Below are 72089 nucleotides of genomic sequence, written 5' to 3' on the forward strand. Positions count from 1 at the left end.
TCCCCAATCAGACGAATCCCCAAAATGGTAGGCATATTGAATTGGCGATCTTGACCACTCTCACCCATACAAATCAAATGTTCGCATTTATAAGCAGAAGTTTACAACTCACTCAGGATTCAGATCATGTCATATGGTCATCTAGGTGAAATGTAAGTCTCTATTATTAATGGTGTTATATAATGAGACTAATCATTTCGTGGACCAGTCTTATACAAACTCTTTATATAGAATACCCCGCTCACATATCTCCACATGAATGATCAGGATCATATCATTTGTAGCACTTTACAACACTTGTAATATCTACAAAGCAGACTGTATCCGTAGTGTCAACCAAGATAAGGTACCCAACCTTATCTATCTACTACAAACTGTTTAGGTTATCATTTAAACATGATCCACCTATATGTCTCTACATACATGTTTAAATTACATAAAATAACCTAGGATCTTAGCTTATTGGATTGAGTGCATGCTCATAAAATAAAAATTATTGTATTAATAACAATTTATTTATACAAAGTTTATAAACCATAAGAATACAAGAGAGATTGAGGATACCAATCTAGAGTAGACCACTTGGAATGAACTCTGCTGAAATTTACGGTGCAACATCTACCTAGTTGCCTCACTCAGAAGGTTTTCAGCCATCAACATAAATTCTACCACACACTTTGCATAACTGCCAAGTCAATGCTCATGTGCAAACTTGTGGAACCGATAATAAAATTTTAAAGTGAATCTAACATGGAATATATAGACGTTAAGCCGAATGTCATATTTGTTGGGGTTGATGCCCTAAATCTGATGGGTCCTATAGTTTATAATTATAATGTACAAATAATTTATTTATCTAATAAAATAAGAGGTATTTTATTTGACATTTAGTAGCATTAACCCACAAAACCAATAAACTAAGATCTAAGGTTATCTTCTGTAACTTAAACATATATGTGAAGATATATAGATGAATTATGTTAACGAGATAACCTAAATGGTCTATAGTAGATGGATAAGGCTGGGTGATAACTGGCAGAAATGCACGTTATTATAGGCCTTTTATTTAGAATTATGAGGGCTAACAAGTAGAATATGTGGTGATTATACTAAAAATTCATGAGAAAAGTGGGCTTGCGTCGATCAGCAATGAAAATCTCGACTAACCCAATATTATGCGTTATTTTGCATCCAAATATCTATTTTTATAGCTATCCCAGGAATCGATTGCATGCGGTGAATCCCACCATCGCAAAGGTGATCGCATACGTTTATCGCATGGATATTGCGGCCATTAACCGCATGCGTCCATTGCATAGAGGTTACGGCTACAGAGTAATAAACATAATAGAGGGATGAACATAAGGGTGGTGGAATGTGATGGTACTTTGGAAACTAAGCATGAGCGCATATCTTGGGAGGATCAAAAGATGATGTTGACATTACACCTACCACGCCGTTAGTAGTAGAGATTCAGAGCAGGTCCATCACGCCGTTAGTAACAGAATTTTAGAGTAGGACCATTAATGTTGTTGACGATTGAGCTCTATAAATAGAAGCCTTACAGCCCAACTTCAATTCATCCGAGCTTCTACCGTAGGGCAGATCCTTGTGATCACAGACGAAAGTGTGAGAAGACATTCTCTGAGAGTTCTTCATTCCTCGAACCATTCTGAGTGATGACCGGAGCTTCTGGAGATAGATCTCGAGAGAGAACTACTCCACCGCCTATCCATGGCACCACCGGTAGCCTTGACACACATCTGATGGAAGCAAGACATTACCTACATTTAGCCCTTCATCTCTCTTCTATCTTTGTGTTGTATTACGTTTTGGCTTAAGACATTAATACATTCTGTGATCAATGCATTTCTCTATTTCCTTCGATTCCATCTTCATTTACCTCTTCTTTATCATCCTTTACTTTTATTGCAGTGATTAAGTAAGATTGCTAAAGTATCACATACTTAATCATGCGGCATAGACATATGAAACATGTAGCAAACCACCGAGAGGTGTGCGTTGCATGAGTATTGTGAGAAAATCCTCTTTACTTAGTGTGAGGCTATAGCAACGTTTGTCTATGAACGATCGCAATGCTTGTCTATAAGCTGATTAGCGGCGAATAACTACCTGAGAAGGTGAGTAGTGGAATTCACTAAGCAAAGTAAGTAATGTTCCTAGAGATAGGAATAATCTTATGTCAACCATATTTTATGTGATTACCTTGTCTTATGAATGCATCATTCATCATTTGGACATACTTGAGAGAGTAGTCTAAAGACCAAATCTAGGCTTAAGAGAGTTAGATTGGATCGCATAAGAAAGAATAGAAACTTAGACATAAGTTCTATTTGCTATTACACATCCCATGCACCCTATAGATAGGATATAATAGTATACGGTCACATCGCATGCATCCAGAAGTAGGATACGGTGGTATGCGGTTACTTTGTTTGTGTGTTAGATCGCATGAGTAAGAATAAAGACTTAGACATAAGTCCTATCGACACTATCGCATATGTATCGCATGCGTCTTAAACAATTGTGTACAGCATGATCACATAACTTGTGCTGGCTGGGGTTACCCTTGCGATCAAGCTTAATGTTGTGGTTGAGTTATCCTCTCCACCATTTTATCTATTGCTCCATACATCTTATTACGTGTTAACAGTCGCTGTGTCCCTATCAACTCTCATAGTCATACTTCCATTGCTTAATCTGTTTAGTTAGGAGTAGGAGTAGCGCATAACCCTTAAACTTTATTATTCTTTTATTCTTCGCCACAAACACATTACTTCATAACATTTAGCTACAAGTCCTTGAGTTCGACCTCGGATCACCCCGAGAAACTTGCAATCTCGTTATACTTGGCGAGAGAGCAAGAAAAGTTGTGGCAGGAACGCATGTCATCACATAGATTCTTGCATATCCCTTAGTCCAACGCATGACCAGCGACGCATGGAGAGCGAACGATGAACGCATATTTATTTACTCCATTTTTCACGATCAAGTTTTTGGCGCCGTTGCCGGGAACTTGGTAGCTAATAGTTTGTTGAATTTTGTGTTTTTGCAGGCACCCTTTTTACCTTGGGAGTATTGTAGCTTGTGCGACCAAGTTGTAAATAATATTTGAAGTGTAGGCGATCTGCCGAAAGCCAGTATTGACCCCAAGATAGAAAGGCTATCAGTCGCATGAGCTGAAAGTAGTTATAAGTGTGTAACGACCGACATGCGCCCAATAATTGCTGGAAGTTTCAATCGTCAGGGCGAGCCTCTTGACCTAAGTAGTTAAGATCAATATCCTGCATGGAAGACTCCTTGCGGTGGCTTCACTCCAATTTCTCCAGGGACGTCTTCTACTCTATCTTTACCCTGCTTTCCTAGTTTAGTTTATTTATTTAATTATTGTTGTTTTGGATATGCGGCTGCTTTCTTGGATGTGGTGTGCGTTTACCCCTTGTAGGTGTGACAATAATTCTCCTCAGTGTGAAGTTACAACGGAAGAATCCTCTCCATCATCCAACGCATGGCTTTGACCGCATGAATTCTAAAGCATGGTCGCAAGTGGTATTCTACTCGAAGGTTATTTTCTTGTTATCTTGTACGCATTATCCTTTTGAAATTCTCTTTTGACCGCTTGCCTACCTTTACGTTGATAATTTAGCATCCATAATGGTACTTATAATTCACTACATCGCAAGGCTTACCTCACTTCATAGCCCTTAAACTTCATTATTCTTTTATTCTTCACCGCTCCATAACATTTAGCTGCAAGTCTCTGAGTTTGACCTCGGATTACTCCGAGAAACTTGCGATCTCGTTATACTTGGCGAGAGAGCAAGAAAACTTGTGGTAGGGACGCATGGTCATCATATAGATTCTTAGACGCATATTGCATATCCCTTAGTCCAATGCATGACCAGCGATGCATGAAGAACGAATGATGAACGCATATTTATTTACTCCATTTTTCACACATCACTAGGTACCTTATCCTGGTGACACTACAAACATGGTCCACTTTGTAGATGTTATAATTGTTGTAAAGTGCTACAAATAATTTAATCTTGATTATTCACGTGGAGACATGTGAGCGGGGATGTTCTATACAAAACGTTTGTATAAAACGGGCCATGAAATGAATTGTCTCACTGTATAACATCGTTGATAGAAGAGACTTACATTTCACCAAGATGACCATAGCTGACTTGACCTGAATCTTGAGTGAGTTATGAACTTTTGCCTATGAAGACGATTCTTTGATTTTCATAGTTAAGAGTGGACTTTATCGTTGACTCAATATGCCTTCCATTTTGGAAATATGTCTAATTTAGGAGTTGAGAACGTAGCTTTATAAGAAGGAATCTACTCATTTTCTATAGTTAGAGTAAGTAGAGTAATTGCTCCTTTAAGGGTTGATTCGGGGGCTTGAACAATGTGGCACTACACCCTCTCCTGACCCAAGAGGGGTTTGGTCATAGTTAGACTGTAACTTACCATTACATCTAACTTCTTAAGTACCACTGATCCCTCTAAAATTATTCATTAGATGGATTAGTGGTACTTAAGGAGTTAGATGTAACGATAAGGGTAAAATGGTAATTTTAGTCCACTTGTCCTTACGAGCAATTTTAGAAGGGTTAACTCACTGTTGATTGGTTATATCCAATGAACACAAAAATATATCTGTAGTGCGAAGAGTGCAGTTGTCGGTCTTTAATTGAGTGATCTTACTTAATGGAAGTTGGGTAAATTAATTAAAGAGTTTAATTAATTAACCAAGTATCATTCGAGCTTCAATCTATAGGTCCATAAGGTACTCTCAATAGCTCAACTCGGATTAATGAGAATTGAAATAATTTTGGATTTATTTGAATTGTTCAAATTAATTTTGTTATTATATGTGACATAATTAATATCATGTATTTGATACATTATAACATAAAGTTTTATTTGAGAGAAAATAAATATTTGAATATGATTCAAATATTAATTATATGAATTTGATTCATATAAAAACTATATGTTAAATTTAATATGAATTTTATTTATATTAAATACTATAGATTAAATGAGAGAATATTAAATTATAGGTTATATTATATGTGATATAATATAAACTATAGGATATGTGTTATATTAGATATAACATATAGTTCAATATATGGTATATGTATATAATAAGGTAGTTAATACACACACACATGTTGATATATTAAATTAGTTTAAAAATTGGGAAATTATTTCAAATGATAAAACTGTTGAAAATATTTACAAGATATAGCAAAATTTTAGAACTATTAATGATAGACACTGATAGACTTTTATCAATGTTTATCAATATCTCTGATAGACACTGATAGAAGTCTTTCAGTGTTTATCAGCGTCTATCATTGATAGTTTTAAAATTTTTGCTATATTTTGTAAATATTTTGATTCATTTTTCTATATTTAAAAACAACCCTTAAAAAATTAAAAATTTGTTTTTTATTTTTAAATAATTTTTTGAAAATGAGGGAGTTAATTCCTTCCCCTTAATTCTCTCAAGCGTGTGAGTGGGTAGAGGAAGTTAGGGGATTGTGATTCTCTTCTTCCTTGAAGTCGTATGCAGAACAAAAGGGGGTCTCTAATTGAATCATTATGCGAAAAACAAATTCTCTCAGAAAAATCTTGTATTCCCTCTCTGCCAAAATTATACGAGAAGCCCACAAAACTCCTTCCTCATTTTCACCCTATAGAGTAGTGTTTTATTAGGATTGTTGTAATTTTTGGCCTACTCGAGATCCTGGGAGATCGTTGAGTTTGAGACCAAGAGAGGATTATGAAGAAACTTACCTTCAAGGGCATGTAATTCCAAACCCTAAATTCCTCTGATTTGTTCTTGTTAGCATGCTGTTTGAATGCATATTTCTTGTTTTTCGTTTTCTGAATTTTAAGTTTCTGTAATATAAAATAATTGGGATCCAATCTGCTTCCGCTGTGGATATTCGCACATCCTTCAGTAACAAGATTTCTGATAAACCAAGTAACTTAGAAACAAACAATAAGAACGGATCCCATTTACTCCCTAATTTTTTAAACTTACAACTAATATATATCAACTGTTGAATGAAATCCCCTCAATACAACATCAACTACTCATCTCGAATTTTCATTTACTCCCTAATTTTTTAAACTTACAACTAATCAGCCTTGCCTAGCCGACTACTATAACACACCCAACAATAATATATATCAAGTTCAAAGACAGTGGGTAAGAGTTTAGGCTTAAATCAACTCCAAACCTTTACTGCACACACTTTTCTATTTCAAAAAGGCTGATCCGAAATTGAAACAAAAATCACAATATATGATTCATTAGAACAATCATCTCAAAAAGACTTTCAAAGAAAGAAAATATTCTATGCAAGAATAAGAAAGCAAATCAAGAAATTCACGCTAACACTCTAACAGATAAGGAAAAGATCTCAAGACTAAATCCGCACAAGACAACAAACATTTTGCTTGTAACAAAATTAGCCAATCATACTGCATTAACAACTAACATCACAATCCCTATCATGATAAAACAAACATACTATGATGAAAAATTCTCTCTTTCTTTAGAGGAAGTCACCGTCTACTCTGATGAAAAAGACAATGTCAGTATCCAACCCAGAGCTTTTTGATGAACTTGCTTTATTTTTCATGTGCTCAGACTTGCACTTGCCATAAGTTGAAGTTGATCATTCCATAGAATTTCTCCACATCAAAGTTTACTAAACTTATAAAGCTTGATACACTTACTTAAAATAATCAAATAGTAAACAATCCATACTATTCACAATATAGTAATGCATTTCAAGAACTATTTAATGATGTAAAGTTTAGATAATGTTGCAACCATAGAACATGTTCAGAAATTCAAGAAATTGCGGACCTAAAGTTCTAATACTACTTGTTGGGAAAAACTTCAAACTATTACCACATGAATAAGTAAAAAAATAATTTAGAAATTAAAAGAAAATAATAAAACTAGGAAACACAAGAATTTACACGGAAAAAAATATGTCAAACATCTAGATCAATTTTGTGAAGGTTGTCCATATGGAAAGCAATCAACGAAGAGTTTTTCACAAGATTCTTCTTCAAGAGCAAGGAGTGATAGGAATCAACGAAGAGTTTTTCACAAGATTCTTCTTCAAGAGCAATCAACGAAGAGTTTTTCACAAGATTCTTCTTCAAGAACTATCAAGAGATCTTCTCTACTATTCTCAACCTTGAATTTGAGTGGCTGAACTCAAATTTGAGTGAATTTGTGTAGTTAGAAATGTAGGTTTTGTGAGGAAGAAGATGAAAACTTTAGAAAACCATTTTCTTCAGCTTCAGAACCTACTTATTCTTCACCATTCAAGAGTTTTTAATCGCCATAAGCATGCAAGCACTTATGGGCATCTGAATGCTAGCTTCAATTGTTGATTTAAGTGAGATCTATGTGAGCATATGGGAGGAACACCTCCTCCTTCTCAAGAAGTGGGAAATTCCCATTTTCATACCAATTTTCAATTTTTAAATTAATTCTAAAATTAATTAATACTTAATTTAATTAATTCACAATTAATTAAATCCAAATTTCAAAATCCAATTCCTTAAATTGAACTGAAATTGGAAATTAATTTGATTTTAATTATTTAAACATATTTAATTAATTAAATTATAATTTAATATCAAATATTAAATTAATTACACATATAATTTTAAACATGAATCCTATTCATGTAATTGATATTTAAGTCAATATTTAAATGTTATAAGCTCTCCAATTTTATTTAATTTCAACAAATTAAACCTTACTTAATTATATCAAATATAATTATACAAACCCTAATTTGAATTTGAACTTATTCAAATTCAAACCCTAATTTCAATTTAAACATTTTTAAATTGAAATTCAATTTGAACAATTCAAACTGATATTATTCTAAATTCACTCAATTTATTAATTCAAGGTATTCATGTTTTACGAGATAGTAGAGAGACCTTATGGACCAAAATATCATGAGCTCCAACGATTAAGATTAATTGGTTAAACTCTTTAGACCAAATTAATCAGTATTTATTAACTATCAAGTCACACCACTATAGCTCGATAGTTGCACTCTCCTCACTGTAAATATATTTGTGTTCACATGATTTAACCATAACCAGTAAGTTGACCCTTCACAGGTTGTTCGTAATAACGGCTGGGTCAATATGCTGTTTTACCCCCAATATTATGTCTTGTTTCTTAAGTTCTTACTATTTCTTTAATGAACAATTGGTTTTTGATCCAATCACTAAACCGGATCCCTCTCAGGCTAATGAGAGGATAGGGCCCCTTGTTCAAGACCTGGATTCAATACTTAAGAGAATAACCTTTCTCCTATCCCTAAATCGGGTAGGCATGAATTCCATCTTGCACTCTATGTCTCCAGCTATCTGCCCGATCTTACCCTTGAAATGGGAGGCTTATTGAGCCAGCGCTATTAGCCAACCCTCACCTATGCAAATTTAGGGATAATCCCGAATAAATAGGAGTTCATAGTTAGCTCAGGATTAAGATCGCGTTACCTAGGTCATCTAAGTGAAATAGTCAGTCTTAAATAGTAAACAACGTTATAAGGTAAGAATGACTTATTTCTTGGTCCGATCTTATGCAAACTCATTGCATAGGACGCCCCCACTCCTCATGTCAATACATGAACGAATCAGGAGCACTTTGTTTGTAGCACCTTTACAACAACTTGTAACAACTACAGAGTAGGTCGCTTCCAATAGTGTTACCAGAATAAGGCACCTAACCTTATTTGTATACTATAAACCATTTTGGTTATTTACTCGAACTTGATCCATCTTTATGTCTCTACATAAAGTTCAAGTATTCATATAATAGCCATGGATCTTAGTTTATTGGATTTAGACTTTACGAATGCAATTTAAAGATTCAATAACAACTTTAAGAAATGTTTAAATAACATCTTTATTGATAATAGAATGTGTTTAACTTTACAAACTTCGAGTTTTAGAACACACAACCCAACAAGGATACCACTAGAGTTAGTACACATTAATCTTTGTAGACTAATCAGACCAAGTTCTTTGGTAAGAATAATTATTTCTTATTATTTATTGATGATTTCAATCGAAAAACTTGGGTTTATTTTGTCAAGAAGAAATCAGAGGTATTTGGCATGTTCAAGAGATTTAAAGCTCTTGTTGAAAAGGAAAGCGGCTATTACATAAAAGCTTTGAGATCCGTGGGGTGGGGGGGAGGGGGAGGGGGAGGGGGGAGTATTCACTTCAAATGAATTCAAAGATTTTTACACAAAAAATGGAATTCATTGGCCAATGACAGTTCTATGGACTCTTAAACAAAATGGTGTTGTTGAGAGAAAGAATAGAACAATACTTAATATGGCTCGAAGCATGTTGATGAGAAAGAAGATGCCAAAAGAATTTTGGACACAAGCTGTTGAATGTGCCATATACTTGTCCAATCGTTCCCCTACTAGAAGTTTGTGGAACAAAATGCTCCATTGGCCAATGACAGTTCTATGGACTCTTAAATAAAATGGTGCTGTTGAGAGGAAGAATAGAACAATACTTAATATGGCTCGAAGCATGTTGAAGAGAAAGAAGATGCCAAAAGAATTTTGGACACAAGCTGTTGAATGTGCCATATACTTGTCCAATAGTTCCCCTACTAGAAGTTTGTGGAACAAAACGCCTCAACAAGCATGGACAGGAAGAATACCATCCATTGCTTATTTGAGAGTATTTGGAAGTATCACTTTGCGCATATACTTGATCAAAAGTATAGGAAGCTCGATGATAAAAATAAGAAACATATTTTTGTTGGCAATTATGCAAATTCAAAAGGCTACAAGCTGTATAGTCCTATTACAGAGAAGACGATGGTGAGCAGAGATGTTGTGTTTGTTGAAGAAGCAACATGAAATTGGAATGATGAACCAAAAGACTACAAGTTCTTACTTTTTCGTAATTACGATGATGGGTCTAATTGTAGGATCGGTATGACAATCCTAGAGGGTGGTGAATAGGGTTTAATAAAACTAATTAAAACTTTTTATCTAGTGGGCCCAATTAAGCAAATCAATATACTTTCGGCTATCAAATAATTTAAACAATAATTTCATGTAAAATAATATAATCCAAAGAAACTAAGAAATTAAAATTAACTTTAAGTACCATATTTAATTTTAATAATAATATTGGTAAAATAAATATGAAAAGATAATTCAATCAACCTAAATAGACAAATGTGAGCAATTAATTTCAAGGATAAATTATAACAATTAATTTCATGCAAATAAAAAATAATAATAAATTAATTACTAAATTAAATAGAAGAGGGATAGAGAAATTGACATCGTGATTTTATAGTGGTCTGGCATAACCGACCTACATCCACTTCCTAAGCTCCTCTTAGGTATGTCATTACGATTTGGACTCTTTCCACGACTTAGAATTGAACCGCTACAATATTCTATTTCCAGGAGCAAGAACAAACTTGATCCTTTTCAAGAATCAAACCGTTACAACGACTCTTTTTTTTTAATCAAGAGCAACTCTTGCAATAGTTTAGAAAAATAAATAGCACACTTGACAAACTCTTTAAAAGAGTAGATTTACAAATTTAGCACTCAGTGAATCAATCCTCACAACATAAAATGTCTTTCTTAAGAAGAAGATGAAAAGAAGAAAATTGAAGCTTGGAGAGAGAGTAACAATGGTGGCTTAATGAGTTATAGAGGATTGAAAATAATAAAAATTGATTGTTGGGATTTAGAGAAGAAGATGAATTTAAATAGAGGAAAAATGGTTGAAAGCTACATTTAATTTAGACAATTAGATCTTGGAAAAGAAAAATCAATAGTGAAGATTTTAAATTAAACTAGTTGTTAGACACAAATATATATATATATATATATTTTAAAAATCACTTCTTTCAAAATCAAACAAATAACAAATGCCTATCATGTGTCCAAAACTAGTTGTTAGACACAAATATAAAATAATATTAAATTCAGTTTCTTTTTAAATTCATTTTCTTTTTAAAATCAATCAAAAATCAAAAGCCGACTATATATCACTCCTCCATTGGTCCAAGTGGCACATTCCAATCAGTCCACTTTGATGAGAAAAATCCTGCCATGTTACCAGCTCAGGATTTTTCTATTAAACATGTTTAGGTCATATTTTCTTCGTTTAAACTCTAGACCTTACTAGATCCTTAGGTTTCGAGCATCTTTTCTATTTGGGCCATTTAAACACTTTTACCCTAATATTTCTTTTTATATTTATTTTAGAATAACAAAATATGGGGTATGAATATTTGAACCTCCAACCCTAATTAATGAAGTACATGCAAATTACAGCTAGGCTATGCTCATGTTAAAAGTCTATAATTAAAATGTATTTGTGATGACATGAGACAAATAATTTGTAATTATAATGTATTCTCCCTTCCTCTCTCTCATTTTTTCTCCCACTCGTTTGTGCTGCCTAACACCTCTTCTGCCAAGTTCAATAGTGTCCCACTTCACCCTAACGTCCCGATCCTGTAAACTTTTAAATCTAAGGAGAGTATCAAGAATGAGGAAATTGAAAGAGAAGGGAAAGGTGCATCAACGTGTAGTGTTGAAGTATTGATATAATTAACTTTACTGTAAGCTATTAAATTCAACGGTGATTTAATATGTGATGAAAAAAGGCGTCAATAGGATAGGAGAAAAATGTTAGCAACAAATACGCACAGGATAACATATACAAGCTACGTGCAACTCAATTTTTCTTTAAGAATGGTCTCGAGAAAAAGACTACTCTTTGGGGAGTAAAAAAAACAAAAAGAAAGACATAAGTTTTTACACTGAATTGAAAGTTATTTTGAAGTAGTACAACATTAATTTACAGGTAAAATATAACTTTCAAAATTAAGTCTAGCTATGGTAAAATGTAAAAATAATGAAGAGCAAAGAAGGGTCCAAATATTCGGACACCGGCCTCTAAAGTTTGGTAAAGATTAGGGTGGTTTCAATATTAATTATTGATGTGGATAAATCAATCTCCACGTACTTAAGATAAATAATAATAATAATAATTAACTTTGCAGCCTATAGCTTTCAATATTTGATGTGAAGTTTCCCCAATAATCTCTCCATTTGTGGGGCTCCCTTGCCTTGGCGGCGGATGTCACTCCTAAGCTTACCATTTCGCTTACCAATTATTTTCTCAATTTAATTTTTAAAAATTCTAATCCGCCTTTAAAATATCCCTCTCGATGAAAATATTAGATCTTAATTTTATGAAAATATCGATAATATGTCGATTTCGATGATACTTTTGTAAAAATTATAAAAAAAATTAAATTAGTAGATAAATATTTTATGATTTTAAATAAGTTAACATGTCTATTATTTATATTATATTTACGTTAGTGATATCTTTTTTTTTTTTTTTTAAATGTTTCATGGATTTTTCTAGATATAGTAGAAATATCTATTTTCTCCTCATGTCGATGTCGAATCCATAAAAATGTAAAAATATTTGTGAAAATATTGACATGTCGATGGAAATTTAATACTATGGTTCTAAGAGTGTAAAGCGAGCATAGCTCAACTGTCATATAGATGTGTTAACAATTAAAAAGCATGTAGTTCAGATCCTTTTACTTTTATTGTAAAAGAATAACAAGTTTTAAGGAGGTGTTATTTTTTTTAATCTCCATATATGAAAGGATAGATATGATTGATCCATAAATTTTAAAATGTCACTTTTTTGTCTCTGGATTATTAAAAAAATATACATTTGGTTTCTAAATTTTTAAGATAGAAATTGTGTCAAGCGAACTCAAATTTAGTGCTTTTTTTTTTTTTAAAAAAATGTCTCAAATAAGTTTCTTTTTTATTCATGTAATTTCATTAATTTGTGCTAACCAAATTACCCTTATCATAATTAGTATTTTTGTAAAGTTAAACTTGGAGGTTTCTAACTTTTGTTTTTACAGTACTGGATATTTTTCAGATATATTTTTGGTGGGAAATTTTAATATTGAATGATTTTTTCCGTAACCATTTTAAAAGAAATTTGTATGCAATTAAAGTTGCCAATTCATTCATTAATTTTTCATTACATAATAAAGTTGTCGGATTTTTTCTTTTTTCTTTTTTTTTTTAATTTTATATTTTAAATATTAAAGATGACAACATTGGGAAGTTAGTATAGCAATTCTCTTATATAAAAAATTATATATAATCCTGTATCACTGTTTGACCCACTGATATACCATATCTCATTTTCACTTTTTTCAACATGTGCACAGTAACTCTTATCTAATAACCCTCTCAGTTTCTCTGCCCCCGACTTCCTATGTCTCCTCCCTTCTCATATCCGATCGTCACTCTCTCTTCTCTTCCTATGGTCCACTCATGTTTTTATTTCTTTATTCTTTTCTTGAGTTTATTTCATTATATTCAAGTATAATTTTTTCCACTATATCTATTTTATTAAGACTAATTTTTTCCACTATATCTATTTTATTAAGACACTGTGGTATTTCAATCTAGTTCCATGCACCCATTTTTTACCTTCAATTTACATACACCGTTTTTTTCTCTAGTGTCCTGTGATAGAGTATATTAATAATTTATTATCTATAAATTATGTCATTCAAGTTTTCATTTTTATTTGTTTAGTATATCAATTATTTATCTGTATAATATCCATTAAAAAAATCACAATATTTTGGATTAAATCTTTGTACACAATTTCTCAAAAAATAAAAAAAAAAAATTGCTTCATATACAACATCAATATTCAAAATCTACCATTGAAAAGCCCATTATAAAACATCAATAGAAAACTCATCCGTGAATATATATAAGAAAAACTTCAATGAAATCCCTAAAATCAAACAGAAGCAAAACATTTTTTTAAAATGCTTCACTAAAATATTTAATTGACCATTCATAACCTTTTAGTTCTCGATAGTTTTTAAAAATTTAATTTATGAATACTACTTTCACTCGTTTATATTTTTTATTTGTCTTACTTTTGAAGATTCTTTTCAAAATGCAAGTCATGATTGAAAATTATATATATGTTAGTATTAAAAAGTGGAAAAGGGTTTTAGAAAAAAAGTTGGTACGTCCATCCCTAGCTTAGAATTAAATTTTGTATTTTTAAATGTTAGTATTTCGTTGACTATTTACGATTAATCTTAAATTTTGACCGAGTTTTTTTTAAACAACAATAATAAAGAATTATTTAAAAGACAATAATTGAATACAAAAAACTGAATTGATACAACAATTGAATTATAAATTTTTTTAAAAAATGGTGTTCATACAAGAAAAATATTTTAGAGTACAAAAAACTGAACCATCACTGACATATGAACTCTGCACACCCAAACACAAACATATGAACTCAGACATAACAACTCTGCACATCCAAATATAGATATATGAACGCAGACAATATAACTTTGCACCCCAAACACAAATATCATAACTCTCTATACATCGGAACTCCAAACATTCTATATCATTTCAGCGCCCCAAACAGTCCCTATATATTACTGCGTGTCAGACAGATTTGTAAATATTGAAACTTTTCAACATTTATGTAATATTGTGTCCATTTTTGATTATTTTCGTACAACCTCTCAATAATTATATGACATTTTATAATAGAAAAACAATTTAAGAGGGAAGAGATAATTTTGTAAAATTATTTTTTTAATTTACAACGTCATATGATTATTTAAAATAATAATAATAAAATGCTTTAAAGTCTTTTTAAACTTATTCTTGAAAACTCTCTTAACAAATCTAGTTAAGAATCAAATGCACTTATTTTTAAAACTTCGAAGATTAAGGCTATGTTTAGTAATTATTTTACTTTTAGTTTTTATTTTTGAAAATTAAGTTTATAGACACTACTTCTACCTCCATTTGTTATCTACTTTTCATCAATGATTTAAAAAACTAAGCCAAATTTTGAGTACTAAAAAAAAGTAGCTTTTAAAAAGTTGTTTTTATTTTTGGAATTTGACTAAGAATTCAATTATTGTACTTAAAAAAAAATGCAAATTTTTATAAGTAATGTGAAGAAAATAGATTTAATTTTAAAAAATAACAAATAAAAAACAAAATATTTACAAATGAAGCCTAAAAAACACATTTTAAAAATTGGTGACTATATTCACATATTCTTCGAAATTCATGAGTAAAAATGTATTCTACCGAAGTTCTAAAATTAGCCCTTTTGTGTTTTATCGTTGCACTTGGAATGAATCTAGAATTGTCTAGTATTGAATATATATATATATACACACACAAATAAGGGCTAAAATGTAAAATTGTATCATTCTCGATCAAAACTTTAGCTTGACCCATGACATAATACTCGATGAGTTTCTCAAAATTTAAAATAGGTAAATTAGAGACGAGAAAAAAGGTTTAATTATTCTTTCAAAATTCTATGAAATTGGCATATATTTTGACTTTTCTTCTCTTAAATCAAGATTTACCTTCTCATTTAAATTTATGAGTATAATTTACTTTCTAAGGCGGCCTTTATCCTATGTATAAGGTAATCTATTAATGGATATGTAAAATGTGGGTTTGCATTTTGTAATCGTAATGAGTTGTAGGGGCCCACCTCGAAATTTGTAATCAAATCTTGTAATCTAATTGAAGAATGGAGGGTGCTTAATCTAATTGTGATTGAAAATTACGTGAGATTCACTACTTTTACCGTTATTGTTATAGATATTGTTAATGAAATTTATGAATAAGCCACATTTATTGTTATTTTTACCTTTACCGTTAGAGTTAATCAGTAATGGTATCAGCATGCAGTAGAAGCAACAATGATCAATAAACATTCTAATTCATTAATTTTGGTTGTAACTAAAGCATGCTCATACAATAATAAGAGGATTTCAAGCAATACCTTTGTAGAACCTTTAGAATCTTGATTCTCAGCTGCAAAACTTCTCCAAGTCTCGTCATGAACCACCTCAAGATCTTCCCCACTATTCTCTTGGAGATTTAGATTGAGTTGTGGGACTCAAAATAAGCTTGAATGAACGGAACTTGGAGAAAGAACTCACTACAACAACCCACTTGAAGAATAGTTTCTTCAACTCGAATTTTTCAGCTGATGCATGCCTCAATTCCACTTTTATCTTCTCTATTTATTATTGCAGGACATTCATGCAAAGAAGATGGCTGCATGAGATGTAGCTCATGCTAGAAGCATTGAAGCTTGAGTCAAGTGGGTTTTGAGTGAGTTTCTTCATGATAGTGGAGAAATCCAACTTTCCAAAAAGTTTGTGTTTTTCAATTTTTTCCAATATCAAAATACTTTCAAAAATCAATTTGATTTCAAAATTGAAAATATTATTAATTTTATAAATTAATTTCACAAATTAATTTTCTAATGATTAATAATAATAATTAATTAAACAATTTAATTAATTCTAATTAATTTGATATCAAATATTAAATTAATTTTACAAAAATTCCACGTTCATGAATTTTATATTTAAATTATATTTAAATATTAATAGATTCTCCAATTCCGTTTAATTCTAAAATTAAACGCGTAATTATATCTTATAATTACTAATTCCCTTAATTCTAATTTGAACGTTTCAAATTAACTCATCACACTATTTTAAAGCTAATCCATATATGAGCTAGTAAGGGGACCTCGCGAACCTACAAATCATGGGCTTCAACGATCTGAGACTAATTGGCTAAACTCTTTACACTGAATTAACCTTCATTCGTTAACTAATGGTTCACTCCACTAAATCCCATAGTTGCATTCCCACTGTAGATATATTATGTCCACTCGATATAACCATGATTAGTAAGTTAACCCCTCACAGGTTGTTCGTACTAATGGCTAGGTCAAATGTCTGTTTTACCCCTGAGATTACCTCTTATTCCTTAAGTTCTATTGATCCTCTAATGAACAATTGATTTGTGATCCAATCAATAAACCAAGTTCCTCTCGGGCCAATGCAAGGGTGGGGCCCCTTGTTCAAGACCCAGAGTCAGCACTTAAGGGAACAACCTTTCTACTATCTCTGAAAGCGGGTAGAAATGAATTCCATCTTGTACCCTATGTCCCTAGCTATCTACCCGGTCTTACCCTTGAAATGGAGGTTTATTAAGTCGACGCTGTTGAGCCAACCCTCACCTATGTAAATCTAAGGATAATCCCAAATAAACAGGATTTCATAGTTAGCTCGGGATTAAGGTCAAGTTACCTAGGTTATCGCTTTGAAATAGTCAGTCTTAAACAGTAAATAGCGTTATAAAATAAGAATGACTAATTTCGTCGTCTGATCTTGTACAACCCATTGCACAGGATGCCCTCACTCTTCATGTCATAACATGTACGAATTAGGATCACATCGTTTGTAGTACTTTACAACTCTTTGTAACAACTGCAGAGTGGGCCGCATCCAATAATGTTACCAGAACAAGGCACCCAACCTCATTCATATACTATAGATCAATTTGACTATTTACTCGAACCTGATCCACTTTTATGTCTCCACATAAAGTTCAAGTACTCATGTAACAGTCATGGGACTTTTAGGTTATTGGATTTCTAAAACGAAATAAGCAATACATATATTCAATAACAACTTATTTGAATTTTCAGAATAAGTTTTATTGTTTACAAATCACGAGTTTTAGGACATAAAACCCAACAAGTAAAATATGAAAGATGCATAATTCTAGGTACATGTGATCAATCCGTTTATGTTTATAATTCAGACCTATTAAGATTCATTCATCAATGAAATTTCATTCTGATTACACTAGCTGCATTCCCGATACAGACGTTATATCCACTAAGGCTTCATCCCAGTTCATCCTATGAACTACACCTAATATAAAGGCATTCTATAACAATTCGACGACTTGAAGAAAGCAAGAAAATGATAGTAATTGGTTTGGGAGCGTCACGGGTGGAATGTTGAAAACAATCTTATTGGACGCGGCTTGAGAGTGAGGGCAATCGCCATGGGTCAACGAGTGAGCGGGAAGCAGCCAGGTATAGGAGAAGGTGCAAAGTAGCTCAACCGAGTTTACAAGGGAGAGGAGTGGGAGTAGTGGGGAAAAAGCACTCATAGAACGACTTTTTGAAGAGAAAATTTGTGCACCTGAAAGTTTGAGTTTCAGTATCCCAAACAAAACGTACTATATGATGTTAATGATCCCATATTGTTAATTCGTTTCCACTGCCATAGAAAATCTTACCCTCAAGCTATCTCGTATCTAGAACCCTCCCAGTGGCTTACTAGTCTTATGATACTAGGTCTTATTCAAACTCTCTCCCACCCGTAGCTATTGAGGAAATTTCAATTCTAGGTAAGTTGGGGACTGCCTATCTCGAAATAGAATAGAGGAGTCCCCGAGGAATACAAAATTTTGAAGTGGGATGTGGAATTTGATTGGTGATGGATGGTGGTTATAAAATCCGTTTTGCATCAGATGATGAGCCCATGCAAAAACTCTCTTTTATTGGCACCCGATAGGTTTATGAAAGCTCCCGCTGGAGGTCAACCTGCTGAAAATCTTGCTACGAGGATATTCTCATGGGCAACCTGTGAATTTTGTAATAAATTATATTTAAGAAAAGTATGTTTAGTAAGATCTTTCTTATTGTGGAAGAGATGAAGGCACTAAGACCCGCTAGAAAGGCTTTAAGGGAAGAAAGAAAGCAATTATTACGATTTGATAAATGTAGCTTAAATATCATGAAATTTAAGGCTCTATTTAAGATAATTTTTGTAGAAGTAAATGTTAACTATGAAAAATCTTACTGTTTATGTTGTTTGGTAAAAAAAATTATTATTATTTTTTTACTTAGGTATGAAAAAATCACTTCTCAATATATTAATACATGCATAATCATCCTAATACTAGTTTTTGTATTCCTTGAAAATATGTTGTCTTTTCTAACAAAATATAAAAAAATTCAAACTCTATCCTTCCACATCTTTTCACGTCTATTCTCCTATATCAACTAAATTTGTACTATCCTAAAAAAAAAGCTACTTGATTCAATTTTTTTTTCATAAACTTCTATCAAATAATTTACTTACCTGGGTTATCAGAGCTAAATCAAAACAATTTGGGATTAAATTGCTATATAAAATAATTTCTTTTTGTCAAGTTTAAAATTCATATTTAACAAACCCATTATTTTACACTCTGTCACTACTAATGTCTATGGATTGACATGGACATGAGAACAGATTGACGTTTCTATTATATTGTAATAAAATCTATAAAACATAAAAAAATAAACAACAAAAAATATATAATGTGAATATAATATAAACAATAACCAATTTAACTTATTCTAAAAGCATATAATGTTTATTTGTTAATTATTTTTTTCAAATTTTTTAATTTTAAGTTTTCAAGAAATATCCATCAACATCGAAATTTTATCTTTATATTTATCAATATTTTTATAAAATTGAGATCCCGATATTTTCGTCAACGTCAACATTTTAAACTTCGGTCACAACGAATTGTTTCTCAAGTATCTTTTATCAGTAATTATTGTAGGAGCTACAAAAATTCTAGACCAAGTGTAAGTTACCATTCACCCATTTTTAACATACACAAATGATAAATTTATATAATTGAAAAATATTAAAGCATAAAGGAACTGAATTGAAACTTATTAGTATAAGAATAAGGATTAAATTAGAAAAAGATTAGGAACTAAAAACATACCGAGACTTTCACATGATTATTAAAATTCCTCAACATAATTAACCAAGTAAAAAGAAAATTACATTATTACAAAATTTGAACACAAAATCTGATATTATTTGGAGTTGATTTTAAGAGGATTAAAAGTGATTATGAAAAAATCTTAATCGTTATTTTTTTTAATGTTTTGTAAAATAGATTGTGATAAAATCCATTAAAATCACTTTTATAATACACATTCATTTCATACTATCGGCTTCTAACTTTTAGATTTTCTTGAAACAAATGTCATTTTTTAATAAAATTTTCTATTTTCAATTTTACATCCTTCAAAATTAAGATTTATTTTATATATCTATATTTTCTCAAATAACCGAATCAATCTTCTAATTTTTCATAAGTTGATTGCATATATTTTTTTAAAAGTCATACCATATTAATTTTTTTTTTAAAAAAAATAAAACATTTTCTCTTAATACTTAACAATTAATCTAGAAAAAACAAAATATAACATTTCAAACAATTATTTAAAAAATATAAAATATAAATCTTTTTATAATAAATCTATTTTAATTATTAAATCTAAAACACATTAATTTAATATTTATATTTTAAACATGGTAACCAATGTGTTCAAGTCTAAATCTGAAACTTATCAAACACTTATATAGTTCATATTACACCTTTTTCTAATATTACAATTACCCACAATTATTTTAAAAGCCACAACACTCTCAAACTAAAACCTAAGTCACCGATAAATAATCCAAAAGCTTATATCAATAAATAATTATAAATTTAATCATTTATTCATATTCAACACTAAAAAGTTAAATTAAACTTATTTGAATAGTATTGACATGACCTTCGTCTTAAGAGGTCGGAGATTCAATTCTCCACGACATCGTTATACTAAAAAAAAACACTAAAAAGTCGTTAGAAGAATATTAATTAACCGATATAGAACCAACATAATCCCACATTTTGATCCATCTTATTCATGTCATGTTCACTCGACAGACATTGGAAGAAAATTTAAGAAAGATGATCTATGTTTTGTCTGTGTCTTTCCTCATAGTTTTTCTTGAGCTTTCTTGCTTTCCAAACAAGAGGGTTGAGAATAGAAGCCGTAAAATTAAACCCTAGCTAGATAAAAATAATAATTAAAATTAAAATTAAAATTAAAATTGATGAATATTCATATTCATATTCACATATATATATTTTTCTGATAGACTTTACTTGTAGAAAACAATTTCCCATGTTTGCAAGCTACCCACCGAATCTTTTGAAGTGGTATTATCTGAAGAGAGGAAAAAAGAAAAAAATGATTAAGTTTGAAAATGACACATGAATGATATATGTGAAAATGAGGGGCCAAGAGATATTCCAAATTGGTTTTAATTTTGGGTGAATTTTGTTCATATTTATTTTCCACCCTTAAACTTGTTAAGTTGTATATGTTTTAACTCAAATTTTTTCAATTTCATCAAATTTCATCTCAAACTTATCTTTTGTTTGGATTCAAGAAAGTTTAAGAAATGATTTTAATTCTTGTGATTTGGAATCCAAGAAATGATTTTAAATTAATTACTTTGTTTTGAACGAGAAAGATTTGAAATGTCTGTATTTGGATGACAACTGAAAAAAATGTTGAAAATTTATTAATATAGACTTTTAACTATAATGTGTTAATTGGAAATTAGAATTTGACAAGATTAATTAAGCCTCGTTTGATAACCATTTCGGTTTTAGTTTTTTGTTTTAAAAAATTAAGCCTATAGACATTAATTCCATCCCAAAATTTCTTCTTTGTTATCTACTTTTTTTACTAATGGTTTAAAAAACCAAGTCAATATTGAAAACTAAAAAGAATAACTTTTAAAAAATTGTTTTTGTTTTTGGAATTTAGCTAAGAATTCAACCATTGTACTTAATAAATATACAAATTATTGTAAAACCTAAAGAGGAAGTAGATTTAATTTTCAAATACCAAAAACAAAAAGTGGAATCATTACTAAACGGGGCCTAAGTAATTTACTTACAAATTCTATGAAATCTTGCCAAATCAGAGCATTCTAGACGGGAAAGTCTTTTTTTTTGTTAAAAAAAAAAAAAGTAAAACAAGATTTGTAATCACTTCGAATTTTAAAACCATTCTATTTTCTACATTACTAAACAATGCAATAAATTTTGAAATCCATTATGAGGTTCTAAACAAGCCATTAGTTACCAATGTTGTAGTCTTAACTTTAAACTTTGAAAAAAGTGTTGTAATTTTTAATATTTAATTACTTCTTACTCTAAATATCGTTAACAAAGTTTTCTCTTATGCGTAATTCATTGAATAATAAAACGTATTCCAATATGAAATTGATAAAATTTTAGACAAAAATGATATTATAGGTTTTCTTTTTGTTGTTGAACTTTATGAATTTTGACAAAATTATATTCAATGGTTAATTTGTGCATTAGACAATTATTTTTGTACAAAACTTTATTTTATTGAAACTTATGATTTTATAAGGATTCTTACATTTTTTAATTTAAACTAGTGGATGAATTAGCGAGAATTTAACTGAGGGTAAAATTGTAACACTCTTCGCCAAGTTTGGGGTTCAATAAAATTGTAAGTCTATGGTCTAAAATGATGCAACACTACAAATTTAGGATCTAAATTTTTCTTTATTTTATTATATAGTTGAATGACATACGTTAGCTTTTGTTTGAAAAGAATGTTATTCCAATATGATGAAATCTTGTAGTTGAAGCCAATTCTTAAAAAGAGTGAGTTGTTGAGATGAAAACAACATTAATTCTCATCATTAACCGTTAAATTACCGTTAATTAATGATGAAAAGGATTTAAACCTTTAGAGGGAAAATATATATGTTAATGATCATCATGAAACAAGATCGAACTCGAGGTCAAAGTAATCTCAACTCAATAGTAATTGACATGACATTCATTTCTAGAGATCGAAGGTTCAATCCTCTATCCCCCAATCATTGTAACTAAAAAAACAAAAATCAAACTCGAGTTTAGAACTTTGAAGTTGGAGTAAATTATATTAAGGTTAAGTGCCAATAAATAATATCTATAAATTAGTTTAAAAATAAAAACAACAAAATTATTAATTTAAATAATTTTTATAAATTTTTTTATTTATAGAAACATTCATCGATATATCTAAAATTAAAACCTTGAAATGAATATTGAGAAAAAAGAGAAGGGTGATATGCAAAATGAGATATGGAAAGCTTTTCAAAAGGGAAGAAAGTTAGCTTTTGGATAAAGTGTTGTTTTAAAATACACAAAAAGTTGCTAATTTCATGGCAAAGTTGTTGAAATTTTGTTTGCAAACATATGCTCTTTTTCTTTTTCTTTTTATTTATTTATTTTGTGATTTAGAATATGCACATGAATGGCAATTCCTCATGCTTCAACCATACAATTACAAAGTACTTTTAATCAATCCTTAGATATTGATTTATTATCATCATTCAACACATGTTCTCTCTCTCAAATATCTTTGAAAATTTTTAGCCATATATAATATAGGCTTTGTCACTCTCACTTAGGGTGCTTTGCACCAATCCTAATTCTAATTTTATTTTCCTATATAGTAGAGAATCTAAATTACTATGGCCCATTAGATTACGATTTTTCCTTTTTTTTCTTTTTTTGTAATTTTTTGTTTCTAAAAATTGTAGTTGTTCTCTCATCATTTCTTTATTTGGTGTACATCTTTTCAATTAATTCTTTAGCTAAATTATTCCACATAATTTATTTATTTTTAAGCCAAGTTTCTAAAATTTCCATGTTCAAGAAATTATCTTACAAATGTTTTTCCCTATGCTCATCAATTTTCTTTATTTCTCTATAAATTGTTCACCGTCATAGAAGTAGTAAACACCGAATATGTGATTTTCCATTGAGTCATAATAAAATATTTAAAAATATTTTTGGTTTTTGAACTTTTAGTTTTTAAAAAATATAATGCATATCTCACGGAGAATTAATAACATAACGTGGGGACATATATCTTTATAACTAGAGCAAGTGGCGTGCGTGTGCTGGTCATTAAACTTTAATGAAACTAACAATTTTGTTTATGGACTTTAGTTTATTGTTTAGTCCTTAAATTTTAGTATGTAACAATTACGTTTATGCGTTTTACAGTATATAATCGTTTAATGTCTATCATGAAAGTGAGGTTAAGCACTTAGTTTTTGTAGTTTGTAAACACATTTAATCTCTAATTAATTCATGGGTAAGGAATCTCATTATAATTAAGTATCTTAACGATAATTTTCATGATATAGAGTCAAAATTGTTATAAATTTTAAAGTTCTTAAACTAAATTATTATCTATTAAACTTTAAGAACTAAACTATAGCAAAACTAAAAGTATAATAACTAAATTGTTAAATATTAAGAAACAAAAAATTGCAAATGAAATGTGTTTCGTGCCCTAACGAGCCTAGGTTGTAAACCGGGTGCTCGAATAAAAAATTTTAGTGATATTTTTTTTATACTCGAAATGAACTCATATGAGTGGAAACATCATGTTCCCCAATCGAGAAGTGAAAAAATGCAAATGAAAACGTGTTTTGTGCCCTAACGAGCTCAAGTTGTAAAATGGGTGCTAGAAGCAAACATTATAGTAAACATTCTTTGTCGTCGAAATGGTCTCATATAAGTGAAAACCTCACGTTTCCTTTGAAAAAGGAAACAAATGCGAACAGAACGCGTTTTGCACCCTAATGAGCCTGGTTTGTAAATGAGTACTCATAACGAAGATTTTAGCATTTTTTTTAAAAAAAAAAACTAAATTGTTATTTTCAAGAAAGTTTAAAGATTTAAAAGGTTTTCTAATTCCTTGATCAATTTATGTTATAATAAATTTTAAAAGTATATTTAATAAAAAAAAAAAAAAAACATGATAGTACATTGAATTATAATTATATTCCATCCATACTATAAAGCTCACTCTTTGTCTTTGGCCTTTCTCGGATATTGAAGCTAATTTTTTTTTCCTCATTTAAGCAATTAATTAAGCCACAAAGCTAAGTTGAAATGGGACAACGTGAGTTAATATATTGTCGTTATTTTTACCAACTTAAATTTATATAGTTAGTCTAGATACTTGGATTGTATAATTTATACCTATAAATCAAGTGTCTCAAGAACTTTAACATAATTTAATACAAGAATTATATAATTAATCATATCAAATGGACCCAATACAAGGAATTATTTGAAATTCCAAAACTTCTATTTTAATCATTAAATTAAATGATTGAGTATTACTCTACCTAGCTAATTAAGAGTTTAATTTTTTTTTTTTTTTTTTAAAAAAAAAAAAAAAAAAAAAAAAACTTCTAAATATTGAATCAAGATTAATTGATTATGGTTCATTATGTTCTTTTTCAATGAAAAATTTTACTAGGTTATGGCAAAATATTAGAAGAGTAGTTGTACCATAACAGAAAAGTACAATGAAGTGACAAGCGCTCTAAGCATAATAAAAAGAGCTATGACTTTGGTTTCAAATTATCTCAATTAGAAATACATTAAGCTTAGGTGTGCTAAATATAGTTAAATTCCATTTAATGTATTCTCTAACTATTTTTAGTGGATCGAGGTTTTTCTCTGGTTTTAGAGTTTTCCACGTAAATTCTTTTGTCACCTATTTTTGTTATTTATTTTAGTTAATTAAATTTTGCTTATTCTTGTAGTCGTTGTCGGATGTGAGGTCTCTCCATCTTTCTAATATAGAATCTTTATGATGATGCTTATTTGAATTCATCATATTTTAATTGGGTTAGATCTCAAATCTTTTGGGATCAAATTTATGTTTGAGCTTCATGCACTCATATATCTTATTAGCTAAATATGGAGTTAATTTTGAGATAAAATCTCTTGTGTTTATCTTCGTTTTTTTTCTCGAATCATATACCTCTTAATCATTAACACATTTGTATGTTAGTTTAGTTATACTCGCTTTAACCTAACCTGATGTTTATATTTATAGTACATGAGACACATTATTAATTAACGAGGGAAAAAAGGAAGAAGTTTTCACTTAATTAAATGTATGAGCTTCCTTCTATCATGAAGGATACGTTTCTAACTAAAAAAAGTGATACGTTTGACATGTAGTACTATATATATGCTAAAAAATACTTGCTAAATGGAGTAACTTAAATGTGCAATTGATCTTAGGATAATCATCAATCGAAAAGATACTTTATGCAATAATCCCTTCTACCATAATAATAATTTGTGTTACGCTAGGTAGCCTCAATATTTATTTTTTAATAAAATTGGATTTTAAAAAGAAATTGTGAGTAAACAAGTATATTTTTCAAAAAGAAACTAATAAAAGAGTCCTTAGTATTAGAATACGAAAATTTGAACCTACCAACGCAAAGGAAAGTTGTCAATTTTTGTTTAAAAATAGAAGGGAGAATCAAAACAATTCACTAGATTTATACATTAACATTAATATTAGATTTAGTGTATTGTTTTAAATGTCGATAAAACAGTTGGAAATATTTTCAAATATAATAAAATGTCACTGTTCATCAATAATAACATCGATAGACATTGATAGATATTTATCAGTGATAGTGATAGACATTGATAGATGTCTATTAGTGTCTATCACTATCTACCGCTATATTTATACATAAGTTGACTTGTTTTTCTATATTAGAAAATAATGATATTTTGCTATATTTATAAATAAGTAGGCTAATTTTTCTATATTTGAAAACCATCCTATTTTTTTATTTACCAAATCTCACCATCACTATTCCAAGATCCAAATTCAAGAATTGGGCTTAGTAACATGAATCTAAATGATTAATTGTTTTGATTAATGAGATTAGTATAAGTTAAAACCCACAAAAATCCCTCAATTAATTAAGGTGATTTGGCATGCATGTATTAATCAATCAATTAAAAAAAAAAAAAAAAAAAAAAACCCATAGCTTGTGGAATAATAAAAAAGTTGATTATTTTTTTTTTAAAAAAAAAAACAGTAACTTTAGAAGTATTTTGGAGGAATTATTGGATGGAAATAAGGGAGAATATGAAGCCGTTACTCATTCTCCAACATATAATATAATTATATTTCATCATCCTTCATCTACATTACCTAACAAAATTCCCACTTTGGAAAAGAACCCTAACCCTACAATTCATTAAATCATTTGTATTTTTATTTTCTTTTAATTATTATTATTTTTTTAAAAAAAAATCGCACAAACTATTTACGGAAATAACAAAAAAAAAAAATGATAAACATTAATAGACTTCTATCAAGATCTATCATATAGTATCAGTGATAGACTTTTAATAATTTCTATCACTGATAGATATTGATAGACTTTTATTAACTTTATCAAAGAATATTAAATTTTACTATTTTGTGTAAATTTTTTTTCTTATTTTTCTATTTTTGAAATCCTTAATTATTTTTTGTGGTTTATAATTTTATAATAAACTTTGTCATACGTCATATTCTTTCCTTTTACTTGTTCCTTAGTGTACATTTTGCCATCTCACATGCATACCATATAATTCAACTTCTAGTGCTTTGCTGGATCATTCTCCTCAAATTAGGGATTTGTGTGAGTGTACGTACAATTATTAATTACATCATTTTCATAACTAATCCCCTCTTCCATGAAATCATATCCTAAAATTAATTATGTTGCCATCTCTTTTCCCTTTTTTATCTAATTTAATCTTAAATCAACCTTTCATATACATAGTAATTTAGATTATTTTTTGGCCAATCTGATTAAGACGTATGTGATTGGATTAATCTGAACATAACTCAATCTAATTAAACACGTATATCAATATATCCAAATATATATAGTTCAATGAACAAGAAGACACTAGTTACGTACTATTTCAAAGGTTGGCATTTTTATGATCTCCCCAACCTTGTAATTATTAAACAAGAAAAATGACAAATTGCAAAAACCACCATTAAAGTATAGTGGTAGTTGCAGTTACACCCTCAAACTTTTAACTGTAGTTCTCAAACTTATACCAGTGTTAAAATTGGACCATCATATTTAAAATAGTGGTAGAAATTGGACCCCCAAATGATAAAATCTGAACCATCAAACTTATATAATTGTTACAATTTTTACATTTATGTAAGTTTGAGGATTTAATTTTAATATTTGTATAAATTTGAGAGTTCAATTTTTTTCAAAGTTTAAGGGTATAATTGTAATTACAATAATATTTTAGGTGATTTTTGCAATTTTTCTAAAAAAAATAATAATTTAAATATATATCCCCAAAGGGTTAGAAGTTTGGATCTCCTTAGCTTGATCCAAAAATTCAAAAAATGTGTGAAGGTAACTTTAATTTTAAATCAAAAAAAAAAAAAAGGGAGAGATTAGGATTGTTATCATTTTCTACCCAAATAATGAATAAATTTACAAATGAGCTATATATATATGTATTTTGAATTATATACTATGGTTTTTTTTTTCTCTTGAGGAAATAATATGAATTTTTGTAAGGGTATGATTACAAAAATCATGATTTTTTTATTGACCCTTGTCCAATCATCATTATCTACCAATAATTATTATCCATTACATATTATTATTTTTTTAAAAAAATTGTACATTTTGTGATGTGCATAATTTTGTCCACATTTAAAAAATTATTGCCATTCCCTTATTGTGATGTGTTAAATTCTTGAAGGATGGAGTTCATCATATAAATATAATCCTCTTATATATGATCATTAGCATAGGCCCCATTTGTTTGTATATTTTGGATGGTCCACAATCTCACACATTTGTACAATGATATGTGTCTTGTGATTGATCAATAGAATTATGAATGGATGAGAGAGTATTTAATTGATTCATATACTTTTCCCATCTTAATAAAATAGTCTTGTCTAATTTTTTTTATTTTTTTTTTTGTAGTTTAAGACAAAATGGTTAAAATATATGCCTGTCAAGAGAATGAAATTTGTCTATTTGATTGGGCCAAAAAGTAACTATCCAAACCTTTAATTATTGAGTATCAATCATATTAGAATTCAATTTAGAGAAACATACAATTTTAGCCTTGTAGTTTTACACATAATTTTTTTAGATTATGTGTTTACAAAAGTGTAATGTTTCAAATGATAAGTTACAAGCAAATATGCATCAATTAACTCATACATGAGTTAATTTGATTACATATGTACGGTGGATTTGTTAATGATTTTAACTTCTGTATTTTATGTAGACCTTTTTTTAACTCTTTGTACGTTTGTTACGTGCTTTTCAATAAACATATCTTTCTTAATATATATGCACATAACATGCTTATTTCTCGAGGATTACAATATTTACATATATGCTAGTTTGATTTCCTATGTAGATAAATTAAAATAATCTCTATGTTTATTAAAACTATCACATCATCTCCTAACTTATGTTGAGGTATTTGTTTTTAGAGTGTTATACCAAAATTACTTTAAGGATCATATAATTAGTATACTATCGGTTCAATAGAATCTTCTACCAAACTACAAGACTAGAAATTCAAAATTGTTAATTCCATTTTTAATTTAAAAACCTGATACATATTAAAATATAGGACCCTTTTCTTTTCTTTTCTTTTCTTTTTTTGAAATGTTCAGTCAAACTACAAACATTCACACCAAAGAATTAATAATTCTTGAACACATTTATGAATATATATATATATTTTTTTTTTTCAACCATGTACGAAGAAAAAGAATTCATCGTCCTAATCTCTTGATCGTATCCCTGTTAATCAGTTGATCTAAGGTTCGACTGACGATATTGTTATAAGAAAATCATTATCAATGTGGTAGCTTCACTTTAATCGTTGAATCGGAGGTAAAATTTAAAGTACTATTCCTCTCTCATAGTTAAAAAGCTTATAGCAGTTTATACTTCGTTTACGTGATTAGCACTAATTAAAACTTAAAAACCCTTGCTTTTCTCTAGCTTCAATGCTTTTCATTTGACTAAACATCCTCCAAATCTTTTTGAACTTTATTAATACATTCTGGAGCACGATGAATGTGCTATGAATGTACTAATCTGTCTAATTGTGCTCTTATTCAAAAAAAAAAAAAAAAAAAAAAAACCTTGAAATTATTATTATGTTACGTGGTATTCAAGTAAACTAATATTAAATTAGGGTTTGTAATACAAAAATTAACTGCCTAACCCAAATTATAATAATTGTAATTGGAAAAGGGTTGTTTTGGATGGTTTCCTTAATAAAACTTTTTTGACCTTTTGTACATATTTTTGATATGTCAATTATTATTATTTTTTTTAATTATTATTATTAATTATAATAACTTTATACTCATCATCCCTTGTACAAGTTTTCTTGCAACTTGGGATTTTCCTTGAAAAACTTTACCATTTTAACTAACTCCCTATGCATATAAGCATGGCCTGCCAAAAGCTTCTAGCAACTTATAGGAAAAAAAAATAAATAAGGTTTTGTCATCCCTAGCCCAACTATATATATGAATACAACCAAATCCTTATTCCTTATTACACAACCATTTCTTTTCCCAATCTAAGAAAATTAGATCCCTTTTTCTCTTAAATTTCCCTCTTATTATTCTCTTTTGAATTCAATACCCAGAATTTAATTTGCATTATTATTATTATTATTGAAAAATAATAATAATAATGGGGCTTAAAGATATTGGAGCCTCACTTCCACCAGGGTTTAGATTTTATCCAAGTGATGAAGAATTGGTTTGTCATTATCTTTATAAAAAGATTATGAATGAGCAAGTTCTTAAGGGTACTCTTGTGGAGATTGATTTGCATACATGTGAGCCATGGCAGCTTCCTGGTAGGTTCTTTTCATCTTTGGTAATTTCTTTTAATATAATGTTCAAAAACTTTACCTTAAAAAACTTATTGGGTTCAAAATAATGAATATATTCTTGGGATCAGCTATTTTTCACACCCTTGAAAAGAAAGAGATGATTTTGGAGGTTTTTTTGTTGGGGGGGGGGGGGGGGGGGGGGGGGGGGGGGGGGGGTGTGGGTGTTTAATAATTACTTTTTTAATCAACTTTTGATTTTCATTAATATGGTATAATGAGATTCCTTAAGTTCATGCACATGTATGTACCTTAATTAATATATAATCTAGGTTTGATTCATATTTATAAAAAAAAGCTGAACTTTTTTGCATGGTTGGTGAGAACTTGTACTTATAAGAAGAAGAAGAAGAAAAAAAAGAAAAAAAAAAAAACTTTTTGCTTTTCTGTAAAAATTGGAAAACATAAGAGCCTTCTGTTATACAAAGTTGGTTTTTAATATATATAACAGAAATCTGTGTGTTTTTGGTTCTATGTTTTTCTCTTTGGTGTGTCTTGTTCTTCTGTTTTTTTTTTTTTAATCTACACATATTTCAAAGCAACAAACCCCAATCTTAACTTTTTTTTTTTGTCTTTTGGTTCCTTAAGGAGACTTACGAGGAGGATCGGGCTTGGTCTTGTCCTCTTATCTCTAATATAAGAATGATGTTTAATTTCTTTCGTCCTCTCTCTCGGTCACATACAAACACAGATAGATTTCTATGAAAATGTTGTCTTTTTTTTTTTTTAAAAAAAAAATACTACATTCGAATCCTTTAAAAGAAGTATAGATTCTTTAACCATTGAGATATTTTTTTTAATCTAATAGTTAGACACTAAAAAGAGAGGGAAAATAAGCGATAAAATTGAGATTTTTTTTTTCCAAAATTGAAGAAGTATAGATTCTTTAATATTTTTTGGTACGAGCTATCCTCTAACTTTTTTGTACAAAACTTTGATCTTTCTTTTGACGAATGCATCACTTTAGACTTCAGGATGAGATGAGGATGTTAAGAAGGTGTCAACCTAGTTGAAATATCCGGATATATCTACCGATCGCACACACCTTAAATATCTTGTTTTAAAAAATTCAAGCAATATAATATAAGATTGGTGTGAGTCACAATCCCTTTTTTTTCCCATAGATACTTGAGGTATCTTGAGCTTGTAGAAGAAGCCTCTCATTAATTATTGTTATTCTCCAAAATCCCAATCATTTCATCTTTTGCATATTTATCATTCTTATTTGACTCCATTTCTTTAATTAGTTTTCTTTCTTCTACTTCTCTACACCAATTATATATCAAATCTTTCTTTTATGCAAAATATCTATTTTTTTCTTTTTTTTTTCCCAATCATATCATTATATTTCCAGTTTTTGGAATCACACATTTCCCTCTTTCATCCAATCCAATCTTGTTTTTGTTGTTTATATGATCACCAACTAATATAAATTATTACATTGTTAATTAACAAAAATACCTCAAGCATTTCTTTGGAACACATGGTGATTATTGTAATTTAATATGAATAAAAAGACTTTTTTTTATTAATTAATTGTTTGATTTATTGAGCAGCCAAACATACTAACAATCAATAATGTCAAATCATAGGTGTCATTTTCCTATTCTCTTTTCCCTCCCCCTAGCCTTAATTTCCTTTCTCTTACTAAATTATTCCCCACTTAAATAGAATGAGTTCAATCATATATGGTTAATGAAAACGATCAATTTAACTAATTGATTTTTTTTTCTTATTTTTTGGAATCATAAAGAGGTGGCGAAGTTGAATAGCAACGAGTGGTATTTCTTCAGCTTTAGAGATCGAAAATATGCGACGGGATTTCGTACCAATCGTGCAACAACATGTGGATATTGGAAAGCTACTGGGAAAGATCGGACGGTGGTCGATCCATCAACCGGGGAGATTGTAGGGATGAGAAAAACTTTGGTGTTTTATAGAAATAGAGCTCCAAATGGAATCAAAACTGGATGGATTATGCATGAATTTAGGCTTGAGGCTCCTCATAGGCCCCCAAAGGTTGAATTTTTCATCTTTTTTTTTTTTAACAAAACTAAAATTTTTAACTTAATTATCTATTTCTTTAGGTCATTTAGACACAAATGCCATGGTGTGAGCACATACACAATAAAAAATGGGTTGCTTTTTTTTTAATTTATTTTTAAATCCTTTAATTTGGAAATATTTATATTCATGTATGTGCCCTTAAAGGATAACAACACAAAAGTTGGTGTCCTTTTCCACTTTGGTCATATTCACTTACATAGAGAAGGAGAGAGAGATCTGAATTTAATGAATCTTTCTTGGTTTAGAAATAGTTATATTAACAGATAATATATATTTTTTTAAAAAAAAAATGTTTTTATTTAAAATTAGAAGATACTATTATTATAATGTGCTTTGTTTTGTTTTTGTAAAAGAGAAATTGAGAATCAAAATAATTATGAATGTTATTTATTTAAAGTAATGATAAAAAGAAAAGTGAATACAATTTGGAATTATCTCTCTTTTTTCTTCTTCTTCTATTTCCCCCCGTTTTTTCTCAGTTATAATTGTTTTTTATGCAATACATTTGCTGTTTTTGTGTTACATCCATTGACAAACAAAAATTTCATTACTTAGTCTTTATTTCTTAATATTGTCATTTTCTCTTCCTTCCAAGTTTCAAACTTTTTCCTTTTCTTTTTAATGTCAGAATGTTCAATTGTGTATTTCATTATAATGTAGTTAAGACTCCAAATATATTTAGTAATTAAATCTTAAATTTTCTTTTTTTTATTAATTATCATTTCTCTCTTTAAGAATTCTATTCAATTAGGACTTCTTCAATATTGTACTTTTATTATGCATGATTTAACAAGAACATGAACCAAAAACTTTATGTGGGTACAGGAAGATTGGGTTTTGTGTAGAGTGTTTCAAAAGGGGAAACAAGAAGAGTACAACACCAAATTGATCGACCAACATTTTACATTTGGAAACTTCGAGCGCGTTCCTTCTGTCGTCATCCGAGCCCCATCTCCCCCTCCAACTGACCCGAGCCAGACCACCGTGATGCCTTGCGGCTACAATGTCGATATCGATATCGCGTCATTATCGTCCTCAATAGCTCCCCACCAGATCAGCCATAGCCACACAGGCAACTGTTCTTTTCTCCATCTCCTTCAACTTCCTCAAGAGAAAAATGACGATAATAATAATAATAATCTCAAAACTGATCAACTTTTCTGCCCCAAAAACAATGAATCTGATTATGGGGTTTTGTGGGATATGGATTTAGAAGAACATACCTTTCAAGATGGTGTCGGATCGAACTTGGATCAAATGGCATTCGACGACAATAGCAGCTTGGTTTTCCTCTGAAAGTTTGTCTGCAAAGCAGATCATCATATCTGCTACATTGCACATTTCAATATAGGTTGTTTGTTGATATATAGTTTGTATATATTGTATGGTGTATTTGCATTTAGGAGAGCATTGGGACATTTAGTTGTGTGCTTTCAACACACTTAGATTTCATTTTTTTTCCTTTTAAATCTTTGTTCTTGTATAGAAAAGTAGTTAAATCTGTACTAAAGATATTTAGTTTAGGTGCATTGTTTGTGGATGTAATAAAATTGTGATTTTTGATACCACAAATATAGAGTTGGAGCATTGTTGTACATGTGATTACAAAGAGGAACTGTGTGACCCACAACCACAAAGCTTAAGGAGAAGCATTTGAATCATAATAATTCAAGGGGAAAAGAAAGAAAGAAAGGAAAAATAATGTGAAAAATTCCTAAGATCACTTTGCTTCTAGAGTTAGAAAGAACTATTCCTTCCTTGAATCCCCAAAAAGTCACTTAGCCTGTGCCAAGAATTCTTGTTTGAGTATCCTTTCTTATTACTGATGTTGTCGGGATGAGACGATATGGCATGATACAGTCATGTATACGAGTTTTTTCTCTTCAATTTGAGAATGTGAAACCTCTCTCAATAGTTTCCATTCGTTTATGAAGACCAATCGAGATCGTAAACGTGCCTTTTTCCTTTCCCAGATCGACTGGGCTGTAAGTTTTTACAGTTGGCAAGCCTAGAGATTTAGTTAAAGTGAGTACATGTTTAAAGACCATCTTATCCGCCCCACGATTCATATAATTTTGCAGTGGCCATACAATTTCTTTATTCATTTTCACTTCCCCCTCTTCCTTCGATTAGGTAGAATCAAACCTATTTTTCATTTGAGTATGTGTGTAGTAGGGGACTTTACGGTTGAATATATATATTTTTTGAGTTCAACAAGATTTGAGATCGAAGAATTTGAACTTCAAACCTCTTTGTCGAGGGAATATGTTAAAACCTCATGAGCATAGCTCGAGATTGAATATCTCATATGGTTTTTGAGAGGGATAATTCTTAGATGCCCTATCAAGACAGATTTAAGAATATAAAATGATTTATCCTCTACATTTCAAGTCTTCTTACATTTGTGTAGTCACTACAAAAGTTCTACAGTAATACAAAGAATCGAACAATAATAGAAACCTCTAAAACAGACAAAGAAGTGTGCCATATGCCAATCAAAGTCCTGCAGAAACTAGGCCATGTAATGTGACAATGCCAATCAAGATATTTTCCTGATTAATAACAGGCAGAAATTGCACAGGAGATGGGGGTGCTTCCATCTTTTTCATCGCATCAACCGCCATTGCCTCGGGATCGATTGTTCTTGGTTTCCTGTCATATGGTTTACCATCACAATCAATCTCTCAAGTCTCAACTAGATCAGATTCTGATCACATTGGCATTTTCTAATTTCCTTCAAATATATAAAAGCAAAAAGAAATTGCATCCTCTGTACCAGTATATATGGTTTCTACCCAGATGGTATAAGTTCAACAAATAGCAAAATCTTCTATTAAGCAACTAAAATCAGTGGGAATTACAGATTCATACCTGTTACACATTTCCCCTACAGTGAGCTTGAAGATGGCTTCACCACTAGCTTTGAGAGTGCGCCTCAAATCACCGTCCGTAAATGTCCCAATCAGGTGATATTCGTCATCCATGACAAGTAGGCATCCACATCCTTTGCTCGTAAGCTCAACCAATTGATCCATTATTAGATCTCCTTCTTTGCAGACAGGAAGCTCATTCTGCTTCTTCATCACATCTTTTACCTACACCCAGTTAAAACCACATACCAACATTTGTCAAATTCTGTAGTGTTGACTATGACTCAAGAACATCTCTTTTTGGATCACTTTCTGTAATACGATATAGTTCCCAAATTATGGTGAAGCACAACAAATCGACTTAGTTCCACTAGATCTTCATAACCAAGAGCTTTTTTTTTTTAAAAAAAAAAAGAGAGCTACTTTCATAAAGAACAATAAAAAAACAAACACAGGTCAATGTATCCAACGGAGTCTCGAACAAATAGCAAAACCGACTGTTTTTGCTGTCTTCCCATTTCCCAACTTTGAGAAGAAAAACATCATGGCAGACAATGGAGTGATTTACACTATTTTCTTTCGACAATCAAGATTTCAATAAACAGAAGGAGGATTCAGCAGTATAAAAGGCATAAATTGGGCTATAAAAGAAGAAATCACGATAAACTAACAATCAAAACCCAAACATGTCCCTCAAAACCAAAAATTTGCTGCAAAATGTAGTGCGAACGGTCAAAGATCGAACAAGATCAAAGAAATACCCCTCAAATTCCACCCCCCAAGTAGGCTGGCAGAAACCGACGAGGTTAAAAGAATGACCAAATAATGAGGAAACTGGGTGAGAGGGGAAAAAAAGAGACAAAATAAGAGTTCGCTACTTATTTTAATCAATGATCTGCTCCTTGTTCTATCATTTGGCCTATAGAGAGTAAATGAGAAGACTAGAAAATTTATAGTTACAACGGAATGTTTACTAGTCGATCTGCCAAGAAACACCATTCTGTTTCTGACTTCCAGGTAGATGATTCTAGGTCACAGTTTTTGGTACAACCAAAGCTTATTCCTAGAACCTGAATGAAATATGGTTCAAATAGACATTACCAGCAACTTGAATAAAACGTCTGGTTATTCTACCAAATATGAGAAAGTTGAAGGAGAACTAACTTTTACCTCAGATAACAATGCAACCTACTGTTCAATTAAGATACTAAAAAAACCAGCCCAACAAAAAGAAAGCTCTCAAGAGCAAACAACAGAAAAGAGCTCCAATCAAGAAAAATCAAAGACAAACCAGATCATAATTATAAAAAGGGCCTAGTGACACTAAATCTAGCTAACTCCCAAACGGTGCCACACTACCTTTCAACCTATCTGAAGATCCTATTATTATGCCAAAATTTCCCTAAGAAAATCTCAATCGACATAAAGAAAAGCAGCTGAAAATGAAGTGAGTCAAGCAAAAGCAGAAGTAACCTTGAAAATGAGGCTCTTCCCAATCCTCCCAGCAGGATGATTGGTAGCATATTCCTCTTTGGTCAAATTCCGCGCACCCATAAGAGCAATAGCCACAGTATCACCAAAAACCATCTGAATCGCAGTGGAGGTAACTGGGGCCAAATCAAAAGGGCATAATTCACGTTCAAGAGGCAAATGCACATTCATATCACAAACCCCAGCAAGCACATTGCCTTCAACAGAGGTCACAGCGATGAGAAACGCACCCTTAGCCCTAGCACAAGGAACAAGACGAAGAAGCTCTTCCGTGTTACCAGATTTGCTAAACATCACAAGAACATCGCCGGAATTCAAAATGCCAATATCCCCATGAAGCGCATCGAGAGGGGAAAGAAAAGCGGAACGAATGCCAAGGGAAACTAGGGTTTGTGAGATCTTGCGGGCGACGAAACCGGATTTGCCGACGCCGGAGAAGAAGATGGTACCAGGGGAACTGAGAAGGGTAACGGTGAATTTGAGAGTCTGGGAGAGATCGAGATTGTGGAAGAAGAAATTGAGGTGATTTTGTTGGGATTTGAAGAGATTGAGGAGTGTAGATTCGTCGATAAGGGTTTGATTTGGATTTGGATTTGGATTTGTGGGTTTTTCTAGCAATGGTGAGAAGGAAACGGAAATGTCTGAAGATGGAGGGAGAGACCCCATTAGAGCAGTGGATTGAGAAATCAAATGGAAACAGAGAAGAAACAGAGAATGGGTTTTGGTTAGTTCATCATATTGAAGGAAAATGGAGGAGAGAAAGGCAGGTAATTTCGGTTGGTTTACGCGGTAAGAGGAAGAAACTCTGTCATCAACATGGGTTACAGCTGCCTTCTGTCGGTGGGTTATGCCCTCTTTCCAATGATATAAAAGAAATATTAAATTAATGTCAATATGAGTATAGCTCAATCGAATTTGATAGATTGATCAAAAATTGCAAAATTTGTTATTATCTCTATTGGTGAGATATGCAATTTCTTTATATTATTGGAAAGATGGTAAATCTCGTTCCGTTCTCTTTTTTTTTTTTTTTTTTTGCCTCTCTTGGCTTTTTCCTATAGCTCCCTCTCCTGTTCTTCTTCCTCGGAATGAAGAAAACAATAATTATGAGTAGAGTTATTTCTTCTTCCTTCAACAACATACAATGTGAGATATTTTTTCAACTATAGAATCAACCTAATGCAAAGGGACCGAGAGGGAAAATTCGTGAGAGTTATGTGCAAAAGAAGTGTGAAAATGAACAAGAACTAGAGCGAGTTAGAGGAAAAAATCCTTAACGAGAGAGAGCAAGAAAACATATTAGAAAAATGCTAAGTGAAGCTAACAAGAGGTTAGAAAACTTTAACCTTAAATTTTTAGTCATCAATACAAGAATTCTAAAAGTTGGTGGTTTGATTATCCAACCTCGTAATTATTGAACTAAAAAAAGGTTAACTTAGTTTATTGGACTATGTGTTTGATCCATATATGTTAGTAGATAACACATTATTTATGTTCATTCTAAAAGATGGTTTAGTTCTCCTTCTGTCGTTGAACTAAAAAAAGGTCATTTTGAATTTGATTTTTGTGGGTTTGATTTAGTTTTATGGTCGCTTTAAACTAGCATCCAAAGATGTTCTTGATATTAATATTAGATGCTTTACTATGTAGTTCATTACATTTCTTTGTGAAAAAATAAACTTATTACATGGTAGGAAATTGCCAATTTTGGGAGAAATTTAAGGAAATGGCCAATTTTAGGAGAAATTTAACTAAACTATTGAGATGAAATTGAAAATTTAAAAGACATTGAAATCAAATTGAAGTCAAAACACAAATCATAAAAAATAAAAGAAAAAAATTATCTTTTTGGTCCTTAGTCTGTCTAATTTCTATTTAGTCTTTAGGTTTCAAAATGTTACACATTTAATTCTTAAGTTTTGAGTTTGGTTTCAATTTAGTCCATAAGTTTCAAAATGTTACGATTTTATTTTTGAGATTTGAGTTTTGATTCAATTTGGTCCCTATATTTCAAGGTTTTACATTTCTAACCTTAGTTTTTCATTGAATTCTCATTTTCAATCATTGACGTCAATATATTTTAATTAATTTAAAATAATCATGAAGCGAAAGTTTGAATTCAATTTTAAAAGTGATGAAAAATAATGAAACTTGATTAATTATACTTCTTTTAAATTTATTGAGATACATTAACAATACAAACGAAAAATTAGTATTGAGTGAAAAATCGAGGTTAAACATGTAAATCTTGAAATTTAGAGACCAAATTGAAACAAAACTCAAATGCCTGGATAAAATTGTAACATTTTGAAATCTAAGGACTAGATTGAAACCAAATTTAAAATTTAATGACTAAATGTGCAATATTTTAAAACCTAAGGACCCAATAGAAACTAAACTCAAAACTTAAGGCATTTTTTTCAAAATAAAATGTTATCTTTTTAAGCTCGGTGAATGAGATCAAATACATTTTCGATCTAAGAATATCTTTATTTTATATACATATAAGTATACATATGTATATATATATATAACTCTATAAATAATGGAATAATATATAATAGACTATGATTATCATTTGTTATTATTATTTTTCACACAAATTTGGGATGACTAGATGCAATATTAATAGTCAATATAAACATAACTCACCTAATTTAAGTATGTGTTTTCAATAAAAAGAAAATCAAAAGTTGGAATGATTCACCTTCACTTATTAAAGGAAAAAAATGAAAATTATTTAGCATTTAGCAAATCTAATTAAATTTTCCTTTCAATTTTCCACATTGTTTGTTGGATTTTCAATGCTTTCACATGTAATATTCAAATAGTCACATCAATCCAAATACACAATAATTAAGAATTGCACGTGATATTGGTATTTTGCATTTCCATTTGTAGATTGAATTTATTGGTAACTAGTTTCAACTTTTCATTTTCTTTTTTAATTTTAAAAATTGATCGTTTCTAATAGAGAAATTTGAATTTGAACTTTAGTACTCAAACAAAAGAATATATAGAAATCTTAATAGTTGGACTAGTTTCAAATTACTTGTAATTAGACTCTTTTTAACTTCTTTAGATAAAATATTTTAGGCAAGTTACCATGAAAACATTCCCTATTTATGCATCCTCTACAACCTATATGCTATGTATATTTAAATCAAATCAATCTAGTCTAATTTAGTTTTGAGTACATTGTATTATTAGTTTTTTTTTCTTCTTTGAACTCAACAACATATGAAAGTATTTTACGTATTAATAAGTTGAGCTATATGTTTAGGCTATTATTCAATTACTAGTTTGAGTATAAAAGGAACAAAAAAATGATAAAAAATGATAAATATTAGTTCAAGATATTCGATTTTCAAGTTTGTATTTGAAAGACCAGTGAATCTTAAAAAATCTGTTTAATAAATTCCTGAACCTTCAATTTTGTATCTAATACGTCTCACATATTTCAAAATATTAAAATCAATTGATGTATTAAATAAAAAAAATTAAGGACTCTAAACTTTTCTTGTAATAGTTTGGTAAACTTAAAAAAATGGTTTTCTACACTAATACCCTAATTAAATATGTCAAATTACAAGAATGACTTTAAATCTACCATTTTTTTTTATAAATAGCCTAATATATAACAATGTTACATAAGAATCAAGTCTAGAAGCCCATAATATCCCCATTAATTTCTAACATTTCTATTAAAAAAATTCACAAATATGGAAATCATGAGCCTTAAATAGTTTTTCTAAAATTTTTAAAACCCATCACAAAAAGAAATTTCCATTTCCATTAAATTAAGAGATTTTATGTCATACCTTCTCCTAGATTACCTTCTTAGCCTAAAAGGACATGTGATGATAGCAGTTATCGACCATCTCGTTGGTATTTACTGCTAATTTACATTTAAACCCTTCTCTAGAACCCTGATATGCATTTATGACTTGATAACGACAATATTCACAACCTCAGAGCTTAACATACTAAACGTACTGAATAGATTAATCAAACATTTAAAAACAAGGTGAGTTACTAGCCCAGTGAGTGACTTAATAAAAACATAAATCTCATACTTAAACTGAAAGCTAGAAAACAAAATACTGGAACTAAAAACATGCCAAGCAAACGTGTACATAAAACTTTTAAAACTATTGTATCTGAAAACATAGCTGAACTGATTCCCGATTGAGAGAGAACCCTTTTGTTCAATCTCTCAACGTCAGATATCCTTGTTTAAGAGAGAACCCTTCTCAAACATAAGCCTAGATTAGGGTGAGAACCTTTTTGTTCAACACCTTTCAGCCAATGCTAGGAAAGAACCATCGTGGTTCAATCCTACTGAACTGACTAATTGTCATACGTGCACGTAGAGCAAACTGGATCTTGACGTTAAGGATCATAACTAAAGCAGGGTACCACTGCTTATTACTGAACTTGAATTATTCGGATATCTTCTCTAAGTACTTCAGTATCATAATCATAACATAACTGAAACCAGGTAATACAGCTCAGATACCCTCTCCTTGTACTTCAGTATTGAGCTGAAAATACCTTATAGGGAAACATTTTCATAAAATAAGTTTACTGAAAAATTGATCTCATAAAACATAGTTTTCATAAGAATATCATTTGTTAACGCATGCTCAATAATATTAAGAGCACATATGCTTTAAAACATAATACAAATACGTAACTTAAACATGTCATAGAATCTTCTTTTGAGAAATACCATGGTTCAACCATTGTACCAAAGCATATTTCATAAACTTTGTAACTAGCATGCATTTATAAACTTTAGGGAAATGCATTGCTTGGAACTTCTTGTAAAATAACAAGCATAAAAGTAACTGTTAATAAAGTATGGATTATTAAATATTTATAAACCATTTATAAATAATTTATAGTCACTCACAGGTCCTTCAAGTTTGCTTCTTTAAGGTTTGATAGGCTTCTCCAATGGGCGTTGAACCTACACGTATAAGCATACCACTCAGTGTTTACATTAGCCTTTCTTTTAGGCCTACTCAATAAATCAAGCTCACATGCCAAACCATCACATTGTGTCTCCTACCATTCACTTTGAGGGTCGGACACTTAGTCAATTTGGAGGGCTTGGGTACCAAAAGAATGCACCCTTTGATCGTCCACACTCCCCACACTTAAAAACATTTTGGAGCATCAAACTCCAGATTCAATTTCAACAATTCATAACTAAATTTCCAGAACTCATCTCAAGGAACTTCCTTCTACAAACTTGCTTAGAATCAAGTAGAAACATTACCTTAAAATTTCAGCTCAAAATTCCCCGTCGTTTTATCTGGAGATTTAAACTTTCATCATTGGCCCCAATTCAAGCAATTGTCTGCTTGTTCAACAATTTCCAATTCAAACTTCAAAAATATATAACTCGATTTCCAGGCCTCATCTTCAAAAGTTTCATTCTACAAAGTTGTTTATAATTGAGTTAAAAATATTGTGATTCATCTTGGTACTTTAATTCTTCAATGATGGACTAGATTCACCCGAGAAACAAATCCTTCGTCCTTATTTTTCTCCTCCGACCTTATTCCGGAGATTTTTCCCTCCAGCAACACAGCCACAGAAAGTAGACACACAGAACTTTCGAATGCCACTAGAATTACACAAATAGCCCGAGTAATCTGTCCAAACCGTTCAAATGAAGTTGGCCTTTCTTACTATGCTACCGCCAAACTACTTACATGAAATCTCCTTGGGCCACTTAGCCCACTAATGAAGATTAATGGCTGAGATTTGATTATGCCACTTTCTTCCCACTCCATTCACAGCACACTTCAATATTAAATCTCATAGGATATAAGCATGGCCTCCTCTTGGTTTCCCATACTTAGCCAAAATTTGACCATTTTTTCCTACATAGCCATCCGAGAGCTCTCTTGCTCTTTAGTTTGCTTTCTTCCTCCATCACTCCTAACCAAAACATAATCTCATTACAACTCGTTGGAAGACATCACATAACTTACACTTGCTTACTTAAGGTAATTTAGGGTTCGGGTTTTACATTTTATTTCTTCCCTAATTTGTCTTACCAATTTTTTTTCTTACAAATTTGGAATTTTGACTTAAAATTCAAAATCTCCAAATTCGGTAGATTGCATTTAATACATAGCTATAGTGCCAAATCTTTGTTTTCATCAACATTTCATTTTTTTTATATATACCAGGTTTATTTCAAATATATATGACGTTATTTCAAATATATACAATGTTTATTTCAAATATGTTTAATAATTATAGATTTAAGGTTGTTATATAATATATTAGACTATAATTTTAGTCACATTTCTATTAAGATATATATTCCACTTACTTTGTCACATCTATCCATGTATATTTAGTCATTTCTGCAAATATTGCCTCATATTAGATGATAATAATGATAGGACAAATTGCAAAATCCATCGTTAAAATATGGTCATTGTTGCAATTTTCATGTAAATTGAAGAAGTTCCATAGAAATTGAATAATTTTAGGAATATAACTACCGGAATATATTCCTAAGATTTAGGAATATATAACATATTCGCAAATGAATAAAATAAGAAACAATTAAATAAAAAATACACATTAATGATGATATATTTTGTAATTAATGATTAGTAAAAATAAAAAATTCTCTAAGTAATAAATATTTAATTAATTTTGATTTTCTTTAATACTTTAACTATAAAATAATACAAAAATTAAATAAGAGAGAGAATGTACTACAAGGTTAAATTAGAAATCTAGTTATGAAATATTGTTTAAGTTTAGGATATTTATAAAATATCATTACTGAAGTAGGTTGACTGTTTAAATCTTTCTATAAAAATATCGAATATGTCAAGGACTACTAGACACATGGTAGCAACTCGTCTTTTCAATATTTACTAACACGATGTTACCACTTGCTTGCTAACCTTAGGTAAACATTTTAACATTTTGCTCTAATAAAAATAAAATCATCTAATATGTCAAATAAACTTAATAAAATTCCACTAAGACAACTCAAAACAATTGTTTGGGCTCCTCAATTTATCCTCCATTGTTTAAAACCACGCAAAATTAATTTTCTCCTCAATTGTTTTAAGCTAAATCCAAAATCCAAAAACTAAAGGAAATTAAAGTCCAGCAATTTAAGATAATTAGGCCAATTTATCCGAAACTCTTGATATTACATTCTTTCCACCTTTAGAACTTTCATCCTCGAAATTTCAAATCTTGAAAAAGCTTTTGAAACTTAATTCTCACCTTATCCTTTTGTTTTGGGATTGTTTCATTAATTTGTGAATAAGTATTTCAAACTTTAGTTGCCCATAAAGATCTATACCTTCTCTCCACTTTAATAACATCTCCAAATTTCCAAAGCAAAGTTAGTTCAAGTCAAACCAAAATGTTCGTATACATCCAACTCTTAACTTAGAAAGTCAAACCAAATTTAGTCTTTCATCCCAAGATATGAATTTCCTTTATCTTCTCAATATAATAAAACCTTTCTTAAATACTATTAATTTCTTCACACTTATCTTTGTTGAGGCCAGTAAATTTTAAGGTGTGCTTTCCATTTCCCAAGTGAAATATAATCTCTATATCAAGCAAGTCATGCGATGCAGAGGACGAAGGTCATCTCCATACCGTCGTGACGCTAGGGCACAACATCACGACGCTCCGAGACGGAGATGACATGCAGTCCAGTTCCAATCCAATGCGGTTTGTGGTCTGTTAGTCCAGTTTGGTTTGCGGTCTCTCCAGTTCGAGTTGGTTGGGTTCTTCTAGATTGGTTTATGGCTGGTTTAAGCCATTTGCGATCTGGTTCGAGCAGTTCAAGGTCCGATTCACCTATTTTGAACCGGATGGATATTTATTTTTAATAATTAGATTTAAATTTCCTTTTAGGTGTCTAATCTTAGTCCGCTAATTATTATTTTTATTTTATACATGTGATGTATGAATATTATTTATATTTATATGTCATATAGTATAAAATCCCACCATAGCTAATGCATTTAATTTCATGTATCATTTATATTATAAGTGTTCTAATATATGTATATGCATGATTTAATTAATATAGCATGCTCTTGCATCATATAGTATAAACGTTATAATATATGCATGCATGTATTAATAGCATACTCATGCATTATTTATATTATAATTGTTATAATATATGGTTTGATGTATGTATATGTATGCTATTGTATGTTTCATTACTTTATTATATAAATGTTATATATATTAATAATGAAATTAAATTGCATGAAGCATGATACTACTTAAGGTTAATTTATAAATGTTTCTTACTAAAGTATGTCAATGCATGGAATGCATGGTTTTAATTATTTCATTTATTTATAATCATTATAACTAAATGATATTAAAATTAAAATCAATAATTTAATGCATGCAAACCTTACGTTTTATATTTTTTTAAATTGTGTTAAAATATGATTGAGATAAACCTAAGATCACGTTTCGAATGAGATTATAAATCTTACTTTAATATTTTAATAGGTTTAATAGGATTAAATTGATTCATAATAAAATATTAAAATGAATTTATAAGGTACCTTTTGTCTAAGGCGAGTTTTTTCTAGACTGAGGTATTTAAATTAACGGAAACGTAACACCCCTACTTAGGAACTTACCTGGAAAGGTGAACTAGATAGATTTGTTACACACATGCAAGTTTGATTAAATGTTATTAAAGATTTTAATAGATCTTGATCAAAATTGTTTAACTATCCAAAGACAAATGTTGTTTTTTGGGCAAATTAAACATTCACATAGTTGAAATGAGTAGCTGAATTTTCTGAAGTTAATTAACCCTAGGTAAAATGCTCAGTGGGAGGAAAATGGAGTATATGATACTTCATTTTATCCTCTTCATGTTTCTTCCTTAAAATTCACACTGTGAGGTCTATACTCGGCCTCGAGGCACCATGGGTGTCCCTCTATGGGTGGCATTTGTATAGATCAATATCAAGGTGAATAGAGAGAGTGTTTATAGTAAGTGGGAGCGGGACGTGTGACAACACATCCCTTGTTCTCTCTCATTAAGTTGAAGTAAAGTTTCGTGCATGGCCTCGTGGCACCGTGGGTGTCCTCATAAAAGATGAAATTGTTGCATGACGTTTTATTCGATTTTCAGAAATGGATACGGTTGCTTTAGTTTCATGTCCCAATCAGATTTTTCCTACCCTTGGCTTATTGAGACGGAACTCTAGCCCCTAAAATGAAGGGTTACACTTACAAGAATTGTTAAGTAAGTTACCAAATTATGGACCAACCAATGGTGAGTCTTAGTTACAGTGACAAGGTGTTGTTTTTGTCTAATGGTTGAGAATATCTCATTTCAGTGAAAGGGCACTTGATCACCCTATGATGATTTTTGTCCTACCTCACTGAAACATCGTTGCAAAATAGACGTGACTTAGAGTACATTAGATTTTTTTTTTTTTTTTTTGCTAACAAACTAATAATAAATAATTTGTATGGTTTCAACAAATATTTTTCACTATAACTTCTGCGACATTAAATCTACTTGCCGCTAAAAAGTTAACGGGTGAAAACTACATTTCATGGAAAAATATGATCAACACAATTTAATAATCGATGAACTTAATTTCGTCCTGGAGGACTGTCCTCCAATTCCAGCTCCAAATGCTACTAAAATTTTTTTAGAAGCATATAAGTGTTGGACACAGGCAAATGAAAAGGCCCGAGCGTATATCTTAGCTAGTCTTTTTGAAATCTTAGCCAAGAAGCATGAGCCCATGCTCACAGCCCGCGATAATGGAGTCCCTGAAGGGAATGTTCGAACAACCATCCACATAGCTCAGACATGACGCTCTCAAATACATCTTCAATGCTCGTATGCAAGAAGAATGGGCATCTGTTCGAGAACATGTTCTCAACATGATGGTTCACTTCTACATGGCAGAGATAAATGGGTCCGTCATCGATGAAGCTAGCTAGGTTAGCTTCATTTTGGAATCTTTACCTGAAAGTTTCCTACATTTCCGTAGCAATGCTATTTTGAACAGGATTGACTACAACCAAACTACCCTCCTCAATGAGCTATAGACCTTCCAATCCTTGATGAAAAGAAAGGGACAGAAAGGTGAAGCAAATGTTACTTCATCCTCTAAGAAGTTTCACAGAGGTTTGACTTCTAGGACAAAGTTTGTACCTTATCCTTCGACAATAAAAAGTGGAAGAAAAAGAAAGGTGGAAAGGGGACAGCTAACCCACCCAAGGCTACAAAGAGAACGTGTTTCCATTGTAATTAAGATGGGCATGGGAAGAGAAACTGCCCCAAGTACTTGACAGAAAAGAAGAAGGCCAAGCAAGGTAAATTTTATTTGCTTGTATTGGAAACATGTTTAGTGAAGAATGATGATTTAGCTTGGATTATAAATTTTGACGCCACTAACCACATTTGTTTTTCATTTAGAAAAAAAATAGTTCCTAGCGGCAACTTGATTCTGGTGAGATAACGGTGCGGATTGGAACTGGGCACGTCTTCTCAGCTGTGGCAGTGGGAGGTCTCCAGTTGACTTTACATAATAAATTTATTTTATTAGAAAATGTATATGTAGTTCCTGGTTTAAAAAGGAGCCTAATTTCTATAAAATGTCTATTTGAACAAAAATATTGTGTAAATTTCTCTGTAAATAAAGTGTTTATTTCAAAAAATGGTGTCAATGTTTGTTCAACTAACTGGAAAATAAATTATATGTGGTAAGGCCGTTAGCAACTAAATCCCTCCATAACACTGAAATGTTTAAAATTCTGGTAACTTAACATAAAAGGCTTAAAATTTCTCCTAAAGGAAATGCCCTATTTTGGCACCTGAGATTAGGACACATTAATCTCAACAGGATTGAGAGATTGGTGAAGAATGGACTTCTAAGTGAGTTAGAAAAAAAAATCTTTACCTGTGAGTCATGGCTTGAAGGCAAAATGACTAAAAGGCTCTTTACTGGAAAAGGTCACAAGGCCGAAGAACTTCTAGAGCTGATACATTCAGACTTTTGTGGTCCGATGAATGTAAAAGCTAGGGGAGGTTATGAATATTTCATCACTTTTACTAATGTTATTCAAGATATGGGTACATTTATTTAATGCAACATAAGTCTGAATCTTTTGAAAAATTCAAAGAATTCAAGGCTGAAGTTAAAAATGCATTAAATAAAACAATAAAAACATTTCGATCTTATTGAGGTGGAGAGTTTATGGATCTAACATTCCAAAACTATTTGATAAAACATGGAATTGTATGCCAACTCTCAGTACCTAGTACACCTCAACAGAATGGTGCATCAGAAAAGAGGAATCAGACTCTGTTGGACATGATTCGGTCTATGATGAGTTACGTTTCCTTACCTTACTCGTTTTGGGGTTATGCAGTGGAGACTGTAGCGTATATTTTGAACTTTTTTCCATCCAAGAGTGTTACCAGAACACCTTTGGAGTTATGGAATGGTTGTACAGCTAGTTTACATCATTTCAGAATCTGGGGTTGCCCATCACATGTGCTTGAAGCTAATCTTAAGAAATTAGAATCTTGTCTAAAATTGTGCCTATTTGTAGGCTACCCCAAAGGAACGAGGGTGGTTACTTCTTTGACCCAAAAGAAAATAAAGTATTTGTATCGACAACGCTACTTTTCTTGAAGAATACCACATAAGGGAGCACAAGCCCCGTAGTAAAATTGTGTAGAATGAACTTTCCAAAGAAACTACTGAACCTTCAACAAGAGTTGTTGAAGAACCCAACACTTCAACAAGAGTTGTTGAAATTGGATCATCTAGTAGACCAAATCCACCATAAGTCTTTAGTGACCCTCGACGCAGTAGGAGGGTTGCGAACCCATCTGTCTGTTACATGGGTTTAATTGAAATCCTTGCTATGGTAGCTGATGAAGATGCTGAGGATCCATTGTCTTACAAGAAAGCAATGAAAGATGTTGACAAAGATGAGTGGATCAAAGCTATGGATCTCGAAATGGAGTCAATGTACTTCAATTCAGTATGGGATCTTGTAGATCAACCTGATGGGGTAAAACTTATCGGTTGTAAATGGATCTACAAGAGAAAACATGGTTATAATGGGAAGGTGCAAACCTTCAAGGCTAGACTGGTCACAAAGGGTTATACCTGGATTGAGGGAATCGACTATGAGGATACTTTCTCGCCTGTTACCATGCTGAAGTCTATCAAAATCTTCTTGTTCATTGTTTCATATTATGACTATGAGATTTGGAAAATGGATGTCAAAACTGCCTTTCTAAATGGCAATCTTGAGGAGACCATTTATATGGAGTAACTCGAGGGATTCATAACCTAAGGTCAAGAGCAAAAGGTTTGCAGACTTAATTGATCCATTTATGGACTGAAACAAGCTTCTCGATCTTGGAACATAAGGTTTGATACTACGATCAAATCTTATGGCTTTGATCGAAAGGTTGACGAGCCTTGTATATATAAGAGGATCATTAACAGTTCAGTAGCTTTCTTAGTATTATATGTAGATGATATCTTATTCATTGTGAATGATGTAGGTCTACTGACTAAAGTTAAGAACTGACTAGCAACTCAATTCCAAATGAAAAATTTAGGACAGGCTCAGTTTGGTCAGGGAATTAAGATCTTTCGAGATCGAAAGAATAAAACACTAGTTCTATCTCAAGCATTGTATATTAACAAAATGCTTGTCAAGTATTCGATGCAGAACTCCAAGAGAGGCTTACTGCCTTTTAGACATTGAGTGATATTATCTAAGGAACAATGTCCTAAGACACCTCAAAAAGTTGAGGAAATGAGACGGATCCTCTATGCATCGGCTGTTGGCAGCCTTATGTATGCGATGTTATGTGTTAGACCTGACATCTGCTATGCAGTAAGACTAGTCAGTAGATATCAATCTAATCCAGGATTTGATCATTAGACCGTCGTTAAAAATATCCTCAAGTATCTACGGAGAACGAGGGACTACATGCTCGTGTATGGATCTAAGGATCTGATCCTTATTGGATACACAGACTCTGATTTTCAGACTGATAAGCATTCTAGAAAATCCATACCAGGATCAATGTTCACTCTTAACAAAGGGGCAGTAGTCTTAAGAAGCACCAATCAAGGGTGCATTGCTAACTCCACTATAAAGATCGAGTATGTGGCAACTTGTGAAGCTACTAAAGAAGCTGTTTGGCTCAGGAAATTCTTGATAAATCTGAAAGTTGTTTTGGACGTGTCAAAGCCCATCACACTTTATTGTGATAATAGTGGTGTTGTAGATAATTCTAGAGAGCCTAGAAATCACAAGCGCAGGAAACACATAGAGCGAAAGTATCATCTTATCCTAGAGATTGTGCATCAAAGTGACATGATCGTCAAGCATATAGCTTCAGAGCACAATATTGCTGATCTGTTTACCAAGGCCCTCACGGCTAAAGTGTTTGAGGGTCACTTGCAGAATATGGGTCTATAGGATAGGGCATGTTTAGACTAGGGAAAGTGGGAGATTTTGTACTGGGCGGTTTGTGCCCTAATTTATTGCATTGTGTACTTTGTTTTATTGTTTGACTTTTACAATGTACAATCCATTAGCTTTAGGTCAAGTGGGAGATTGTTGGGGTTGATGCCCTAAATCTCGTAGAGTCCTATGGTTTGTAATTGTAAGGTAGAAACATTTCATTTGTGTTAAAATATTTGATATTTTATTTCAAAATTAGTTGCATTAACCACAAACCAATAAACTAACATCTATGGTTATCTTTTAGCTTAAATATGTATGTAGAGACATACGGGTGGATCATGTTTAAGTGATAACCTAAATGGTCTATAGTAGATGAATAAGGTTAGATATCATATCCTGGTGATACTATGGGTATAACCCGCTTTGTAGGTGTTACAATTGTTGTAAAGTGCTACAAATGATCTGATCCTAGTCATTCATGTTGAGACATGTGAGCGGGGATATTCTATACAAAGAAGTTTGTATAAGACCAGACCACGAAATGTTTAGTCTCGTTATATAACGTCGTTCATAATAGAGACTTACATTTCACCAGGATGACTATAGGTAACAAGACCTGAATCCTGAGTGAGTTGTGAACTCCTGCCTATGAGGGTAGTCCTTTGATTTGTATGGGTGAGAGTGGCCAGATCATCGACTCAATAAACCTACCATTTTAGGGATTTATTTGATTGGGGAGTTGGGAAAAAAGTTACATAAGAAGGAATTCACCCTTCCCCATTGTCGGGAAAAATAGATAAAATTACTCCCTTAAAGGCTGATTTTAGGGCTTGAACAATGTGGCGTCACACCTTCTCCTGGCCCGAGAGAGGTCTGATCATCTCCTAGTGATAAAGTACTCTTAAAGGTGGCACCTATGAAGAGTGTTCTACAGTTTGGAAGGAAAGGGAAGCTAAGCCCGAGGTTCATTGTACCTTTCGAGGTCTTGGAGTGAATTGATCTTGTAGCTTACCGATTGGCATTGCCTCCATCACTTTCTTCAGTTCATAAGATCTTTCATGTTTCGATGCTGAAAAAGTATGTGACATATCCATCTATGTAGTTGACTTTGAGCCACTGTAGTTCAATGACAACTTAAGCTACAAGCAGAAGCCTGTAGAAATTCTCGCCATAAAGGTAAAGATATTGCACATAAGGAAGATAGCATTTGTGAAAGTCTTGTGGCAGAATCACCAGTTCAAGAAGGCTACCTGGGAGCGAGAGGATGAGATGAGGACCCAATACCCAGAGTTTTTCCAGGAATGCACTTTTAAGGACGAAAGTTCTTTAAAGAGGGAAAAATGTAATATCCCGAAATTTTGTTCGTAATGCAATTTCAGTATTTTATAATATTCGAGATCATTTTTGAATTTTGAAAATTTAATTGGATTACTGAGATTCAATTATTGAGAAAGGGATGTTTCAATTTAATTGTTTAATCAGAGAAAAATTGTGGAATTGGACTTTATGTCACACAAATTAATTTGAAATTAGTGTCAAGAATTAATTTCATTTTGGAAGGGGTTATGTCACACAAATTTAATTTGAAATTAATGTCAAGAATTAATTTCACTTTGAAAGGAGGTTATGTCATACAAATTTAGATTGAAATTAATGACAAGAATTAATTTCATTTTGGAAAGGGGTTATGTCACACAAATTTAATTTGAAATTAATGTCAAGAATTAAATTCATTTTAGAAGAGGGTTATGTCACACAAGTTTAATTTAAATTCATGTCAATAATTATTTTCATTGTGGAAGGGGGTTACTTAAATTCTTTGTGAATTGAAAATTTTAAGGGAGAAATGGATTAAAAGTTGGAAGTAGAGTCTGATTGAAGGAAGATTTTGGAGATTAGAATCTTGAGGGTGGTTCTTGCTCAGGCTTTGTTGGGGAATTGAATTCAAATATTGATTATTGAAGACCTGGTTGGATCGATATCTGAATATAGTATCGAGGTAAGTAATCTTACTACTGGAACTGCCCACGTATCAGGCAATGTAGTTATGATTTACTGGGGATTTGATGATGGTTTGATGTTTATATATGCCTTGCTAATATGAGGATTTAAAAGACTAGATGCGCATAGAGATATTCGAATGCTAGCATGATTTGAGTATATTATTATTTTATGAGTTTCTATTTGCTCTGAGGGTGATGAGGTATATATGTAGGTTATGGAGCTAGGATGACGAGATGTATATGTATGTTATAGAACCATGATGATGAGATGTATATGTATGTTATGGGACTAGGATGACGAGATGTATATATATGTTATAGAACCATGATGATGAGATGTATATGTATGTTATAGAACCATATTATGATACTTATGATGTTGAGATCATGATAGTGTCTTCACTGATTAGTTAGATGCCCACTAGAGGTTGTGTGTCATTCGGGATTCACTAGAGGTGGTGCTTTCCTTCGGAATTCACCAGAGGTTGTGTATCCTTCGGGATTCATTAGAGGTGGTGGTTTCCTTTAGGATCCACCAAAGATTGTGTTTCCTTCGGGATTCATCAGAGATTGTGTTTCCTTCGGGATTCACCAGAGGTTGTGTTTCCTTCAGGATTCACTAGAGGTGATGCTTTCGTTTGGGATTCACTAGAGGTTATGTTTCCTTCGGGACTCACTAGAGGTGGTGTCTCCTTCGGGGTTCACCAGAGGTTGTGGGTCCTTCGGACTTACTAAAGGTAGTGGGTATACTTAACTACAGTAGAATGAAATTCAGTTATTCATGTATGTATGTGTCCCATGAGAGTGCTTACATTCCACTAGAGATAGGCATCTAGAGGATATAAATGCCTAGTCTGACCCTATTAGTGGGGTTACTTACTGAGTATTTTATACTCACCATTTCTCATGTTTATGTTTCAGGTAAGGGTAGGAACACGCCGACAAATGACAAGAGGAATCCATGAACGAGCCACTAGGGACCAGTTTTAACACTTCCACTCATGTTTTAAGAGTTCTTTGATTTTTTTAACTTTCGATCTTGACATTTGAAACTTATCGTTCGTAATTTTTTTTTTTCAGACTTATTTATTTCCATTGATGACTTATGGGTACCTTATCATTTGATTTTTATATTTGAATTTAATGAATATCTTTTAAGTTACCTTATTTATTTAGCATTTATTTCACTATAAAAAAGATATCATTTTAACTTTCATGCATGCATGCGTTTAGTAACGATCTAGCTTGAGTCCTAGGAAGTCGGGTCGTTACAGTTGGTATCAGAGCCCAGGATTTGGGTTCTAAAGACTGACTTACTATGTAAGTCTAGATAGTCCTTGTGGCCTATGAACGGATTCCTCGTCATCGCCAGGTATGTCTTATCAATTATAAGTTTTATGATAATTGTGCATTAAAATATTTATTTAGCTTAAAGGCACCAGTTATGTCCTAATGCAAGGCCAGTGACTCGATAGAAGATATTATAAGTTGTTTATTCTGGTATGACGCTACAGAAGGAAAAAGGTAAATGAATAAATATATAAATAAAATTATGAGATTACTTAGCACTAGTTTATCTCATGAAAATTCTGTTAGAGACGAACAATTATATACCTCAGTTCAGAGATCTTAGAAGGTTGTTGAAACTATGTAAAGTTATGACAATTTAGGAATAAAGGTATTTAAATGTTTAAGCCAAGGAATAAAATTGTCTAGACAATAATTCATTAAGGACTAGTATTATGTTTTTTTGTTGAGTAGTGCAATTGATGTTAGTATAAATAAATTCTTTCACAGGCCACGTACTCAAGTATAAGGTTAAAAGTTGTTTTATGGATAAAAAGGTGAAAAAGAAGAGAATCTAGATTTATTAAACGTTCTGAGATATTAAAACCAAACATTTTGAGAGGAATTTTGGAAAGGATTAATAAGTCATAATCACTTTGGTAATACTATGACTTGATGGACTAGGTACATAAGTACATTATGTGTAGTGAAATGAAGGATTCTTTTGGATTATCTAGCTAAGTTGATGTCATAAGGAAGCCAAAATAGTTGGACATGAGTTTAGACTTAAAGGGATAAAACAAAGTGTTATTTGTTTGGGTTGAAGGATTATTTTAGAGTACCTAGATTAATTAATTCCATAGCCTTATTGTGGTGAGGAAATCAAAATTAGACAAATTTAAACAAACGAAAGTCTTTTGGAGTTTAAAAGCATGAAATTTGGTGAAGGAGAATTCTACAGGATGAACATTCTTAGTGAGAGAGATAAGACTTATGGAGGAGTTAAGTAAAATATACTTATTAGTAAATAAATTATATTCCACTTGGAAAATGAAAAAAAAAAAAGTATCCCAGAAAGTTTACTCTTTTGGAAAGAGAAATGAATTTAATGTGTTCAAAACTCCTAGTTAAGTATGGTTTGGAGGCATGATATGAGGGATTACAAGGAATTTTTTTGGTGTAAAAGAAAAATATCTCATTATCATGTGGAACTTTAGGAGAATATGAGTTGGTTGGAAAGATAGCTTACATAGGTGATCGATATGGAACTTTTTTTAACACAAGAATCTGTTACTGAAATAAAAGGTTGAGAAGGGATAAGCTAAATGGAGTTACTAGTAACAGTAGATGTTCAAGAACTATTGACATGGTATGTTGAGGCTTCATTAGTTAAAAGGTAGACCATTGAAGGCATTAGTAAGATTTAAGGGATTTTGACGTAGTGTGCAAGTTCGAATCATAGACTAGCATGACCATCAATTTAATTGAAAAAGGAAATTAATCTAGCTCAAGGTAGATAAAAGTGGTATATGCACAAAAGTAAGTAAGTTGGATCTTCCAATATCACCATTGGCATAAGGGATAGACTAGTCATAAAGTTGAGTTGATAACAAGAAGTTGCTATAAGTGGGTGTGGAGCAGTACAGGATAGTATGTTTTTCGTTGCATGGGCAATGAGTTAACTAGCTCTAGGGAGTACGAGTAATTCAAGCTATGACTTATTAATTAAGAAGGTTTTATCGTAAAAACTAACTTCGGGAATCAATTGCGATTATTAAGAGGTTATGAAAATGTGTTATCAATTGACTGATGCTTTAGCATCTAGGGACTTTAAAACCTCATTTTCAGAGGGAATTTTAGACTCATGCGCAGTAAGGTCTAAGTAATGATATGTGATTGTTTTAAGGCTAAAGAATAATATGATGTTGTGTTTTCTTCGAGATTCACTAGAGGTGGTGGTTTCCTTCGGGATACATTAGAGGTTGTGTTTCCTTCGGGATTCATTAGAGGTAGTGTTTTCGTTTGGGATTCACCAAAGATTGTGTTTTCTTCGCGATTCACTAGAGGTGGTGTCTCCTTCGGGGTTCACCAGAGGTTGTGGGTCCTACGGGATTTACTAGAGGTAGTGGGTATACTTAACTATAGTAGAATAAAATTCAGTTATTCATGTATGTATGTGTCCCATGAGGACTAGGAGAGTGCTTACGTTCCACCAGATATAGACATCTAGAGGAAATAAATGCCTAGCCTTACTGTAGTAGTGGGGTTACTTATTGAGTATTTTATACTCATCCTTTCTCATGTTATGTTTCAAGTAAGGGTAGGGATGCGCTGGCGAATGATAAGAGGAATTCATGAACGTGCCACTGGAAACCAATTTTAATGCTTCCGCTCATGGTTTAAGGGTTCTTTTATGTTTTTAACTTTTGGTCTTGACATTTGAAACTTATCGTTTGAGTTTTTTTTTTTTTTTTAGATTTATGGGTGCCCTATCATTTGATTTTAATATTTGAATTTAATGAAGATCTTTTAAATTATCTTAATTGTTTAGCATTTATTTCACTAAAAAAGGATGTCTTTTTAACTTCCATGCATGCATGCGTTTAGTAACAGTTTAGCTTGTGTCCTAGGAAGTTGGGTCGTTACAATTAAAGTGCCTGGTTTGAGGACGAACCAGTAGTAAATCACTTACCTTGGAATTAAGTCCGAATAACTAGCAATTTGACTTCAGAAAACCTTGAATCCTGAATAAATCCAAAAACATAAACCAAAATTAAATCTAACGTTTAGGGCACAATTCTAATAACAACTTAACCCGAACATGTCCAAACAATTTACCTAACTCTTGGTTTGATCTAAAACCACTTTTAAGCTTCAAAATCGGCACGATCCAACAACTATATCACCAAAATCAACCTTTAACTCTAATGGATAGCAACTTTACACCTTCTAATCCAACCTCAAAAAATCACAATTAAAACAAAAGCTAAGTTGACACTTAATGGGTATCCAACAATTCTCAACAACGACCCGAAACCTTACAAAAAAGGATGTCGGACAATTTTAATCTTGTCGGAAAGTACCTTGAGAGTCTGTAAAACCCAATTTTAACATCAAAACAATATAGGTAAGCCAAAACTTAAATCAAAATTTGATGGGTATTCAAGATCTTCCAAGAAAACTTATAAAATAACAAATAACTTACCCAAAATATGAATTTCGGCGACAATGGCACTAGCGGCAGTGGTGACAGTAGTAACCATAGACGGGCAGTGGGCGTTACTGTCAGACTGTGCAAATTGTTTAGGCTAGTGGGTGGTAGTGAAGGTCTTGCATGAGGAAGGTTTACGAGAGTGAGAGAGAATTGAGGGTTTTCATTTTTATAGATTTTATTCAATAGTGATTACGGACAAACCAGAGCTTCGAGAAACGATCCAACCGTTCTAAACAAGACTTTATACGTCTTCAATTTCAGCACGATCCAATGGTTCAAACTCTAGAAATAAATAATTTTGTAAAAATTGTCGCTGAAAAATCGAATTGTTACCTTTCTCTCCGATTTTCTACCTCTTTTCACTCTCCTTTAATTTCAAATATCTCAATTCTTTCATTTTTTAAAAAAGTTTTAAAAAGATAAATAAAATATTTTATCATAATATCTCCAAAATCTCCAAAGATTCTATCAAATTAACAAATCAATTAATTTCTAAAATTATCTTAATTTAGGCTCCAAAAACCAAAATTAAAGGATATACAATCCATCAATTTGGTACAAATCAAATCCTTCCAAATATTTAAATCAAATTTAAAACCACATGTAATTAATTGTCTTCTCAATTGTTTTAAGTTGGCTCCAAAATCTAAAAAGTAAAGGAAAGTAAAGCCCAACAATTTAAGATAATTAACTCTAATTTATCCGAAACTCGAGATGTTATACACATAATTGAAAATTAAACATTGAAAGTATTAAGGACAGTTAGAAGTTTTTTCAATGTTTTCTAAAGTTCGTAGATCAAATCGACATAAACTTGATAGTTAAGAGGCTATACTTATAATTTAATAATATTTCAAAATTTAGACAAATGTTGGGCATCATGATTTATGGTTAGGCCCATGAGAAAAATGAGATTGAGAAAGCTAGCCCATGACCAATAAATGTAGATTTGGGCCTAGTTGAAGGCCCAAAATTCAGTGTAGTATTGATATTACATGTGCAATTAAAAAGTTTTTTTTAAAATAAATAAATAAATAAATAAAATTAGATACCAAACCTAGTACCCTAAAAAACAACGTATGATGTATCCTAAGATGGATAGGGTTTAAAATAAAACTCGTAGTATTTTTTTTTTCTTTTTAGTAATTATATATTTAAAAAGAAAGAATAACTACATTTTCAGTAGTTAAAGATTTTAAAATAATACCCTTTCTAATCATTGATTTTTATTTTTTATGAACAAAGTTAAAATGATTAATTTATTATTATTATTTTAAATATTGACATGACATTTTAAATTATAATAATTTAAAATAATTATCTTTTTCTCTCACTCCTCACTCCACCCTCGTTTTTCACCTCTTTTATAATTATTATTTTCAATTAAAAATATCAAGTAAAGATTGAAGAAGCTCTTAAACATATTAATGACTAAAATGGTACATGTTGAAACAATAGTACCTAGAAAGACTAAAAATATAACTATTCTAGAAAAGAAAAAACAAAAGAGAAAAAAAAAATACTCTATTTTGATCTATTTAGTTTCCCTTGATCTATGGGTTTCAAATTGTTATACTTTTACTCTTGAATTTTAAGTTTAATTTCTGTTTGGTCTTTAAATTTCAAAATGTTACATTTTGACTTTCGAGTTTCCAGTTTAGTATTCATTTGGTTTTTAAATTTCAATAATCTACACTTTTATCCCAATTTTTCACTAATGTTCATATTGATCTTTTGTATTAACTTTCAATTAATTAATATAAATTAATTATGAAATGAAAATTTAAAATTAATTTTAACCATAATGAAAAATTAGTGAAAATTAGTGGAAGATTTTCAAAAATAGAAAAATAAAGAAAATTATCTACACAAAATAACAAATTTTAATTATTTTAGACTTTTATCAGTTTCTATCACTGATAGATATTAATAAACTTCTATTAGTCTTTATTAATGATAGATTTCTATCAGTTTTCCATAAATGCTGATATATGTTTATCAGTGTTTTTTTTTTCTATTTTGTAAATAGTTTAACATTTTTTTATATTTGTGAAAGTTTTCCAAAATTAATTAATAGGCATCAGTAGTGATTTAATTATTTCATAAAAGATCCAGATTAACCGTGTAGATCGTAAACAAACTAAAACCCAAGGATTAAGTATGTGCAAAATTAAGCCTAGTTCAACTGCAAATGGTAATTGTCTAAGAATGTAGCAAAGTGAATCTAACTCAATGATAAATAGTAATTATCTAATTGACATGATATTTCTTTTGATCCAATGTTTAATTGATGGTCATGTAATTATCGTGGATTTAAAAATAAAAAAAAATAATAATTGTATTTTTATTAAAAAAAAAAAAAAAAGATGGTGGAGCCGGGGGGGTGGACAGTGGAAACTGCAGGGCACGTGCGGAGGTGTGAGGAGTGTCGGCTACAGTGACAGTGCGGTCATAACCCGCGGACCGATGAGGTCTTGGGACCGCTCCGTACGAAACCGTTGTCATGTCAACGTCTTTAACGGGTCCCACTTTCTTTCCATTTTTTATTATCGATTTTTTCTTTTAAAATTTTTAATTTCTATAATCTTTTTTTTTTAAAGAAAATATTTTAAATTGTAACAATTTAATTTCTTTTCTTGGCCGACCTAAGTATATACCAACATGCAACCAACGTTTTGAGTCTCATGAAAATATCATAAATGTCGATGTGGATTGATACTTTAGTAAAAAAAATTTAATTATTAAATAAAAATCTTGCATTTATTAAAATGTTAAACATGTTTATCATTTATATTTATAATTAATAAATTTTCTTTCTTTCTTTGTTTTTCTAAAAGTTTTTCATAGATTTTTTTTTTAATTGAATAATAGAAATATCAATTTATCTCACATGTCTCGAATCTATTAAAATGTGAAAATTTCAATGAATATATGGATGAAAATTTAATATCATGCATGCATGTTTTTTTTTTTAAAAATGTTATACATAAATTTGTCGTGTTGATAAGTGAATCAATTTAGACATTTTATTAGAGTTTTTCATTTTAAAACCGTTAATGCATAACTTTCACAAGTATATAAGATTTCTTTAAATAAAAAGATTAATGTAAATTAGAAAAAAAAAAGGGGTAATCAAATAGATAGTTGCCAAAAGAGCTTACTAAGGATTAAGAGATGCATTGTTCAAATTCCCCACTCTCCTTGATATTAAAAAAAAAAAAAAAGATGAGCTAGTTTACATTAACTTATCTTCGACTATTTTATTTTGTAATCTAAAAAGAATTAATATTTGTTGTCAAAGTGAGTACAACTCTACTAAGGTCAAAAATTTAAATGTACTGTGATCTCATTATTGTAGTTAACCGAATTGATAATTAGCGTAGATCTTAAAAATCACAAATAATCCCATGATCATCGTTATGTTCACTAAAATAAGAAAATTGATAGATTTCTTTTGTACAAATTTTCTAAAATTATAAATCGTGATATTTATTTTTATCAGATGTGAAATTTGATTAGACTTTTCACAACATTTCCCTTAGGACAAAGAAATAGTAAGGAACCTTTTAGAATAAGCATCTATTGCTTTTTTTTTTTGTCATTTTTTTAATGAACAATATTGATAAAAACCCAAACCTTCATAATGGTATGATATTATCTATTTTGGACATAAATTCTAATAATTTTGTTTTTGGTTTTATCCTAAAAGACTTCATACCAATGAAGATAATTGTCCTTATACTTATATACCCATGATCATTATCTTCCCTAACCAATATGGGATTTTGTTCGCACTCCTAATATAGATACATGATTGAACCTCATGCTTCAAAGTTGATGATATACGTTTTGAAGGGATTGGATCTTTTGCGGAAGTGTATGAACGCTAGTGCCATTGAATTTAATTTAGGAAAGTAGAAAAACAGAGAAAACAATATACAGGTTAAATATTACTAGAAGTGAAACTTACCTTTGAAGACCGTCTTTAAAGAATTTTCCTCACAGTACGAACTTCTGTTGGTGAAAATTAAAGTTTTAAAAGAAAAGGAAAAAAACATTTGGTTGAAAATCCCACATTGCTTAATTTTGAAAGAAGAGTCTCCTTCGTATATTCCCATCTTGGATTATGGATTTGGGCCCCAAAGGGTATCCATATCTTAGAGGGAGTGAAGGGATAGATAAATGTGGGTATGGTGGACATCCAACACATGCGTGCCAGAGCGGAGCACATGTCTGTGATTATTTTTTTAAAAAATAAATATTATTATTATTATAGCTCCACATGTTGCAAGTAGAGAGTGTCGATTAAATCTTTCGGGTGTATTGCGATAAATATTATTATAGCTCCACATGTTGCAAGTAGAGAGTGTCGATTAAATCTTTCGGGTGTATTGCGCACCTGCACATTCATTGGTTGTGCATTCTTTGCATCGTCTTCTATTGGCCATTGAGGCTTATAAAAGGCGTAAGCCTTTTGGCATTTAGACATAACTTAATTCTCCATATTCTCTCTCGTCCCCTTTCTTTCTTCTGTTCTTGTTTTTCGAGCAAGTCAGTCTGAAGGGTGTGAGTTTTCAATCGGTCATGGTGCTACTCAGATCGAAACAATATTATTTATTTTGGAATATTTTATCCTGGGGACGATGTGGAAATTCCGTAGAACTGCTTGCACACTTTGGCATAGCCGCAATCTTAAAGAGAGTGAGATCTCTGACCCAGCATGTAACGAGTTTCTATCTTGCAAGTTACATTTACTTGACGACTGCCATTCGGGACTGTTCGCTACCATCAAATCCTGTCCGTCGAAGGGTAGTTAGTTCCAACAATTTTAAGACGATACATCTGTCGCTATTGTGATAGCCCTTTCAAATCAAAACGAAATTTTGACCTCCGACCTCAATCGTCCATTCTCATTCGAAGGAGCGAATTTCAAACAGTGGAAGTAGAAGATGCTGTTATTTCTCAAGTAAAAAAGGTTGCCTATGTTTGCACTATGGAGAAGCTAACTATTCCAATAGAAGATCCTACTGAACAACAAATCAAAGAAGCTGCTAATAGGAAAGAAAAAGATCTTCTATGTAAAAACTTCTTATTAAATGGTTTGACTGATGATTTTTATGATTACTACAACTCATTGAAGACGTCAAAGGAAGTTTGGGACACCTTGCAGAAGAAGTACAATATTGAGGAGATCGGGTTGAAAAAGTATGTTGTCAGCGGTTACCTTAAGTTTTAAATGACGGATGAAAAATCTATGGAGGATCAGTCCCAAAAACTGCAGAAGATAGCCCACGAAATAATAAGTGAAGGTATGCCCCTAAACGATCAATTCCAAATTACTGTTATTATTGAAAAACTATCTCCCTCGTGGAAGGATTTTAAGAAAACCTTGAGGCACAAGATGAAGGAGTTTTCCTTCGAGAGTCTAATCACCACTTGAGGATTGAGGAGGAAGCCCAAAAATAGGACCAAAGAGAGGAGGTGACCATCGTTCTTTGAAAATCCATCTCTATTGTGATAAAGCCTGACCAAAAGTTGAAGGTGAAAGAACCCTGTGAGAAGAGAATTTCGAGCGGAAGCGGATCGATCAAAAACTATTTTTCATTGAATATAAATTTTACAGTAAACAATAAACAAGATATGCATTTATTTATACATTACAGCATGCTAATGAAAAGGTTTTAGAAACCTCACCTTTGAAGACCTTTCTTCAATATTTCCCTCGAACAGTACAAGAATCACTTGAAGACTTTCTCCAAGAAAAAACTCGAACAAGTTCGAACACGACCACAAAGGTTTCCTTTGTATTCTTAGGGTGAGAATTCAGGAGTGTTAGACTCTAGCTATTTTGGATTTGAGGAAAAACTTAATGGTAAGGAGGAGGGAATGAGAATATTCTCAAAAACTCAAAAACACATAGAACTCTTCTGTTATTTTCTCATTGTCAAAATCGACAATCTCTTGCAAGAAAAAGAAACCTTTTCTTTTTCAACGTACCAAAATTAACCACTACCCACTTACGTGGGTGAAGAGAAAAGAAGAGGAAGGGAATGGTAACTCCATCCCTTATTATTAAAATAATAATTAATATAAATATAATAACTAACTTATCATATTATATATATATATATATAGATAGATAGATAGATATATTAAATTATATGTTATATCAAATATAACACATAACGTATAGTTTTAATATTGTATCACATACAATATAAGTTATAGTTTATTTTCTCTCTTATATGACATTTAATATAAATCATATTTATATTAAATTTAACAACTATGAATCCAATTCATAGAAACTATATTTGAATCTCATTCAAATATTTATTTCCTCTCATTAAGCTATAATGTATCAAATACATTATAACAATTATATCACATATAATTGAATCAACTTAATTATATCATATATAATTAAATCCCTCTATTAATTTGAACAATTCAAATTAATCCAAAAACCGATTCTCAAATAATCCTATTGAACTACCAAGGGGACCTTATGGACCTGTAGATTGAAGCTCCAACGATACATGAATAATTAATTAAACTTTTTAATTAAATTATTCACCACCCGTTAATTTTCAGGCACTCCACTAAAGACCGACAACTACATTCTTCGTACTACAAATATATTTCGTGTCCATTGGATATAACCAATCAACAGTACAATGACCCTTCACGAATTGCTCGTAATTACAACTAAATCAAATTACCGTTTTGCCCCTGTAGTTACATCTAACTCCTTAAGTACTACTGATTCCTCTAATGAACAATAGATCATAGTTCAACTATGACTAAATCCCTCTAGGGCCAGGAAAGGGTGTGATGTCACATTGTTTAAGACCCAAAATCAGCCCTTAAGGGAGCAATTTATCTACTTACCCCTGCCTCGGGGAAGGAGTGAATTCCATCTTGTATAGCTGTGTTCCCAACTCCCTAGTCAGACGAAAACCCAAAATGGTAGGCTTGTTGAGTTGGCGATTTGGCCATTCTCACCCATACAAATCAAAGGAACGTCCTCATAGGCAGGAGTTCACAACTCACTCAGGATTCAAGTTATGTTACCTATGGTCATGTTGGTGAAATGTAAGTCTCTATTATGAACGATGTTATATGATGAAACTAAAAAATTTGTGGTTCGGTCTTTTACAAACTCTTTTGTATAGAATATCTCCGCTCATATGTTTATACATGAAGGATCCGGATCAAATCATTTGTAGCACTTTACAACAATTGTAACACCTACAAAGTAGGCCATACTCGTAGTGTACCAGGATAAGGTACCCAGCTTTATCCATCTACTACAAACTATTTAGGTTATCACTTACACATGATCCACCCGTATATCTCTACATACATGTTTAAGTTACAAAGATAACCTTGAATGTTAGTTTATTGGTTTGTGGTTAATACAACTAAAATATCATATATTTTATAAACAATGAATAAAATATCATATATTTTATTAAATACACAATGAGTTTGTTCAATAATGTTTACAAACTATAGGACCCTACATGATTTAGGGCATCAACCCCAACACAAGGAAACCAAGAGGAAAGGTCAGAACCATGGTTCTAGCAACCAGAATAATTAGAAGAAGCATAAACCCCCCTGGGAGGAATGGTACAATTCCTTTGCTTTAACTGTAATAAACATGGACATATAGCTAGGAACTGTAGGAACATGCGTCATCCTGTTGGTCAGGTAAATCTGACAAAAGAACCATTAGTTTCCATGATCACAAAAGTAAATTTGATCGATGGTTCTGAGGGGATAGTGGATAGACACTGGCGTTACATGCCATGTCTATCATGACCTTAGTCTATTTAAAACTTATCTTGAAACTAAGGATAAGAACATCCTGTTGGGGGATCACCACTCAACGAAAGTTGCTGGAACTAGCAAGGTGGCATTGACGTTCACATCTGGGAAGACTCTCACCTTGAAGAATGTCCTATACACTCCTAAGATAGGAAAGAACTTGGTCTCGAGCTATCTCCTCAACAAGGGCAAATTTACTCAAACTATAGGAGTAGATTTATATACCCTTACTAAGAATATGTATTCGTAGGAAAGGGCTATGCAACTGAGGACATGTTCAAATCAAACCTATATATAAATAAAATGAAATCTTTTGTTTATATACTATGTTCTTTGAATGTTTGACATGCTAAACTTTTTCATGTTAATAAGAGATTAATTAGTAACATGATTAGGTTGGAAATGATACCTAAGTTATCCATGAATGATTTTGATACATGTGAGTATTGTAGTCAGACTAAAATAACTGTGACTCTGCATAAATCTATACTTAGGGAATCTGAGCCTTTAGATTCAATTCATCTGACTTATGTGAATTTGATGGCACCCTGACTAGGAACAATAAAAGGTATTTTATTACTTTTATTGATGATTGCTTTGATTTTTCCTTTGTATACTTGCTGAAAAACAAAAACGATGTGATTGATGCTTTCAAATTTTTTGTAACTGAAGTAGAAAATCAGTTTAACAGAAAGGTTAAAAGACTTTGTAGTGATAGGGGAACTGAGTACGACTCAGAAAACTTTATTGAGTTCTTCAACTCACGTGGAATAATACACGAAAGGACTGCACCTTACTCTCCCGAAATGATTGAAAAAGTCAAAAGAAAAAATAGAACTTTAGCTAAGCTAATAGTTGTTATTTTACTCAATTTAGGAGCTGCGTCTTATTGGTGAGGTGAAATCATTCTTACCGTGTGTTATGTTCTAAATAGAATACCAAATTCTAAAAATACAACTTCACCTTACGGAGTCCTCAAGAATAAGAAACCAAACTTGTCATACCTTAGGACTCGAGGGTTCTAGCTTTTGTAAGAATTCCAGACCCTAAAAGAAAAAAGCTAGCTAATCGAGTCTATGGTGTGTCTTTATAGATTATGCCATAAATAGTAAAACCTATAAGTTTTATGACCTAGTAAACTAAGTGATCATTGAATCAAATGATGCTAACTTCTTTGAGAATAGATTTCCCTTTAAATAAAGAAATAGTGGGGGCTCGGGATTTAGTAGTCTAACCTTAGTTAGAAATCCTACCTCTATAGAGGAAGTCGACCTAGAACCCATAATAAGCAAAAGAACTAGAATCGTCAAGGATTTTGAGGATGACTTCCATAACTATAATGTAAAAAAAGATCCCAAAGACCTAAAAGCTTCCTTGTCCTCTGTATTTGCCAACTTATGGCAAGAACTGATAAATGATGAGATGGATTCTCTTGAGTCAAATAAGACTTGGCACTTAGTAGACCTACCTAAAGTTGCAAGGCAATAGGGTGCAAATGGATCTTAAGGAAGAAGATTAGACCTGATGAAACAGTTGACAAGTTTAAAGCCAAGTTAGTGGAAAAGGGCTTTAGACAAAGAGAAAACATAGACTTCTTTGATACTTTCTCCCTTATCACTTGAATTACCTCAATCCTTGTTTTGTTTTCTCTCGCTACCCTTTATAACCTTGTAGTACATTAGATGGACGTAAGGACTGCTTTCCTAAATGGTGAACTTGAAGAAGTGATTTATATGGAACAACTTAAGGGCTTTATAGTCCATGGTCAAGAGAATAAGGTTTGTAAGCTAGATAAATCTCTATATGGTCTGAAAAAAGCTCCTAAACAATGGCATGAAAAGTTCGATAACCTATCTTATCTAAAAGTTTCAAGGTCAATAAAAGTGAAAAATGCATCTACTACAAACTTGAAAATAATCTTTGCACTATTCTGTATCTATATGTAGATGATTTTTTAATCTATGGGTCGAACTTGCATGTCATAAATTATGTAAAATCTTTGTTGAGTGCAAACTTTGATATGAAAGACTTAGGAGAAGCAAGTGTAATCTTAGGCATAAAAGTGAATAGGTCTGAAAAGGGAATTTCTTTAGATCAATCTCACTATGTAGAAAAGATTCTAAAGAAATATAATTACTAAGAATGTAAACCAACATGTATTCTTTATGACCCTTGTGTTAAGTTGTTCAAGAACATTGGTGACAATGTTAATCAAACTGAGTATGCGAGCATCATAGGCAGTCTCAGGTATGCTACTGACTGCACTAGGCCTGATATAGCTTACGTTGTAGGATTACTTTGTAGGTTTACAAGCATACCTATTATAGAGCATTAGAATGCTATAGAAAGGGTTATCTGGTACTTAAAGAAAACCCAAAACCTAAGATTACATTATCAGAAGTTTCTTGCTGTCCTGGAAGGGTTCAGTGATATTGATTGAAACTCCCTCTCGGACGATTCAAAGACTACAAGTGACTATATTTTCAATATAACAGGTGGAACTGTCTCTTGGAAATCCAGGAAAAAGACTATTATAGTCCAATCGAAAATGGAGTCAGAAATGATAGCACTAGTAACAACTAGAGAAGAAACAGGTTGACTTAGAAGTTTGCTATCAGAGATTCTCCTATAGAAAAAGATGGTACCAACCATATTGATCCATTGCGATAGTACTGCCGCAATCGCAAAAGTTCAGAATCGTTACTACAACAAAAAGAGACGACGAATACGTTGTAAGTACAGTACCATTAGAGAGTTCCTCACCAGTGCAGTTAAAGTGGATCATTACGGACTGATGAAAACTTGGAAGATCCTTTGACGAAAGGACTGACAGAGAAAAGGTTTTCAAAGCCTCGAAAAGGATGGGTCTCATGCCTATAGAGAGATGAATCACTGTGAGGAAAACCAACCTGTAGATTGAAGATCCCAAGAAACAGGTTCAACAACTAGTAACTGATCACAAGTGATATGAAGTGAATCATGCTAAAGTAAATACAGAGTTCCCTTCCTATGACCTAGAGTCTGAGCATGATACCCTGATACGTAAGAAAGATTGGACTTAGTTCTTAATGAGATCTATACTTGATGTCAAGTAGGGTACCTAGCTACAAGTGTACTCCTGATAAACTCACCTATATGAATGTGGAAGTGGGGGTCACTTCCTATGGAGTTCTTGGAAAGCTCTCTAAAGCGTTCAATAAACTAGGATACACATGCTAGACCTTAAAGCACAGGCTTTTGAACTACACCCTAATGATGCTATGTGTGTGATGTTGTTAAAGATAGAGTTCAAAACCAAGAGTTAATCTAGTATATTCTAAATCATCAACGCTATGTAAAGGTTCAACTCGTAAGACACCTTTTTTTATACACAGTATTGTATAGATTGATATTGCTCAATGGAAAATGTTTTTCTTATATTTTAAATTTTCAAGTGGGAGATTGTTGGTGAAAATTCAAGTTTTAAAAGAAAATGAAAAAAACTTTGAAAATTTAAAACATAAGAAAAACATTTGAATATTAATCTTGAATTTTCAAATATTTTTTTTATTCATATTAACTTTAATATGAATCTATTAACTTTAACCTATAGTTTTATATGAATATTATTCATATAATTAATATTTGAATTTCATCTAAATATAAATATCTCTCTTATATTATAAAGTTTAATTTTGATTCTCATTCAAAATTAACTTTATATTATACGTATCCATATACATTAAATTAATTGTATCTTATACAATTAATTTACATTCCTTTATTTAATTTGAATGATTCAAATTACTCCAAAACTAAATGATCATTACCCTTAGTAAGCTAGCAAGAGAACCTGATGAACCTACAGATTAGAAGCTCTAATGATACGAGATTGATTAATTAAACTTTTTAATTAAATTAACCAGCATTCATTAACTGTGAGTCGCTCTACTAAAGACCCATAACTACACTCTTTGTACTGTAAATATATTTATATAATCTATGGATATAACCATTATCAGTAAGTCAACCATTCACAAATTTCTCGTAATTACAGTTGGGTCAGAATACGATTTTACCCTTGTACTTATCTCTTACTCTTTAAGTACCACCGATAAACTAAATCTCTCTTGGAGTAACGTAAGGCTGAGGTTTTATTGTTCAAGATCCAAAATCAGCCCTTAAGGGAGCAATTCATCTACTTAACCTCAAAGACGAGAATGAGCGAATTCCATCTTGTGTAGATATGTTCCCAACTCTCTACTTGGACAAATCTCCAAAATGGTAAACTTATTAAGTTGACAATACGAGCCACTGTCACCTATACAAATCAAAATACCACCTTCATAGACAAGAGTTCATAACTCGCTTAGGATTGAGGTCGAGTTACTTATGGTCATCCTATGAAATGTTAATCTCTTTAGTTAAATTAATCATTTTGTGGTCCGGTCTTATATAAACTCTTTGTATAGGATACCTCCACTCGCGTGTCTCTACATGAACGATTTGGATCACATCGTTTGTAACACTTATAAATCTTGTAATATTTACAAAGTGGTAGTGTCATCAGGGTAAGACACCTAACCATATCCATATATGATAGACCATTTAGGTTATTACTTAAACATGATCGACCTGTATGTCTACCACATACTGTTCAAGTTACATAAAATAATTGGATTAAGTTAATAATGCAATTTAAATGTCAAACAAAATAACTTCTTATTTTATTAAATAAATAATTCGTATATACAATTTATAAACTACGAAAACCACAAGATTTAGAGCACCAACCCTAACAAGTTTATGCTAATTGAACTATGCTCATGTTGAAAAACATCTATTTATTAAGTTTTATCACACACATTATAAGTTTAGTTTTTGAACTTTTGATTGTGTGTCTATTTAGTGTGTGAACATTAAAGAGTGTATAATAATTAGTTTTAAACATTTAATATTAAGTATTAGTAAGCTTTGACTTAGTTAACATTCAAAATTTTAAGGACATAACTAGACCCAAATTTGAAAAATTTAGGCACTGTTTGATAACTTTTTCGTTTTTTGTTTTTCACTTCCAAATTTCTTTACTTGTTATCTACTTTTTACCAATGGTTTAAAAAACCAAGCCAAAATTTGAAAACTAATAAAAGTAGTTTTTAGTTTTCAAAAACTTGTTATTGTGTTTGTAATTTGGCTAAGAATTCAACTATTGTACTTGAGAAATATACAAATCATTATAAGAAATGAGGAGGAAATAGATATAATCTTCAAAAACCAAAAATAAGAAAAACGAAATAATTACTAAATCAGGACTTAGGGTCTCATTAATTATTTATATATATATATATATTAATACTCTAGGGGCATATTGAACACCAAACTAAAAATTGAGAGGCATACCATTTAAACTTCAAAGATAATTTATCCACCATTAAAGTATAAGGATTAAATATATACACATTTTAAAAGACCTTGCATAATTTAAACATTATTAAACAAAACATGAAATCTGTTCGATAAAGGTAACCTTGTGAATCAAACCGATTATAAGATAATTGGTGATAACGAAGAATTAAACTATCGATATTGATATCAATATCAACATTTCAATTTTATAAATATATTGATAAAATGTTGATATTGATATATTTTGGTATTTTAAAAAATTTATAAAAATTTTAAGATCAATAATTATGTTGTTTTTACTCTCAACCTAAACTATAAATATTTTTATTTAGTATTTCTATCATATTAGACCAAATAGATATTTTTTTTAATATTTTATGAACATTTATAAAAGATATCGAAGATATCGATATCGAACCCTAATATGTCGACGTATCTTTCAATTCTTGGTGCTAACCATATCCTCTAGAGTACTCAAACGTCAAACCCTTCACATTGGAAGAGCTTAAAAGTAAAACATATATATGGAGCATGGTTTTGTAGAGATGTACTTAATGTTTAATTAATTAAAATTGGGTTAATTAAATTAAAGAAAGGTGTTAATGAGATTGATATAATGTTTTGGACATAATATATATATAGATGGGATGTAATAATATTCCACAAATCTAGAGGATAGGACATGTCATGTCTCTTTTGAAGAAACTGTAGGTTTGAATAGAACATGAGATTACAAAAGGGCCCCTCCACCTTTCTTCTTAATTCATAACTCATCCTCTCCCATTATTAAATTATTCCTTTTTTTTTTTTTATCAAATTAAATTTGTTACACAATGATTGATTCATGTTCAATTATTAGATTTTACAAACCTAAATGTTTCTATATAAATATATAAATATAAAAGATTAAATGAGTTACTTTTCCTAGAACCACTGCAAAATATATGATAACAAAGTATTATAAAAAGCTTGGTTGTTGCATAAAAAAATATGCAACTTCAAAATATACCTATGTATTTTTTGTATATATTCGTATAATAAAAATATGTTAGTTATGTTGTCTATGTTCTCATTATATTTCATGATAATATTGGTTAGTTTGTATATTTTTCAATCTTTTTGAGTTGCACTTTATAAAGATGTTTACGTTAAAATCAATCGTTGGACAATTGAAATAGAAGTTTTGGCTAAACCGACTATAGTTCAATTGACATACGAATTTGTTAGTAATCACAAAGTATGTGGTTTAAATCCTCCTACACCTATTGTACTAAAATAAAGAAAAATAGAAGCTTGGTTTATATTTTTATAATTCGGGTTAATCTCTACTTCTTCCATCGACCTACTTTATGTTTAACATATATTTGGGTGTAATTTTGAAAATAGTTTCATGTAATAAAAAGAAAATCATACAATTTTTTTTAGGAAAAAATATCAATTTACACCTCTAAACTAAACATTGGGGGTTGTATCAATTCAAACCATGAATTAGTAATTTTGTATCAATTTAAGCTCTAAATTTTTGTAAATGTATCACTTAACACTTTCTTTAAGACTTAGTTTAAAAAATATCATGTAAAACATATACTATCATTGTTTTAATTAAACTTCAAAATTATTTTAAGTGAATCAAGTTAGACTCACTATTAAGATTACATTTGAAAATTGCCATGAATTCAATTATTATATGTGTGTAGACATTTTCATAAAGCCAGTT

The 72089-nt window shown here is 31.2% G+C and overlaps 2 protein-coding genes across 2 annotated transcripts; one reads left to right on the forward strand and one right to left on the reverse strand.

The window, feature by feature from the left end:
* Positions 1–30290: 30290 nt before the first annotated feature.
* Positions 30291–34358, forward strand: LOC120078563 (NAC domain-containing protein 21/22-like). Its single transcript, XM_039032839.2, has 3 exons — positions 30291–30686; positions 32473–32738; positions 33612–34358. Exons 1-3 carry the CDS (start codon positions 30518–30520, stop codon positions 34080–34082), a joined length of 906 nt encoding a protein of 301 aa, XP_038888767.1. The 5' UTR covers positions 30291–30517; the 3' UTR covers positions 34083–34358.
* A 781-nt stretch (positions 34359–35139) lies between these two features.
* On the reverse strand, positions 35140–38009 carry SETH3 (Sugar isomerase (SIS) family protein). The gene is made up of 3 exons (XM_039032838.2): positions 37130–38009; positions 35658–35881; positions 35140–35438 (listed from the first exon to the last, which is right to left on the reverse strand). The coding sequence occupies exons 1-3, from the start codon at positions 37811–37813 to the stop codon at positions 35282–35284; spliced, it is 1065 nt and encodes a 354-aa protein (XP_038888766.1). The 5' UTR covers positions 37814–38009; the 3' UTR covers positions 35140–35281.
* Between the last annotated feature and the right edge of the window lie 34080 nt (positions 38010–72089).

The sequence above is a fragment of the Benincasa hispida genome, chromosome 5, assembly GCF_027475165.1.
Source record: "Benincasa hispida cultivar pf3 chromosome 5, pf3_genome.v1.1, whole genome shotgun sequence".
Lineage (NCBI taxonomy): Eukaryota > Viridiplantae > Streptophyta > Magnoliopsida > Cucurbitales > Cucurbitaceae > Benincasa > Benincasa hispida.

What these genes read in the sequence shown, in the direction of transcription:
- LOC120078563 (XM_039032839.2), top strand. Translation starts at nt 30,518, where the DNA reads ATGGGGCTTAAAGATATTGGAGCCTCACTTCCACCAGGGTTTAGATTT. An exon ending in TGAGCCATGGCAGCTTCCTG is followed by an intron (nt 30,687 to 32,472) that starts GTAGGTTCTTTT and finishes GGAATCATAAAG; the next exon opens with AGGTGGCGAAGTTGAATAGC. An exon ending in CTCCTCATAGGCCCCCAAAG is followed by an intron (nt 32,739 to 33,611) that starts GTTGAATTTTTC and finishes ATGTGGGTACAG; the next exon opens with GAAGATTGGGTTTTGTGTAG.
- SETH3 (XM_039032838.2), bottom strand. Translation starts at nt 37,813, where the DNA reads ATGGGGTCTCTCCCTCCATCTTCAGACATTTCCGTTTCCTTCTCACCA. An exon ending in GGAAGAGCCTCATTTTCAAG is followed by an intron (nt 35,882 to 37,129) that starts GTTACTTCTGCT and finishes AACTGGGTGTAG; the next exon opens with GTAAAAGATGTGATGAAGAA. An exon ending in GTAGGGGAAATGTGTAACAG is followed by an intron (nt 35,439 to 35,657) that starts GTATGAATCTGT and finishes ACCATATGACAG; the next exon opens with GAAACCAAGAACAATCGATC.